This window comes from Vigna unguiculata, chromosome 8 (genome assembly GCF_004118075.2).
Source record: "Vigna unguiculata cultivar IT97K-499-35 chromosome 8, ASM411807v1, whole genome shotgun sequence".
Taxonomy (NCBI): Eukaryota; Viridiplantae; Streptophyta; class Magnoliopsida; order Fabales; family Fabaceae; genus Vigna; species Vigna unguiculata.
The window spans coordinates 17,833,730-17,905,818 of NC_040286.1; the positions used below are offsets into that span (position 1 = coordinate 17,833,730).

General features: G+C 34.3%; 4 protein-coding genes across 6 annotated transcripts; 2 read left to right on the top strand and 2 right to left on the bottom strand.

The window, feature by feature from the left end:
* The first annotated feature begins 8,360 nt into the window (after positions 1-8,360).
* LOC114193895 (26S proteasome non-ATPase regulatory subunit 11 homolog) lies at positions 8,361-15,437 on the top strand. Of its 3 annotated transcripts, XM_028083877.1 has the most exons (3): positions 8,361-8,459; positions 11,733-11,841; positions 13,976-15,437. In XM_028083877.1, exon 3 carries the CDS (start codon positions 13,991-13,993, stop codon positions 15,242-15,244), a length of 1,254 nt encoding a protein of 417 aa, XP_027939678.1. In that variant the 5' UTR covers positions 8,361-8,459; positions 11,733-11,841; positions 13,976-13,990; the 3' UTR covers positions 15,245-15,437. The 3 variants fall into 3 exon arrangements, 2 of the variants coding, with proteins under 2 accessions (XP_027939678.1, XP_027939679.1); XM_028083878.1 differs by lacking the exon at positions 11,733-11,841; XR_003606312.1 differs by lacking the exons at positions 8,361-8,459; positions 13,976-15,437 and adding an exon at positions 12,029-12,381 and having other exon boundaries at positions 11,445-11,841.
* A 12,380-nt stretch (positions 15,438-27,817) lies between these two features.
* Positions 27,818-29,086, top strand: LOC114193124 (26S proteasome non-ATPase regulatory subunit 11 homolog). Its single transcript, XM_028082827.1, has one exon. The coding sequence runs from the start codon at positions 27,818-27,820 to the stop codon at positions 29,084-29,086; it is 1,269 nt and encodes a 422-aa protein (XP_027938628.1).
* Positions 29,087-29,736: 650 nt separating this feature from the next.
* On the bottom strand, positions 29,737-38,367 carry LOC114194953. The gene is made up of 2 exons (XM_028085354.1): positions 37,980-38,367; positions 29,737-29,798 (listed from the first exon to the last, which is right to left on the bottom strand). Exons 1-2 carry the CDS (start codon positions 38,365-38,367, stop codon positions 29,737-29,739), a joined length of 450 nt encoding a protein of 149 aa, XP_027941155.1.
* Positions 38,368-39,797: 1,430 nt separating this feature from the next.
* Positions 39,798-40,739, bottom strand: LOC114194954 (uncharacterized mitochondrial protein AtMg00860-like). The gene is made up of 3 exons (XM_028085355.1): positions 40,620-40,739; positions 40,414-40,508; positions 39,798-40,260 (listed from the first exon to the last, which is right to left on the bottom strand). Exons 1-3 carry the CDS (start codon positions 40,737-40,739, stop codon positions 39,798-39,800), a joined length of 678 nt encoding a protein of 225 aa, XP_027941156.1.
* Positions 40,740-72,089: the final 31,350 nt, after the last annotated feature.

The following is a 72,089-nucleotide window of genomic DNA, read 5'->3' on the forward strand; positions in this document are numbered from 1 at the left end:
CATAAATATGTTTTTCAGTCCTTTTTCTTCATCAATAGGTTGTTCTGGTAGTTGAGAGCTTAGTGGTTAACATTGCACTTACCATTGTTTGGTTATGCAAGATCACTAGCATGTAATCCTTATAAAATGGAGATGTTCAATGGAGTGCTAATAGAGATTGAAGAAAGTCGCCTAATGGTTGTAAGCCTTATTGATTCTTTCTATATATTCATGCTAAGAATTTGATTGATAGTAGGGTTCAAATATCTGCATAATAGTTGTAAGTCACCCACAATCCATAAAGATGTGTGAAGAGTGCATATATTTTATTAAATGAAAATTCCTAGACAAAATTGGTTGATTTTGGCCTATGCAAAATTTTTCCCACATATGGAGGCAAACTCGTGGTTTTTTGGATCCTATGTGCTTAAACTATAATCATGGTAATTTATTATGCTTTTTGCTGGAAAAACATTCCACACAATCTAAGAAACACATCATTCAGTGACAAATTTTAGATTTATTTTCTTAGAATTTATCTACCCTTATAATCCAAACAAGAAAAGTACTAAAATAAACTATATGCCTCAATTACAGCTTATCAAACAAGTTTGGAGTTGTTCTTTTGGAGATAGCAACATATGAGCCAATATATGAAAAATGCTTGAGAAGACTCACAAGTGAGTGTTAGCCGCATGCTTCTAACGGGGATTTAAAAAAAATTGCTAACTCAAGATTAGAGGAAAATTAGTGTGGAGAGTTGTTGAAATAGAATTTCACAACTCAACTTGGTTCCCCAACTTAGTAGAACCTTTCTCATACCAAAAAAATGTTCCTGCAAGTTTGTGGTGTTTCGATTTTTGTTTGGTGTACCTAGATCTTTTATAATTTTTAATGTTATTTTTTTACTCAGTTCATTCTTATGTTTTAATTTAATTTTTTGTAACCAACAACGGACAAGCTATCACGATTTATAAAATATAAATGATAATTAAATTATATAAAAATAAAGTCCAAACTCTGAAAGGAAACGCTACATAACATGCATATGTAACTAGTTTATTATAATTTGGAATGGAGTGGTAACAGAAGTTGAAATAATGTAAAAAGGAGTGACATTGAACCGTCTTATGGTATATCAGTTTGTGTTGGCAGATGCACCTTAATTAATAACAATAGCAGAAAAGAAAAATGAATTATGCATGTCATTTCAGTATTCCATTTATTTTTTTTATTTGTCAAGTAAACTCATTAATCTATATATAAAAATGTTTTTTAGTACATCTTACTATATGATAATTAAATTATTAACTTTTATTACATTATCATTATCATGCTTTTGTTTTCCTTAGTATATCTATATACTATATTATATATAATACAAATCCATAACTTAATAATAAGAATAAAATAAATACATTTATACGATAAAACAATTTAATAATATTATTAATAATAATTAACTATATAAGTATTTTAGTATAATGATATAATTATTTAATTCTTTTATTAAACTTTTCATTTTGATATTCGATCTTTTTATTTATTTTATATATATATATATATATATATATATATATATATATATATATATATACTTCTGTGTGAAATCAAATGTTCTGATAGTATTATTCATTTGTTGTTTATATACTAGATATATTTTTAATTTTAATAAGTATTAAGTTTTATTTAATTTCATTATTTTTATTATAGATATATTTTTACTACAGTTAATATTAAAATATTATTAAATATTTTTATTACAGCTACATATTTAGATATATTTTTAATTTCAGTAATTATTATAATTTTATTTAGTTTTAATATTTTTATTACATATATGTTTTTACTGTAGTTTAAATTTTTAAGAAGAAAGATTCAATTAATTACTTTTATTATATTTGTATATCGTAGATTATTTTAAATTTTAATAACTATTACAATTTTCTTTAAACACGAGACTTTTATTACATATATATTATTAATAAAAAAGTCTAAATTTATTTTATATTATTTTTCTTAAAAAATAAAAAATTTAACAAAAAGAACTCTGGGTATGTATGCACGCAAAATATATATATATATATATATATATATATATATATATATATATATATATTTTGTTGACATAAGAAATCAAGGTGGTTTGCTTCTTGAAGATTTGATGAAGATTTATGAAGCTCTTTTAAACTATCTTGAAGCGATTACCATTGGAATGAAGCCTACATTGATGAAAGAAAGGAGATTTGATGTTAACCATGTTGATCAAGGCTGGAACGTGTGCTCTTCATGTAGTTACATCATTTAGAAAGTGTATTTTAAGTTTGTAATTCATGTTGTAGATCTTATAGCATTAATTAGATGTTTTTGGTCTTAGATGTGTCTTTTAATCTGTTGAATGGTTTTTTAACAAGTTAAAAGGTTGGCTGCAGTAGTCTTAAACTACAACAAATTCAATCAGTTGATTTAGTTTTTAATCGATTGATTTCACTTAAGTGAAGTGAAATCAACCGATTGATTTGAAAATCAACCTGTTGAATTTCGTAACAGTTTGACTATAAAAGTTGTGATTTTTGAAAGAGAGGTCAGTTGATCATTTTAGAGCGCGAATTTGTTCTGGAAACTTATGAAAACTCTCTCCTTCGTGATCATATAATTTGCAGCAGTGGAATATTGATCTTGGATCAATTCTTGGAGCTTTTAGCTTGGTTTGAAGCTTGGAGAAAGTGGTTTGTGGTACGCTGGGTTGTGCTACCACTCAGGTTTGATCTTTCTCAAGATTTGTGTGTGTGCCTGGTGGTTTTCCATGTCTGCAAGAGGGTTCTTGCTGTGCTGGTGTGATTCTTGTGCGATTCAAGAGTCTTTTGTGGTGTTTTTGCATATTTTGGAAGTGCAAGGGTGGATACTCTGTAAATCTTTTGAAATAGTGCAAAGTCAACCTTAGGTTGCCTTGACAAACTGGATGTAGCTCAGGTTTGAGTGAATCAGTATAAAAATCTCATGGTGTCCTCTCTTCTCTAACCTTTCTCTCTTGCATTTTCATTTTAAAGTTTAAAGAACTTGTGCTTTAATAATCTTTTTCATGTTCTGCATGTTTTCATGGCATCTACAGCATTGAGCATGTTTACCTAATCATTTGGAACCTGTCTTGATCATTCTTGTGCATTGTTCCTGGTTTAAAATTCAAATTCGCATTTCTGCATTTTTTCCAGTATTTCAATTGATTGTTTTCCTGTTTCAATCGATTGTTTATACCAGAACAGAATCTGTTTAGTAAAATCAATTTGTTAACTCTATTTTTGATCAACTGAAAGTATAATGTCCAGCACCTTTTGCATCCTAACTTGGTCATCTAATTGATTCAATCAAAGGTGGTTTTTAGCTTGCAAAAATAGCCTAAATTTTTAACTAGCCAATTCAAACCCCCCCCTCTTGGCTTTTCAACAATTTCAAAACTAACATATATATTATATATATATATATATATAATATATATATATATATATATAAAATATAAAAGTTAATCAAGTTAATTAATTAATATTCACAAATCTATTTATAACAATGAAAATGATTAATTTTTTTATATTGTTAAAATCTTGATCTAAATATGATATCTACAATTATACATAATTTCAATATTTTACATAGTTATATAATAAAATTATTTATTTAAATATAATACAAAATATATTAATTTACTTAATAAAAAATTAAAATGTAAAAGAAGAAAAATAATGACCGTGCATAGTTATTTCATTTTAATAAAATATAAATGTTTATCTATTTAAAAGGTTTAACATTAATTTTACGTTATATTTATTTTGTACGAGACCATATTACACAATATGTCTACCCATGTATACACATCTCATTTTAGTATAACATACACCTATTTATATCTACATGTATTTTCATCTATAAGTTTTAACATCAATTTTGTAAGGTCCACTTTATTTCTGCCCTAAATGTTTAAGGGCCTAACCTATTCCATTAGGCCTAAGGCCAGCCCAAAGGGTGCCCAAAACTCTTTTCCAGCCCTAACCCCCTCATTCTGCCTCCATTTCGCAAGACAACTCTCTTTTCTCACTTTCTCTTTTCTCCAACAGAGCTCTGCTAGGGTTTGGTCCCCATTCTTCCTCGAAGCTTGGTGAGCGTTTCCCTCCATTTTCCTGGTGTTCTTGGAGTTGTGGTGCCCTTTCTGCTAGTGTCTAAACCCTCTCATAGTAGCTTTTGTTAAGGTAAGGGAAGTTAGGATTTCACTGTTTTTACGTTAATTTTCCTGTTTGGATTTGTTTACGTTATGGGTGCTTAACATGTACTGTTGAATGTGCGATAATATACTGTTTGTGCTCATGGTGTTGTTTGAATCTGGTTTGGCACGCATGAGAGTAGGTGGGTTCTGTTGAACTCGCCTAAGCGAGCTGGGTGGTCACCCGAAATGAAAGCTCTCGCTTAAGCGAGGAGCTCTCGCCTGAGCGAGAACAGCAGTAGCTCATCCCTCTCTTTGTTTCGAGGGCTTGCCTAAGCGAAGGCCACTCGCTTGAGCGACAGTAGTCTCGCCTAAGCGAGATGGGCTAGCTTGAGCGAGACCTCAACGTGCCCTTTGTTTGCAGTCTCGCCCAGGCGAGAGTTGGTAGCTTAAGCGAGGGTTTCCTTTCGCTTGAGTGAGGGGTTCCTTTCGCCTGAGAGCTCTTTAGCTTGAGCGAGATTGACTAAGTTAATTGTATATGTGTATGTTTCACATGATTGTATGATTTGTGCTTTAAACAGTTCAAGTATGATGCCATGTATGCTTTATATGATATATTGGGATTTGAATTGATGAGATTGGTATGAATGAATTCATGAAACATGATTGGATGGTTGGTTCTATATTGCATGAGATTGTTATGCATGATAAATCTATGGTTGGTTGGTGAGACATGGCTATGGTATGAGATTGACGTAATTCCATGAAACTCTTGGTGGGATTTCATGGTGGTGTTGGATGTGATGGACATAATTCCATGAACCTCTTGGTGAGATCTCATGGTGGTGTTGTATGTGATGGACGTAATTCCATGAACCTCTTGGTAAGGTTTCATGGTGGTGTCGTAGTGTATATAATTAGGTAAGGATTCAAGTAAGGATTGCATCCTGAAACTCTAAAGAGTCAATTAGTCTCACGTAGAGTGGACTGACTCAAGTGGTGAGAGTAGTAGGAGGCCCTAGTCTTTGGCAATATAATGACCTTAGATGTTTGAAGGCTAACCTTGTGCGTGGTAGGGTGAATTCCATTGGCAATGGCTTTGCAGAGCAATAGAGGCCACCACAAGTGCAAGCATCCGTTGAATCCGACCGATTATATGTATCCGGATAAATTGAGTCTTAGAGTCATAATTTTTGCTATCACATGCTTGATTGATTGATGTGTTCTTGACTTTTAAATTGTATGCTTAATTGTATGATAAAACCTTTTTACTCTAGCTTACCCTTCTTGCTTGTGTTTGTCTTCTTGTATGGTTTTTCTTTTTTGTAATGATCATCAATTCTTTGGTGTGAGCAGATATGAAAACCCTTGATGACCGTAGTGACAATGGGGATGTTGCAGCTTAGATGGTCATGGGTTGATATTGGACTCATGTTTTGAAGGACCTTTATTATATTGTAAGCTCTTGCTCTATGAGCAAGCTTTTGGTCATTTGTTGAAACTTTTATATTTTGTTCTGGCATTGTGTGGTGCCTCTATTTGTTTTTTGTTGGTATATTTGGATGATTGTAAAATCCTTATACTTTAAGTTTTATGCCCTTTGGATATTATAATTTATGCGATGTTTTATTTAATTAGATTTATCTATTAATGAGACATTACAAATTTCATGTTGTATTTATTTTGTACGAGACCATCTTACACAATACGCTTACATCTTACTATAACAACGATTTGTGTACACATCTCATTTTAATATAAAATATAACATACATGTGTTTATATTTACATGTGTTTCTATTTACAAATTTTAACATCAATTTCATGTTGTATTTATTTTATACATGACCATTACACAATATGGTTCAAAATACACATTTCATTTTAATATAATGGTATAATTACTGATTGGGTCCTTTATTTTAGTTTTTTAGTTTAATTTGGTTCCCTTATTATTGGTTAGTTCAATTTAGTACCCAAATTATTTATTAAGATTCAATTTGTTCACCTCCGTTAAGTTGGAGTTAACAATGTGTTCGTACAAGACATGTGTCAAGCCGTGAAATTTTTTATTTTTTTAATTTTTTCATTTTTTTTTCTAAAAATTTATAAATTGCCACATGTCAAGTTATTGTCGTGCCATATGACAGTTTACAGTCATAACACATGGTAGTTGTAATAGTTGTTTTCAACATGGTAGTGACTTGACAAGTGTCCTGTACGGACACTGGGTTAATTCTAATTTAACGGAAAGGATCAAGTTGAACTCTTTTAAATAATTGAGATATTAAATTGAATCAACCAATAATAAGGAGACCAAATTAAATTAAACCAAAAAATAATGGGATTAAATCAATAATTATACCTAATATAATATACATATATTTATATTAATTTCATTTAATACTTTTAACATTAATTTAACATTTAATACTTTTAACATTAATTTAACAGTAATTATACCTAATACAATATACATATATACCTATATAGATTTTCATTTAAAACTTTTAACATTAATTTCATGTTTGCATTTACTTACGGATAGGCCATTTTATACATTATGCCTACATTCAACATTTAACATGACCGTACATATACATCTCATCTTAATATAATATTTAACACAAAAATTTAATTATAAATTTTAATCATATAACAATATTATTTTACTACCTATTACAAATTAATTAGTGTCAATTTTTTTATAATTTAAAACAAATAAGTTCATATTTAAATATTATTTTTTAATCTTAATATTTAATTATTATTTTTTAATATTATTATTATTATTAGAATATTTTATTATTATTAATATTACTAGCCGTATTTTCTATAACTTATTACTTTAGCATAAAAAACAATATTAAAATAATACTATTTACTTTTATGTAATTCATTAAAATAATGATAATAATAATAATAATTATTTAATTTTTATTATATTATTTAAATATTATATATATATAATAATAATAATAAAATATGTATATACATGAATAAATAATTTATAAATGTAACAATAATTATATTAATATTTTTACTCTAAATTAGAAAAAAAAATACTTGTACATGTGCAAGGGTCTTAATTTCCACATTTCTTTAAGTTAATTATTTATATGTGGACAATATTTTTGTATGGAACAAAAGTTCACAATATACCTACATTTTATTTTAATAACCATATGTATATATACACGGGACAAAAGTTAACAAGACATCTGATTATTATACATTGTCACCAAAACCACACCTTTCAAATTTATTCTCAAATATAATCATTTGAATATGTCAATATAAATTAAGTATAACTATAAACTATATATTGTGTAAAATATGGATTATATCTATAATCTATAACTATATATAAAGGAGATTCCCTCTTTTGTGTCCACATTTCATAATTTCAACTTTACCCTTTACAACTTAATTATTTATTAAATTTTTAAAAATTAACTGTTATTTTTACAAGTTTCTATAAAACTATTTACTTATCTCTTTCTTATTTTTTCTCCTACTATTTATCAACAATTATTTTTCTCATATTTTCTCCATACATTTTACTTTAATTTTATTTTGTTTATTAACTTAATAACATTACAATATCATCAATTATTAATATAATTCAAAAAAATGTGTACACACAGGCGCGATAGCGCCTGTGTTTACGCTAGTAATATATAAAAGGAATTCTCCTTTTTGTGTCCATTTTTCAAAATACCGATTTTACCCTTTAAATATAATAATTTATTAAATTTTTAAAAATTGACCGTTACTTTTACAAACTTTTTATAAAATCAGATGTTTCTTCTTCTTCTTCTCTTTTTCTTTATTTATCAATGATTATTCTTTTATCTGTTCTGATATACTTCACTTTATTTTTAATAAATATAATTGTAATATATATATATATATATATATATTAATTTAATAACATTATAATATTATCACCTACAAATTATCATAATTAACCAAAATTTAAATAATATATTTACAATCCCACATAAATTATACCAATAATAACAATTCTTTAATTTAACTCTTTTACTAATATAATATATAATACTTGTTTCAATAACAAAAAAGAAAAGAAAAAGAGACTCGTGCACGGATATCGTACAAGTTAAGTTTTTTAAAATTCTAAATGTATACAAAATATATGAAATACCATTGGCACTTTTTCAGAAAGATTGAGTTACAAGAAACCCCAGTATTCTTTTGCCAGCTCTCAGCACCGAACCTTGCGGTTCTGGATTATCGGCAAGGTCTCCTTCTCCTTCAATTCGGAGTATGTTTCTGTCACACCTAATTCATTTGCTCTCTTTGGGTTTCATTTCGTTTTCCTTTTGTTTCCACTCGTAATAATCCAACCAACTTTTGCATCCATCTAACAATCAATGTACCCAAATTTTAGATTCATGATTCAAATGGTTTTAGTTTCCTCTTGAACAAATGTGTGACCGCTACTCAGAAGTGAAAAAAATATCTAGAACTTTAGATTGCTCTAGCAAACCTGAATGCCTTCTGTGCAATTTGTCTTTTCACTTTCTTTTGGGTAACTATGTACTGGCTTTGCTATGATCGATGAAGTCTTTCCGGGTCACTTTAGTGGGATATGTTCTTCTCAGTCTCAATAATTTTTTTTTTCAGCAACGAGTCAATTGAGTTTTAGTTAAGGAATTCGACTTTTCCACTTGGACCAGCGACATTTGGTTTTCATTTCCTTTTTTGAACAGTCAACTAAATATTGACTTAAAGTGTCTAATTTATCAAGTTTAGGCATTTTATCGAGTGATGTATGCGTTTTAGTGTGCGTGGTTATATATATATATATATATATATATATATATATATATATATATATATATATATATATATATATATATACACACACACACACACACTGCAGTAGCTTATCTAAAACACTGATAATTAGCATTGATTGAAAATCCATAAAAGCAGTTGAGGACAATGACTTGATCTATTTATGCATAGTGTTGTTAAATTGCCATTTTCAGTTATTTTGTGTTAATTTCTTCTTTGGTTCTCTATTAATTTTTGGTTCTTTGCTTCTCTATTAAAGTTTCATAGGCCATTTACCATTTTTTTGTTGATTCTTCTTTGGTTCTCTGTTAAAGTTGCATATGCCATTTACTAGTCTTGCCAATTGTTAATTTTCTATAGAATCTAGACTATTTTTAGTTACTCAGCAGTGTGTAAGTTCTACACTTCCTTTCTGAAAGTATCTAAACAACAATCCAATTGCAGGTTTGTAAATCTTCCTTTAATGTTTATGAAAATTCTTGATCTATATGCGCTATATATTTATACATTCTTGGCTCTTACGTTGTCTTTCCTTTCAGTTTCATGTTTCTGCAAAATCATTGTGACTTGGATGCTCGAGACAGTTCATTTTTAGATTCTAGACATATTTAGCAATCAGTTTTGTACTCTGCCCTTTAGGTGAGAACTCCATTGGCAGATGGGTTTCTGTAAACATACCTATAATGATAATTCGAATATTAAATGCATCTGTACTACATATTTATGCATTCAAGATCTTATACATAAAAATTAAGACACTGCAGGTTATAACATTATGGCAGTAGGTTATATACATATATAGATAGACTGCTGTGTGGACTATGTCTGCTGGAATATGTCTGCTGTCTGCTATTTTTGCTGTCTGCTGTTTTTCAGTGGTGATTGTTGGAATAGGTTGTTGGAATATACTGCCCATGCATGCTGCATATGTTCGTGATACACTGTATTTGCTTAATCTTAAATCTGCTACGTAATGTTGAATAAAAGGTGATTTAAATTCTCTTACTCGGGAATTTTGAATCCCTTAAAGACATTACGAGTCTTTCTCATGGCAGGGTCATACTGAGATTGAGAGATAGACATAAAACAAATCCGTTGGGTAAATTTTGCAGGGCTCTGTTCTGGAATGTGGGTCTACCTGTACAGTATCTTGTTTCTGTTTCTCTCGTGACGTGACACACAAATAAATGGAATTGAATCTTAGCAAAACCTAATTGTTTGATTTTAATGATCTGGTTTAACTATTTGAAATGATGTTCTTCTTTCATGCTAGACCTGAAGCTTTTATTTATTTTATTTTTTTGTGTTAATTATTGATGTGTGAAACAATAGCCTAGTCTTCAAACCTTCCTTGGTATAATCCACATTGATAGTGATTGAGAAGGCCCCTTCAAAATTTCAACTTCATATTTATATTAGTGTTCATTTAATACTTTTCTTTATTCTGAGTAAAAACAATAGTAAAAGTGTTAAACGACCTTTCAATTTCTTTTTTCTATCTTAATAATTTTGGTTGCGGACGATTGACCATTGCCCTTTTTTTTGTTATACACATATTTTTTGTTGTGCATAAGCATTGGCAAGAACACATGGTTTATGGGGGGCAGGTGGTTGGGGAATTTAATGGCACTTTTTTAGTTCAAATTTTGAAGTGCGGGGAAGATGACTTTTTGTTACCGTATATATACTCATTCTTTGCGAGGTTGAGGGCTATTTGACATGTTAATTAACATGTTTCTGGTCTGTTGTCAATTAAAGCTATTAACAATTCTTATTCACATTTTATAGGTTAGTTAGTAGTTTTCAATAACCTTTCTCTTGATAGACTCTCCGAATCCCCACATTCTACTCATAGTAAGACCAACATCTTGTATTGGGTTATACTTTTTTCCAAAAGAAAATTGTTTTGTATCCATCTGCCTATTTGCGATGATTGTCTCAAGGATTGCCATCTATGGCTAACTTATGTCATTGATGTTTGAATACAATATCTATTATTCTCACCAATTCTAATCATATCAAGGAGGAACTTTTCACTTGGCAGAATAACTTGATATGTTTTATGCATGACGTTTTTGGTCTGTTGTCAATGAAAGCTATTAATACTTCTTATTCACATTGTATAAGTTGTTAGTAGTTTTCAATAATTTCTTTGTTGATAAACCCTCCCTAGTCCCCACATCCTACTCAGGAAGAGCATCTCGTATTGGGTTATGCTTTTTTCTAAATGAAAGTTGTTTTGTATCTATCTGCGTTTTCTGTGGTAATTCTCTTAGGGCTTGTCATCTATGGTTAACTTATGTCATTGAAATTGGAAACAATATCTATTACTATCAACAATTGCAATTATAATGAGATGGAACTTTTTACTTGAGAGAATAACCTGATAAGTGTTGTGCATGAAAGTTTAAAACACGTAAAATATTATTTTAATCCATTCAGTTGTTTTGGATGTATTTCACTATATGGGCCTAGGCCTGTAATGTACATTCTATATATAATATGTTTCTTTGTTATGCTTTTAACTTAGAACGGTTCCATCATTGGCTATCTATTATTTATTTCTACATGGTATCTAGAGCCTAGTTGAATCCTTATCTACTTGATGAACTTCCTGACCATTAATGTCATTATTTTTTCGAAAGTCATGTTTCTTTTTGGTTGTTTACATCCTCTCATCACCATGCCTCCTTATTCGGTTGTTTTACACCATTTTTGCCACTATTGTTGTTGTCAGCTTTCTCATTGGCAACCCCACCATTAGAGTTGTCTTGCTCATGTGAGCTCTGTGTTGATGGACTCAGCCATCTAAGCAGCCACACACCCTTATCTGTGCCTAGAAGCAGGTATGCTTCCCTCTCTGTCACTGGCAATGGCATGTGGTGACGTGTCCAGCCACTGTTTTGGTCGATCTCCTTTGATCTGATCCCAATTTGTTGTTCGGGCTTGTTTTACGTTCTCCTCTCCTTTGATTGTTACTAACAGAAATATTCATGATTTTGCTGAATTATCTGCCATGGTATCTACCTGCAGAAGAGGAGGCCATGGAAATAGAGGAGGACATAGGTTTCAAATGGCCTTGATACTCTTATTGTAATTGAAATGAGCCATAATCAAGAAAAGTACTTGTCTTTACATGACTCCCCCAACAAGATAGTCAACTTCTCCAAATCTAAGAAAGTAGTGTTGGATAATCTTTAATCTTGTTAGATAATCTTTAATTTTGGAGTCATGTCAATTAGCTAAGTGATACTCTTAGATTATGGAATTGTTATTATTTAGCTAAGTGATAGGTTATTTTATATTTGGTGAATTAGATTTAAGTTAATTGTTATTTTAGTCAGTTGGAGTATCTAAGATTTAGTTTGTTAATATGGCATATTAGATTAGATTAGATTAAGATTTAGTTTGGTTTGTTAATATTTGTTTTGTAAGTGGTTATATAATAGCTTATTCTTCATTAATGAAAAACACCACGATGAGTTAAGTTGTATATTCTTTTAGTGTACTAGTTTTTTCCATCCGGTAGCACCAAAGTTTTTTTGTGAAGAATATTAGGAATATTTGAGGTTTAAATCTAGTAGCCAAGCATTATCTTCCACTCAATCTAGTTTGTCAACAACTTGCTTTTCTCAAACCATGGAAAGTCAAACTCCATGATGCTTGATTCAGATGCTTTTAATCATATATTTGATAATATGAAGCTCGAGGACTGTACTATACCAAATTTTCTATCTCTTGTTTTGCATCCTCATCTTCAAAACTTTTACATGATCTCTCGGGTCATCTATGCTTATCAAAATTGAAGAAAATAGTTCCTCAACTTATAAAACTTCATGTCCTAGAGTTGGAGTCATGTCAATTATGGAAATATGTTATATCTTCCTTTCAAGAAAAACCTGAAACAAGATGTAACTTTTTTTTCGATAATGCATTCTGCATTTGGGGACTAAGCCGAGTCACCACTTTTGGGCTTGAATATTTTGTTTCACATATCGATGAACGCTTTTGGTATATTTGGGTTTATTTAATGAAAGAACAATTTGAGTTATCGTTTAACTTTCTGTCTTTCCTTAATGAAATAAAAAATCAAGTTGGCCAAGCTATAAAAATTATGAGGAGTGATAATGCCAAACAATGTTGCTCAAGCTTTTCTACTCTTGTTCACATGACACTTTAAATCAATCCACCTGTGCTAATGCATCTTTGGTCAATGGTATAACAAAAAGAAAACATAGACACTTAGTTGGGACTTGTGCCTTATTTGCTGGTGCTAATGTGTTCATCACTGGGGAGATGCTTCTTACTGCTTGCTTAATAAATGGAATTGTGTTATTTGTAATAAAAAGGAAACTACAAAAGGAGGAAACCTCCAATTTCCCAAAGCCTAGCTCGCTCCTCTAACAGAAAATTAAATCATCACCCTCTTTCCCCTCTGCCACATGAGATTAAATAATAAGAATATTCTCCCAGGTCTAACCACCTCTCCACTACTTATGCCAGCTCCTTTTTGTAACAATCTCTCCACTTCCTCGTGCCACCTCTACCAGTGTCACTCCCTTCAACAACAGCCTTGTCTTCAAGACTAAAGGTTGGAAATTGACTTCTGGTCACAATTTCATCTTCCCATGTGAAATCTTTTTCAGACTTTCCATCCGAGTGTATTAACCATTTATCGACTCTCCTTTTTTCACGATGCTATTGGAACCTAGAACAGCAAGCTTCTCAATTCTACATCTACTAGCAATTTCTCCTGAGCCTTATAGTCTCCAATAGCCTTCATCGTACCCTACATTACTCCCGTTATTTTTTAAAATTCTGTATAATTTACTTTTAACTTGTAAAGACTTGTAACTTTTGGGGAGCGGTGGAACATTTGAAGTTGTGTCATAATTATTTACTCTCAAGAATCTATACTGGTGCAAAGGTCGTTAGTTGTCAGGTTTTTATCCTTTTTACCAAATGTGTTTTTCTTTGCAGAACTAAGCAGCAACCATGGATTCTTTTTCTCGTATTATTCTGGCACAGCAAACCAAAGACCCATCTGAGAAAATATCCATTCTTTATGAGGTACTTGATGATCCTTCTTCTGGCTGTTGGGCTTTGAGAGCGAAAGAGCAGGCCATCATACACCTCGCCGAGCAGTTCATGGAAGACAACTGGGCAGTGGATCTGTACAGCCTTCTTACTCATTTGAGGTCCTTCTTTTCGTTGATTCCAAAGGCACAAACGGCAAATGTTATGAGGAACATAATTGATTCTGTGGGTGCAATACCAGGGAGTTCTGATCTAGAAATTACTATCTGTAAAGAAATGGTGCAATGGACTCGTGCTGAAAGGCGTACCTTTCTGAGGCAGCGACTTGAGGCAAGACTTGCAGCACTACTCGTGGAATATGAGGAGTATTCGGAAGCTTTGACTCTCCTCAATGGCCTGGTCAAAGAGGTTATAAGACTAGATGACAAGCTTCTACTTATAGACGTACACTTGCTTGAAAGCAAGCTACACTTTTCCTTGAGAAACTTTCAAAAGGCAAAAGCCGCCCTAATAGCTGCAAGAACAGCTGCAAATGCTGTTTATGTTCCTCCAGTTGATCAATTTTCCATAGATTTTCAGGGTGGGATTCTTCATGCCGAGGACAAGGATTACAATACTGCATACAGATATTTCTTTGAAGCTTTTAAGTCTTTCAGCGCTCTTGACAAGAAAGACCCCAATGTGGTACTTAGCCTGAAATACATGCTGTTGTGTAAGATCATGGTCGGTCAAGCTCATCATGTGGCCGGAATTATATCACATGAAGCTGGCCCAAAATACGTTGGACCCGACTTGGCTGTCATGAAAATAGTAGCTGATGCTGTTTGCAGGCGATCTCTGAAATTGTTCAAAATCGTTTTGCGAAATTACAAGCCTCAGTTGGAGGAAGACCCAATTGTCCACAGGCACCTTTCATTCCTGCATGGTGATATCCTGGAACACAACCTATGCAGATTGATTGAACCTTTCTCAAGGGTAGAGATTGTACACGTTTCTGAACTAATTGGGCTTCCTGTTGATGATGTGGAGCGGAAGTTGTCGCAGATGATTTTGGACAAGAAGTTGGGTGGGACATTGGATCAATCTGGATGCCTTGTGATATTTGATGATCCCAAAACGGATGCCTTATACACTTCAACCTTCCAAACCATTTCTAATATTGGGAAAGTCGTGGACAGTCTTTATGCTAGGTCTGCCAAGATAATTGCATGACCTCTTCATCTCTCACTCCAGTTGGAATGCAATGATACTTTCCTTATCTTCTCTTTACAATTAGTACGATATCATTTGTTTTTTTTCCCGAATTTGTTGGAATGGAAACAGTTTTTGGCTGTTGAATCAATTCGTCTCCAAACTACTTGGGGAGCTTTTTACTATTGTAATGTAATAAATGATTTTAGGAACATTTTGAAGGACCAAGCATAGTGTGCATTAATGTTTTAATTATATTAATAGTTAGCTAAATAATGAAGCATAGCTACCATAATTTCATGTCACTTAAAAGTACTATGCACGTCTATAAACTGGCGAGAGGAGAAAGTTGGAAGGTTAGCAAATGAGAGATTACGGATATGATGTTGCCATCATTATTTGTAGCAAGACATGCTAGGAAACAGGAGTGGTCTCTATGTTGAATTTCATTGCACATTGAAGCCATCAAAGGGTCCTTCGTTATTACTTGTAGAATGGCCCTCACTATAACTTTGTAAGCAAAGCAAACAAACTAAGAATGGGAATTTCTCCTTTTGACAACTAAACCCCTAAAGTAAAAATTAAAATATAAGGCAGATATTAGCTCACAACTAAGTACATTACAGTAATATGTGCAATACAATCCTACATATATGAGCGGAAGATGTATTCCAACACAGATCCAAGTAAGCGCATTAAACAAAACACCATTCGCTTCCCCTGTATCATTCACACTTTCTTCCAGCACGTTATCAAATTTCTCCATCACTCCATCATTTCAAATTTTATTTTTCGAAATTTACTAAATCAATTCCGAAAACCTTTTTCCGGAAGACACTCAGCCATACGCTCATCACTTCTATTTCAGAAAAATGTTTTTTGAAATTGATTTAGTGCATTTCGAAAAAAAAAAATCCGCAATGATGTGTCCAGGAGAAATTTGATATGGTACAGGAAGAAACTGCCTAGATCATTTAGCTCCTTCTTCTGTATAATAATAAATTTAGCATCAAAAAGCTAGTCTAATTTGTTTCCTCTTGCCTTCCTTATATACTTCTAAATTAGATGCAAGGATTGTAATGAATGAAGAGTCCTTCTTGCTCCCTATTTTGTTAGGTAAACTTAAATGTGGGTAGTTGGAAGTTGCTGTATTAATTGTCTAGGAGATTGCAAAAGGTTGAGAGTGAGTCTAGCTATGATTAAACATGCAATAGAGTTCATTAATTGTGAGTTAGGTAGTAGTTATAGTTAATGAATGTAGTTGAAGGGTCATGTCCAAAGACCTATAAAAGGACCATGTAGTGCTTCATTTCAATACACAACAAATTTGAATATAAAGAGTGTTTATCCAGAGAGACTTGTTTGTCAACAAATTGGTATCAGAGCTTAAGAGCCTGAGTGTTTGAGTGAGTTAGAGAGTTTGATAGAGATGGCCAGCTTAGCTAATAGCATGCCCCTGCCGAAGTTATCAAAAGGCGTTAGCTATGATAATTGGAGCCTACAGATGAAGGCGCTCCTTGGTTCCCAAGAAGTATGGGAGGTGGTCGAAAATGGGCACCAAGAACCAGAGGATATTGGAGAAATGACGATAGCCCAGATTGCTACGTTAAAAGCAACACGAGCAAAGGACAAAACGACTTTGTACGTGTTATATCGAGATGTTGATGAGTCCGGCTTTGAGAAGATAGCAAATGCTATTTCTTCAAAAGAAGCGTGGGATATTCTGGAGAAGGCATACAAAGGGGATAACCGTGTGAAGCAAGTTCGGCTTCAAACTCTTAGAGGCGAGCTTGAAAGGATGAGGATGAAGGAAGATGAAGGGGTTGCTGAGTATGTCTCCCGAGTTGAGACTGTAGCAAATCAGCTCGGTAGAAATAGAGAGACGTTGCCCGCTTGTCGAGTGGTGGAGAAAATCTTGAAGTCGTTAACCGACGACTTCGAGAATATAGTTTGCGCAATAGAGGAATCAAAGAACTTGACAACGCTCTCGGTGGAAGAGCCTGCTAGGTCGCTTGAAGCGCATGAGCAGCGGAGAAGGAAGAAGAAGGAGGAGTCCCTTGATCAAGCACTCCAAGCAAAGGCAACCATTAGGAAGAAGAAGGTTCCTTATACTCAAAACACTCGAGGCCGAGGTGGTAGAGGCAGAGAAGGATATGAAAGAGGTCAAGAAAAGGTCGGCCAACAAAATTGGCGTGGACGAGGACATGGTGGAGGTCGTGGTGGTAGAGGCCGAGGAGGTCATTCGAACACCTCAGGAGTTGAGTGCTTCAAATGTGGTAAGTACAGTCATTTTGCTAAAGACTGCTACTCAGGAGTCAAATGTTACAATTGTGGGAAGGTTGGACATTTCGCGAAGGACTGCCGATCTGAAAGCAAGAAGGAAACGAACTTCCTTTCTGAGGATGCTGAGGAAGAAGGAATATTGATGATGTCCAGGAGATCAAGTGCCGAGCTAAGTCCGAGCTGTTCTAACAACTCAGTTTGGTACCTTGATACAGGAGCAAGCAACCACATGTGTGGGGACGAGAATCTTTTTAAGGAGCTCACCAAAGTTGACGCTGGACACGTATCATTTAGAGATGCATCAAAGGTGGCAGTAAAAGGCCGGGGTACAATCTGGTACCTACAGAAGAACAACCGAGTTGGAGAAATCAGAGATGTGTACTATGTACCCGATCTGAAGAGCAACATATTGAGCATGGGCCAGCTGATGGAGAAAGGCTACTCGATTTTGAAGAAAGACCGAGTACTATACTTGAAAGACAAGTCAGATCGATTGATTGCCCGAGTAGAGATGAAGAAGAACAGGATGTACAAGCTGGACTTGAAAATAGTCCAAGAGATGTGCTTGAAACTTGATGTGAAGGATGAAGCTATGATGTGGCAATTTCGGTTTGGCCACTTGCATTTTGGTGGACTAGCCGAGTTGGTGAAAAAGGAGATGGTGCGAGGACTCCTGACGGTGGAGTTTGAAAAGAAATTTTGTGAAGAGTGCGTGCTCAGGAAGCATCCAAGGACCTCAATTCCGAGGACTGCCGAGTACCGAGCAAAGGAACAACTCAGATTAATTCACACAGACATTTATGGACCAATTACCCCTGAATCTTTCAGTGGGAAAAGGTATTTCATTTCTTTCATAGATGATTTTTCAAGAAAAACATGGGTGTATTTTTTGAAGGAGAAATCTGAGGTGTTCCAAGTGTTTAAAAGGTTCAAAGCAATGGTTGAAAAGGAGACCGACATGCCTATCAAATCTGCTAGGTCTGACCGAGGAGGCGAGTTCATCTCATCCGAGCTCATGAAGTATTGTGAGGAGCAAGGAATAAGGAGATTTCTGACAGCACCATACTCACCCCAACAGAATGGAGTAGCTGAGAGGAAAAATCGAACCATACTTGACATGGTTTGTACAATGTTGAAAAGCAAGAACGTGCCTAAGGAGTTCTAGGCGGAAGTAGTGCAATGTGTCATCTATGTGCAAAATAGATGTCCACATGCTAAGCTGAACGAGAAAACACCGCAAGAAGTCTGGAGCGGAAGAAAGCCGAGTGTGTCTCACCTCAAAGTGTTTGGTAGCATTGCTTATGGTCATGTTCCTGCTCAACAAAGGACCAAACTTGAAGATCAGAGCAAGAAGTACGTGTTTATTGGGTACGATGAAAAAACCAAGGCGTATAGGTTGTTCAACCCAATAACAAAGAAGGTGATTATGAGCCGAGATGTTCAAGTTGATGAAGAGAGCGAGTGGAAGTGGAACAACTCGAAGAAGGAGTCTAGAAGCTTGGAAGTACATACACCACCAGTTGTGAGAGATCATGAGACTTCTGATGAAGAAGATGAACCTCTACAACCTAGAGCACGAAGCTTGTAAGACATATACAACTCGACTGATGAAGTACATGTTGTATGTTTCTTGGCAGATTCAGAAGACTTGAACTTTGAAGAGGCCGTGCAGAAGGAGAAGTGGCAAATTGCAATGAATGAAGAGATCGGAGCAATCGAACGCAACAACATGTGGGAGCTAACCGATTTGCCCAAAGGAGCTCGACCTATTGGCGTAAAGTGGGTGTACAAGAAGAAAACAAACGCTGAAGGAGAAGTTGAGCGATACAAAGCTCGACTCGTAGTGAAGGGGTACAAACAGAAGGAAGGAATAAACCATGATGAAGTATTCGCTCCAGTGACGAGGATGGAAACAATCAGGTTGCTGATTTCCTTAGCAGCTCAACACAGATGGACAATCTTGCAGATGGATGTGAAGTCAACATTTCTGAATGGAGTCTTGGTGGAGGAAGTATATGTTGCACAACCACTTGGATACATGTGAAGAGGCGAAGAGAAGAAAGTGTTGAGATTGAAGAAGGCACTTTATGGCTTGAAGCAAGCTCCACGAGCATGGAATGAAAGAATCGACACTTACTTCAAGAAGAATGGGTATGAGCAGTGCCCTTATGAACATGCTTTTTACATAAAGAAGAAAGGAGAATATGTGATGTTCATTGCCCTCTATGTCGATGATCTTATCTTCACGGGGAATAATGCTGAGCTAATTGAAGCATTTAAAGAAGTGATGAAGAAGGAGTTTGAGATGACCGACTTAGGTCTTATGAAGTATTTCCTTGGTTTGGAAGTCATTCAAGGGAAGGACGGTATCTTTGTGTCGCAGGAAAGGTATGCTGGGGATGTTTTAAAGAAGTTCAAGATGACGAGTTGCAACCCGGTTTCCACCGCTATGGAATCGGGCACAAAACTTTCTAAGTATGCAAATGGAGACTGAGTTGATGCGAGCAAATACCGAAGTCTGATTGGAAGTCTCAGGTATCTTACAAATACCAGACCAGATTTAATGCTGAGTGTTGGAATAACAAGTCGATATATGGAGGAACCAAGGTATACTCATTGGAAGGCCCTAAAGAGAATTTTAAGGTATGTGAGAGGAACTGTGTCACTTGGTCTGATGTATACTAGGACGGATGATTACCGACTAGTTGGCTACTCAGACAATGATTGGTGTGGAGATGTTGATGACCGGAAAAGCACGTCTGGATATGTATTCTTCATGGGGAGCACGGCGTTCACCTGGCTTTCAAAGAAATAGCCCATTGTAACATTGTCAACATGTGAAGCAGAGTACGTTGCAGCATCCTATAGTGTCTGCCATGCAGTTTGGCTTAGAAACCTTCTAAGCAAACTGGAATTGAAGCAAGAAAAGGGGACTGTGATCCGAGTTGATAACAAGTCGGCCATTGAATTGGCAAAGAACCCGATCAATCATGAGAGAAGCAAGCACATTGATGTTCGATTTCACTTCATCCGAGAACAAGTGAAAGAAGGAAATGTAGAGTTGGAGCATGTTGAAAGTCGAGCACAAGCTGCAGATATGTTTACAAAGCCCCTGCCATCCTCTCTGTTTGAGAACAACAAGATGATACTTGGAATGAAGGATAAGAAGAAAATTTAAGTTTACAGGGGGATTTTGTTAGGTAAACTTAAATGTGGGTAGTTGGAAGTTGTTGTATTAATTGTCTAGGAGATTGCAAAAGGGTGAGAGTGAGTCTAGCTATGATTAAGCATGCAATATAGTTCATTAATTGTGAGTTAGGTAGTAGTTATATTTAATGAATGTAGTTGAAGGGTCATGTCCAAAGTCCTATAAAAGGACCATGTAGTGCTTCATTTCAATACACAACAAATATGAATACAAAGAGTGTTTATTTAGAGAGACTTGTTTGTCAACATATGTTATGTATATGCAAGGATTCCAACATATTCATTGCAACTCCTTCTTCTACTCATCATATTTAACATCCAAAAAGGTTCATAATTATGTAGACTCTGATGATATTTTTAGATTGCAGTAAGTAGGTAGACAAAGATAATATAAAGGAGTGTGAAATTTTGTTTTATGGTATATGCCGTTTTGTGAAAAGAGAGAACTAATACAAAGTTGCAGTAGTGGGTGGGTAATATATGTCTTTATTAATTCATAAAATATATACCGAAAAAACTAATTGACCACCAACAACTTCATTTTTTAAGGAGACCAAGATTAACACATTCAAAGAATAAAACTTGTTCAACTTAAAAAAAATAGGAAACTAACTTGTACTTATTCAAACATAAATAAATAATAATAAAATAAAAACAACTGTCCTAAACAACTAACATACACGTTTTATAGATTGCAAAACACCAAGTTTCATTCTCTAAAGAAAAATAACTTGATATTGAAATGTTTAATTTTCCATAGAATACATAATTATGAAAAATAGCTATTGCAACTTGAGTGTCAACAAAGATCTTAATGCCATCCTTCTGCTTAAGCTTAAAATCACTCAATATATTCCTAAGCCATAAGGCTTGATTGACAACAATAGTTGCAACAATAAACTCTACTTCAGTAGTAGATTAAGTTATTGTTTCTTGTTTCTTTAAACTCCATAAAAAAAACTCCATGTTCAAGACTAAAACAATATCCTGAGGTTCTTTTCATGTCATCATTGTACTTTGCCTATTCATAATTACAGATATTGAAAGCGGCTTGGAAGAGAATGGTATCTCAACAAAGTTAATCATATTGGAAGCGGTCAGGAATAGAATGATATCTCATACGATACTGCATATAGGAAGAAAAGTATATGCATTCTGTTTTGACCCAAGCACCTAGTGACCTAAACTGCATTAACCAGTAAACAACATGAACTAAGGTCCAGCTCTGCACCCTTACTTGTGATTATATTCATTCCAAATTGTGCCATGACCAAGTAGATAAGGAATGTATACCAGAGCATGCTACATAAAACATTGAGGACAAACAATAAGGCAACTATTTACATTACAAACTTGGATAGTCATTGCCAAACTTGTTAGCATTACACTTTTGTTCCATACTAAAAGGGTAAACCTAAAAATTAGTAAGGGTGAAAAAAAAATCAAATTTTGAGATCCAATCTATAATAATTTAAATCTATATTGCTTCCCATCTATTTAAATGTATTTTGTCAAACCCTATTTTTTTTTCTGCCATAATTTTAAAGGGATGCCCCTAATCTAATGGGCCTAAGGGCTGGCTCATAGGGTGGCAAGGCCCCTAAAGCAGCCAAGGCCCCTCATTCTACACTCACTTGCCAAAATCATTGCTATCGCTCTTCCCTTTTCTCTCCATAGAAGCTCTTGTAGGGTTTGGGTCTTACCCTTCTTTGCGTTAACTCAACCCCATTCTTTAATCCATGTAAGTTGATATGAAATACAAATATATATTCACTGTTTGGGAAGGATGAGTTGGTATGGATTCAACATTTGGTTATGAATGAGAATGGGTTGTAAAGGTTGGCATGAGATATTGTGTATGGTAAACATTACTTGATTGATTGAACATGATTAATCCGTCGAAAACTGGTTTCAAAATTCCATACAAACATTACCGATGGATGAATTCGTCGAAAATTGGTTTCAAAATTCCATACAGACATTATCGACGGATAAATCCATCGGTAATGATAATCATGGGTGTCCATCAGTAATTCCGTCGGAAAATGGCAATTATCAATGGATATATATCCGTCGGTATTAATCCGTCGCTAAATATGATATTTCTTGTAGTGATTGGTCTGTGGTCAGTGCGTAACTCCTTGAAATCTCTGGTGGGATTTCAGGGTCATGCTTCAGTGGTCGGGACGTAATTCCATGGCCCCTGTTAGGGGGTGTCCATGGTGGTGCCCCATCTATATAATTTAGTAAGGATTCAAGGTAAGGATTAGGGATGGCAACGGGGCGGGGCGGGCACGGGTTTCGCTATCCCATACCCATCCCCGTAAAAAAAATTCATCCCCATCCCCATACCCAAACCCAACGGGTATTAAACTTTTGACCCATCCCCATCCCCACTGGGTAACGGGTATAATCTCGTACCCGTACCCATACCCATTTTCTTACTACTTCAATATTAATTTTAATTAATTTTTATAAAATAATAAAAATTTTATGATAAAGGAAACATAATATTATCAAATATTCAATATTAGAATGATGATTGTTTCTTCCATATCAAATACTTTAAAATAAATTATAATTGTTTACATTTTATACAATAATACCAAATAAAATTTCATGAGAGTTAAAACAATTATTAAATTTGCAAATATTAATGAAACATAATTGATAAAATTTTAAAATATTTTTTAAAAAATATAAAAGAAAAACAAATATTCAAATTAAAATATATTTTAAATGTTTGTTTACTTCAATCTTTTAAATTCTAATAAATCTTTTTTTATACACTAATAAAAGTTATAATACATCATTTGATCAAAATGATACAAAGAACATAATTGATATTTTAAATGTTTGTTTACTTCAATCTTTTAAATTCTAATAAATATCTTTTTATACACTAATAAAAGTTATAATACATCATTTGATCAAAATGATACAAAGAACAAATAATAATCATAATAAAAGTTTAAAATAAATTATAATTGTTTACATTTTAAATTATAATACCAAATAAAGTTTCATGAGAACCAACACATTTATTAAATTTACAAACATTAATGAAACCTAGTTGATAATATTTAAAAATATTTTTTAAAAAGTATAAGTGAAAAACAAATACTCAAATTAAAATATATTTTAAATGTTTGTTTATTTCAATCTTTTAAATTGTAATGAATATCTTTTTTATATACTAATAAAAGTTATAATACATCATTTGATCAAAATGATACAAAGAACAAATAATAATCATAATAAAAGTTTAAAATAAATTATAATTATTTACATTTTAGATTATAATACCAAATAAAATTTCATGAGAACCAACACATTTATTAAATTTGCAAACATTAATGAAACCTAGTTGATGAAATTTAAAAATACTTTTAAAAAAATATAAAAGGAAACAAATATTCAAATTAAAATATATTTTAAATGTTTGTTTACTTCAATATTTTAAATTCTAATGAATCTCTTTTTTATACACTAATAAAAGTTATAATACATTACTTAATCAAAATGATACAAAGAACAAATAATAATCATAATAATACAATTTTAAAATAGATCTTGTATCTTTTGAACTTCAATTATGTTGGATGGTGATAAAAAAATATTAATGACAATTACATTAAATTTTTATATTGTAGTAAATAAAAGTTATTTATATAATTATAGTGAAAAAATTATAGTATGATTGATAATGAGTTAAAAAATAAAAAATAATTAAATAAAATATATCGAAATAGTATTATACATAATGAAAATAAACAAGAAATAAAAATATTAAAAAATTAACAAATGTTTACAAACAATTTGAGAGACTATTGAAAGAAATCGCACAAAAGAAAACAAATGTACAATTAAGGGTATGATAAGTTGAAAAATATCTTACAGATCTAAGAAAACTTTTCAAATATCAACATATATACTGAGTAGTTGAGAAATAAAAAAAAATGTTTTAGTGAAATAAAAAAGTTATTCAAATGAAACAAAAACTAATAATAAGAATAATAAGTAAATGATTTTTTTTATATTACCTAGTAAACGAAATGTTTGTGCTATTAAATACTTAAATTGAGAGTATTAAACATTTTCATGTGAAAGAAAAATATACATTAAATAAAAATATTAAAAAATAATAGAAATATTCAAATGTGAGACATAAAATTTTTTAATTAACATACATATTTTGAACATAATTACATAAAGATTATGATAAGATGAAAAATATAATTGAAATGTAAATGAGTTTCATGACAACCCAAATAATTAGAATAAATAAAAAATAATATATATATATGTGGTTATTTAATTAAGGGTTAAATATGTTTTTGGTCCCTCAAGTTTCAGCGAAATTTGGAATTAGTCCCTCATCAAAACTTTTGACCAATTTAGTCCTCCATCTTTCAAAATGCATGAATTTAGTCCTTTTAACCAAATTTTGTTAAGTTTATCTGACATTTCAAGCGCATTTCATGATAGTATTTAAGTTAACATTGAAGCAAAAATGTGTCAAACAGTATAAATAATTTAAATACTATCATGAAATGCGCTTGAAATGTCAGATAAACTTAACAAAATTTGGTTAAAAGGACTAAATTCACGCATTTTGGAAGATGAAGGACTAAATTGGTCAAAAGTTTTGATGAGGGACTAAACCCAAATTTCACTCAAACTTGAGGGACCAAAAACATATTTAACCCTTTAATTAATTAGGAATATTTTAATAATTTAAACGGGGACGGGTAATATGGCGGGGATATGTACATCCACATACCCATCCCCATACCCAATTGAACAAATCAGGGATTCCCCATACCCATACCCATATCCAGTCAATGCGGGGGTTCCCCGTCAAAACGGGGACGGGTTCGGGCAATACCTACGGGGACGGGTTTATTTGCCATCTCTAGTAAGGATTGCATCCTGACACTCTAAGGAGTCAGCTAGTCTCACTTAGAGCGGACTGACTCCTGTGGTGAGAGTAGCAGGAGGCCTGAAATTCATTAAGGGTTAACCTTGTGTGTGAGGTAATTGATTCATTGTAACACTTGTAACACTCCAGGACTTTGTTTCTAATACTACTCCGCGTGACATTCCTTTAATTAGCGTTATTAATTAAATGGGGTGTTACATATTTATTCCAAACCCTAATCCATATTTTTTGGGTATTAAATCCAATCCACTTAATTGGATTTAGTTTGGATTTAATTAGATCAAGGTGTGTCCTAGTTGAGCCAAGCTGGGTGAGGTATATTGATGAGTCATTATTTCCCTTATTCTATTGTCTTTTTGTGGTCATCAGGATGGTTGTTTAATGCTTAATTATCTATTGTTAGTGCATTTTCATCAATTGGGCTTCATTGGGCCATTATTACGAATGTCGATTAATTTGACATTAATTGGTCTAATTTTTGTTTTTAATTTTTCTTAGGCATTTTGTGAAGCAGTTTGAGGTGAAGAGAGAGTTGTCACGTCATTCCCGTATAATTGTTATGTCTATGCCATGTCAATTAGCTTTTCCATTTCAAACTATCTTTATTAATAACAATTTTAAAGAAAAATCTTTGATCTATTTCAAAAAGATTAACAAAAAAGTACTAAATTGTATGAATTTTTACAAATTATGACTAAATTGTATCAATTTGAACAAATTGAAACTAAAAAAATTAAAAGACGAACTAAACTTCTTTTTTGACAAAAACAAAGATCAAATAAGTAATTAAATAATTTTTTATTCTTCTACAAGTATGTACAAGTATGTGCAAGAATAAATAATGATACATTATATGTTCGGATTATAAAGTTTGTTAAGTAAAATTATTTATTTTGAAACCACTTTTACCAACATAATTTAACAGGATCTAAAATTCAATTATTTTAATTTATGATTACCTCATCCTTTCGTAAATTATTTTAATTAATAATTCTATTCTTTATTTTATAGTCATATCATCTTCAATTACTTATAAAGATTAAAAGACCCTAAAATCGGAGAGAATGATACCTATAACATATGTTCACCAAGTTAGTGTCTATTTTTAAGAATTTTATTTATAATAAATGTTATAAAGATAATTTATTTTTATAGCAATTTATAATAACTATTTTGATGTACATCAATTCTTCCAAAGTTAATTTTTATTAATATATTTTATTTTATTTTTTCTCTTAAGTTCTATAAATATTTTAAAGTTCAATTACTTCAATTTTTATTATTTTATTCTTTTATAAATATTTTTTTATAAATTTAATTAACTATTTTCAATAAAAAATTATGTGATAAAATTATATATTTTATAGATATTTTTCATTAATATATATATATATATATATATATATATATATATATATTTATGAATTATAATAAAATTCTATTAATTTTTACCACGAGAAAAAAAAAACGATCATGATTAGTTTAAATGTTTTTTTTAAGTAACCTTTGATGAAGAGGTCTTTCTCCAAGTATCATCTTTTATGCGTTCAAACAAGAGAAATTGCTCACCTTTAAGCTTTTTAAATTTCTAAATATGTGAAAGTATATGACATATCATTGGCAGTTCTTTAGAAAGATTGAGTAACAAGTAACCGCAATATTTCTTTTCTCCGTCTCCGCGTCTCAGCACCGAACCTTGCGGTTGCGGTTGCGGGTCATCGGTAAGGACTCGTTCTCTTTCAATTCGGAGTATGTTTCTGACATACTTAATTCTCTTGTTTGGGTTCATTTCGTTTCTTTTTGTTTCCACTCGTAATAATCCAACCAACTTTTGCATCACATGCTATCCATATCACTGTACCCAAATCATAATTCAAATGGTTTTAGTTTCCTCTCAAACAAATGTGTGATCGCCACTCAGAAATGTGAAAAGTCTTTAGAACTTTAGATTGCACTAGCAAACCTTAATGTCTTCTTTGCAATCTGTCTTTTTATTTTCTTGAGGGTAACTATGTACTGGCTTTGCTATGGTTGATTTTGTGGTGGGAAGTCTTTTTCGGTCATAATAATTTTCACTCAAGAATGTATACTGGTGCAAAGGTCGTTAACTTTCAGGTTTTGATCGTTTTTACCAAATATGTTTCTCTTTGCAAGCAGCAACCATGGATTCTTATTTTCCAGCCACAGTGGAGTCAATTATTCTGGCAGAGGAAACCCAAGACCCATATGAGAAAATATCCATTCTTTGTCGGGTACTTCGTGATCCTTCTTCTACCTCGTTTACTTTGAGCATCAAAGAGGTAGCCATCGTACACCTCATTGAGCAGTTCACGGAAGAGAATAGGGCAGTGGATCTGCGCAGCCTTCTTACTCATTTGAGGTTCTTCTTTTCCTTGATTCCAACGGAACAAACGGCAAAAGTTATGAGGAGAGTAATTGATTCTGTTGGTGAAATACCAGGGAGTTCTGATCTACAAATTACAATCTGTAAAGATATGGTGCAATGGGCTCGTGCTGAAAGGCGTAGATTTCTGAGGCTGCGACTTGAGAGAAGACTCGCAGCACTACTTGAGGAAAATAAGGAATATTCCGAAGCTTTGGCTCTCCTCAATAGTGGCCTGATCAAAGAGCTTACAAGAATAGATGACAAGAATCTACTTGTGGAAATACACTTGCTTGAAAGCAAGCTACACTTTTCCTTGAGAAGCCTTCCAAAGGGAAAAGCCGCCATAAAAGCTGCAAGAACAGCTGCAGATGCTATTAATGTTCCTCTAGCTCAACAAGGTGCCATAGATTTACAGAGTGGGATTCTTTATGCGGAGGAGAAGGATTACAATACTGCATACAGTTATTTCCGTGAAGCTTTTGGGCATTTCTGTTCTATTGCCGAGAAAGAAGACCCCAGGGTGGTACTTAGCCTGAAATACATGATGTTGTGTAAGATCATGGTGGATCAAGCTCAACTTGTGCCCAAACTTATATCATTTGGAGCTACTTGTGTTACAACCGACTTGGCTGCCATGAGAATCGTAGCTGACGCTGTTTGCAGGCGATCTCTGCAATTATTCCAAATCGTTTTGCGAAATTACAAGCCTAAGTTTGAGGGAGACGCAAATATCTTCAGACACCTTTCATCCCTGGATGGTGTTATTCTGGAATACAAGCTTCGCAGATTGGTTGAACCTTTCTCAAGGGTAGAGATTGTACACGTTTCTGAACTAATTGGGCTTCCTGTTGATGATGTGGAGCGAAAGTTGTATCAGATGATTTTGGACAAGAAGTTGGGCGGGAAATTGGATCAATCTGGATGCCTTGTGATATTTGATGATCCCGAAACAGATGCCTTATACACTTCAACCTTCCAAACCATTTCTAATATTGAGAAGGTCGTGGACAGTCTTTATGCCAGGTCTGCCAAGATAATTGCATAAGCTCTTTATCCCTCACTTTATTTGGACTGCAGTGATACTTACTTTCCTTACCTTCACTTTACAATTAGTACGATATCATTTTTTTTCTCGAATTTGTTGGACTCAAAACAGTTTGTGGCTGTTGAGTCCATTCATCTCCAAACTACTTGGGGAGCTGTACTATTGTAATGTAATAAATGTTTTTAAGAACATTTTGAAGGGCCAGCCATAGTATTCAATAATGTTATAATTATATTAATAGTTACACTACAAGAATGTAGGCTTTTTTCGTGAGCCAAAAACGGACAACACTAGTACAAAACCGACGAAAAAAGGATGATCGCGTCAGTCAAGCGATGACAACATGGACCATGCCTATTTCTGGATGCAAAGCTCATTTGCGTTGACTAAATGGGAACAAACATTTGATGCTTGTTTATCGTCGGTTCAACCGACGAAAACACATAAAAAATATAATAATAAATTTGTATGCGTGGGTAAACCCCACGAACACCTGAAAATTTTTCAAAATTTTGTGTGGGCTAAGCCCACGAATGATTCTCTGTGCATAGGCCAAGCTCACGAATGATTGAAATAAAATATCTAAAACAAAGGGATTTGCGTGAGTTTAGCCGACACAAACAAGTTTTTCTATAATTGTTGGCGTGAGCTTAGCCCACACAAATCTTTGTTTCCAGGCACATCGCAAAATCTGCATCAATAATACCAAAACCTGCATCCAGACACATTTCAAGCAATCCACAAATTCAGGATATCATTTGATTCATTTAGAAGCAAAATTTGAAACACAAAATTAAGTAAATTGTGACTTTAATTATATCAAATTACAGTCGCACAAAAATCTACAAGTCTAAAATTCAAAGAAGACAAATCCACTTAAAAAGCTTATTCTAAAAACCTAATTTGTATCTTAACCAAAATATTACTCAATCAATAGGCATTCAATCAACAATGTAGTAATGTTCAATCAATAGGAGTACAATCACTAACTTGGATGCTTCAAAAATCTGCTACGTTCGAACGAAAATCCCTAAATCGCGTTTATGAAAATACCCTTCGTGGCAAAGAAGAGAGTTGTTGGTTGTGTTGCTAAAGAGAAGTTGCAAGGTGAAGGAAGCTCATCGGCGCACCCTCTCTCGCCCAAGCCTCCATGCTCGTCATGACATTCGCCTTGCGAGAGCAACTCGCGTCGTCACAGAACCTCGCCTCCTCGCAGCACGTGGAGTCTTCGAAGAACTAGCCTCATTGAAGTATTGTTCTTGTCGCCCACTTGCCTCGATGAAGTTTCGCCACTCATGAAAGAAAACGCATGCCACATAGAATGAGGGAAACATCGAGGCGGACTCGAGGGAAGGGGAAAGCTAAAGGGGGAAAAGTGAGATCTAATGTTTTCCCCCTATAATTTAACCTAAAGTTTAATTTTTTTTATCTCAGTAGTGTGTGTGTGGGCCAGCCGACGCAAACAATTGAATTTGTTATGCGTGGGCCATCTGACGCAATTGATTGGTTGATTTGTGCCGACCAAACCGACGAGAATCTAAAATTAATTATTTTTTCATTTTTACGAATAGATAATTTTTGTTTCTAAATAACTTTTTGGTTATCGTCGGTTTTGCATGGATCTGGCCGACGTATTTTGAGTCCTACACTAATCTGACGCCATAATTTTGACGCTAAAATCGTGCATTCTTGTAGTGTTAGATAAATAATCAAGGACATTAAAATCTTATATAGAAATATAACACATTAATAATATAAACTTTCTCGTATCCATTGTGGTATCTCCAAAGATCCTTAATTCATATAGCACTTTAGTAAATGTTTTCAATAATTTCACGTCATATCATTCAATACACGATCATAGTTACCATCATTTCATGCCATTACAAGAAAATCGTAAATTACCGAAAGATATATACCGACGGATGTTATTCCATCGGTTTTTTAGATTTATCAACGGATTCACGGACAAATTTATCGACGGATATAGTTAAATAATTTACAGACGAACACATTTATTGATATTTCAAATTTTCAGACGGATATAGTTGAATAATTTATCGATGGATTATATCCGTCGGTAAAGTCCTCAATGAAATTAGAATTGAATTTCACTTTCCCCTACCCCCAATTTCAATATTGTCCCACATTTCATTTTGCCTGTCGTCGTCCTCCCTCGATCTCACTGTCTTTGGCCGCTAATGGTAAGTCGTTGTCTCACCGGTCATTTTTGTTCTGTAGTTTATTTCTCCATTTGTTGTCACTCTGGTTGGATTATGTTTTCCATGCCAGTAGTCGCGTGTATTGAAGCAACGTTAATGGGAGGTGTCTACGAGAGAGCTTAGTCATTGCTAGGTGTGTCCATTTTCCCCTTTCTCTCGCCAGCCCTAATTAAGTCCTAATTAACTATTTTTGGTTGGATGATGTTGTTTGATTAGGAATTTCGTGTAGTTTTGGACTAAATGTGTTATTCTTGATTTCGTGTAGTTTTGTTTTTGATTATTCACAACACTTTATACCTGTTGTTGTTTTGTATGAAGTGGTTGCGTGAATATAATATGCACGACATATTTGGATTCCTAAAACAGATTTATGCATCCGTTTGGAAACTACCATCCCATTCCTACCATTCCTGCTTCATTTTGTCCTCCTAACCTAGAACCTTCGTTGCTATGCACAATAGAAATAAACAAGTACTAAAAAAGGCAGCAGTTACATGTTTCCTTTAATCTTGAATCATATGAATTTTATATCAATCACACATGAATTTTTATTGATGTCAAACACTCCTTTTGTCACTCTCTTAGATACCTTGCTCAGACTTGAATCATTAGGTTTTGCTTCCAATTTCGTATTTTCTCCACTTTCACAATCAATCTAAGAGGAAGGATCTATTACAACACAAGCCTCAGCTACTTTCCCACTAATCAAATTTCTTGAACTATATAACTTGTTCTTTTATCAACCCCATGTAATGTATCATTAATTTCTTGAGTGCCACCCAGGTTCTGATCATTATTTTCTTGAAGCCCCTATTTTAGTTCTACATTCAAACCAAGACCATTACACATCTCTTCTATAGTCCTATCTTCCCCACTTACGCTAACTCTTTCACCCAAGTTATGCCCACCTCCTACATCAATTGCATTTTCTTCAACTGATAATAATAAATATAATATTTAGTCACTTTATATTACATCTTATAGATACATATTATAATGATGATGTAAAATTACAAAAATAGCACTATTACTTTAAGAAACATGCAAAACCTAGTTCTTAAAAATATGGATTTAGACTCAATTTAGTCCAACCTCCATATTCTTCCCTTCATTTTGATCATATTACTAGTTAATCTAATATGACAGAACAAGTTGATGCACATAACTTATGCATCATGTTTAATCAATCAATGCTATCATTCTCATTGCTTGTTTCATGTGTTGCCCATGTAAATCAATAGTTATCACGTTTTGTATAACCTTGTTTCTGCATATATCACTAACAACAACTTAATACATCACTAATAGTAGCTTATACAACTATCTATAAAACCCTACCAATATTAAGTTAGGCATAGGAATCAAAATGGGCATTGATGGAATTAAATAGAACCTAACCAATGCTTGCTTTATTTTGAGCTGGCGAAAAAAAAATAATCTAACTAAATTAGGTTACTGCAACAAACAAATGAAAGAAAATAAGTAGTGCTTTGGAGGATTCCATAGAAGCATTGGCTTAATCTAAATTGTAGAATAAAAGGGGTGTGTAGGTTATACATCATCTTAGCAATTGCAAAAAATACATATGCTTCTCAATCATTTCTCTTACAACAAATAAAAAAGTATTTTCATACATCATCTTAACACTTGCCCCAGTCCAAATCCTATGAGAACTAAAGTTTGGATTTAATTCTAAAACCTAGACTAAAATTCCAATAAAATAGCATAATTAAGCTAAATTGATGAAACTAACCTAAATTGATTCTTAAACTAAATCTAGGCTGAGAACTCACAATTAACAACTTAAAATCACTTTATTTCTAGTGTTTTTGCTGCATAAGATTGGTTAACATATTGAATTCGTGATTTCATTACATTTGATCAGTTCTGCATTTGCATTTAAGTAAGTTTTATGATTTTAAATGTGATCCAATCATTGATACTGCACAATCTTCATCTTCAGTTCTCATATGACTTTTGTCAAACACTTAGTATACATTATGTTTTCACCATGGCATTTTATCAAAGAAATTTCATTTTCACATTTATACACACTATTTTAGGTAACTCTAGGGATTCGAACTTGTCTTATTCATATTTCCTTAATGTTTTACATAATCATTGATCATTCTAAATCCTTCTAACTTCATTATCACATTAATTTGACCATTTCATTCACATTTTATACTATAACATGTTGTTGCAGTTTTGAACATTCCCTTTTATCATTTTTTTTATCACTTTGCATGAGTTTTTTTACATCCTTTTATCCTATTTAACATTTTCCCCCATAGTCTTCTTAGTTTTTGTGGTAAATTAAGCAACAAAATAGCTACTAATAACTTAAGTTTCCTAGGATTGACACTTCAGTTGTCCCTATGCTACATTTTAGGAGCAACTTATATTGACTAGAGCCTTATGCTACACTTAAGATATCTTACTTAATAAGTGAGATATATCCCCACAATGACATGATTTTAACAAATACAGGAGGGACATGTGTCTCACCAAATTTCAATTCTCCCTTTTACATTCTAATTTGAGGCGTTTATTGTTTTATAGAACATGCGCAAAGCTCCTTTGAATTGTGCTTGGATGTATGATCATTGTTATAGTGGAAAAAGAGGATTGAAGGAGTCTTTTGTGATAGGCGCTAAAGAGTTTGTCTGAACAATAAGACAGTCTAAATATTTTGAACTTGAAGGTGAGATTTGATGCCCTTGCATTAAGTGTGACTATACAAGGATTTTGACAAATTAGATTGTCAAAGTTCACCTTTATAAAAAAGGGTTCATACAAAATTACTGGATTTGAACATTACAAGATGAAGATATGCCACATGTTGATTTACATGAAGGTGATAATTCTATACTTAGAGATGATGTACGTACTGTTGAAATGGAGCAATTGTGTGCCATGGAAGAGATGGTGAATAATGCTTTGTGTCAATTTGAATTAGCCCAACAACCCAACGACACTAACTTAGAAGAGTGTCCTAATGAATCCACCTAAAGGTTTTATAATTTGATGGTGGAGGCAAATCAACCTTTATTTGAAGGGGCAACAGACTCTAAATGCTCAGTATGTGTTAGACTTCTGTCTTATAAGTCTAATTGGAATATTCCCAACTAATGCTTAGATGCTTTCACGAAACTTTTGTTAGATCTTACAACATAAAATATGAGTTTGCCAAAAAGTTATTATGACGCTAAGCAGTTAGTATCAAAGATGGGATTGAAGGCTAAGAAGATTGATTGTTGTGTGTGAGGTTGTATGCACTTTTATGACAATGATAGTGGAAAAAAAGATGCAACATTGCTTGAATGTAAATTTGGTCACAAACCAAGATATTGCCCTATTCATCAAGGATCAAGGCGCAAACTCCGCCACATATGACTTGGCATCATGAAAACCAAAGCCAAGGAATGTTACGTCACCCATTTGATGGTGAAGCCTGGAAACACTTTGATCGTAAATCCAACCTTTACGTCTGATCCACGCAATGTGCGACTTGGTCTATGTTCAAATGGATTTAACCCATACATTCAGGCTTCATCTACACCATATTCTTATTGGCCCATGATTTTTACTCCAATACAATCTTCCTCTTGAAAAGTCCATGTCAAAACGTTATATGTTTTTGAGTTGTCTTCTACTAGGGCCATCCACTCCAAAAGCCTCTATTGATGTTTAATTAGTGTAACATCCCGATCGGATATTACTAATTTAAATAATTAAAATAGGGATATAAGTATAAAATCGCATTTATGATAATTCCTTTTCCGAAAACGCGGGAAAATTTAAAACTTTTATTTCAACGTGCCAAACTAAAATAAACTCACGGCGTTCAAGGATTACAACTACAAAATGTTTATAAAACTAATACAAATAATTCAAAATCTGCCCATAGAAAACCAATGAAAATCCCCAAGTGTTTCCCACTCTGTCTCTACGCATCCACCTGCTCACCTGCATCAATCCCTGCTCCCATGTAATAAGTTACACGATCATCGCCAAATACACACAAATAGGTGAGCTCATATAAATAAACAAATAAAACGTTACATTAAGTAAAGCATCTCAAAACTATAAAACGTGTTAGCGAATTTCCCTTTTTCTCAGTTCCTCGGCTTTCAACTCTTTCGTTAGACGTCTATTGATTCTACACCCTTTGGTGAGTTTATTGATCGATCTTTACTGCACGAGTGTGTACTCGCCCCTCCGACTACAGGCCACCACTTGATAGTCCACACGCGGGAATAAATTTGCCACGGCCTCGCACCATGACACCAAGTGGAGTTTCCTAAAACGAACAAGAGTCTATAGTTGTTCCTAGACTACCAAACTCAATTAGATGCACTGAATAGGGCAATCATCTGAAACCTCGCCGTACGAGCCACAATCTCGCACACTCCACTGGACTTCCTAAACCACCAGGCTACAACCTAGAGTGGTCACGTGTTACCCCAATACAAGATACGCTCGTAACTGGGCTCCCAACCAAAGCATCGCATCATGAACATCACCTAAAGTTGTGTAGATATCCTCCTCACGAACTAACTTTGCACCAAAACCGCCTGGCGCGCCTCTCGCGTCGCTAGGCGGAACCTGGTTCCAGATCGTATGGCGGACATCTCACACCACCAAGCGCAACGCATGTAACATCCCGTCAGTATATTACGGATTTTAATAATAAATAAAGATTTAATAAACATTTTCATTTAATAAAACCTCATTTCCCAAAACGCGGGAAATTTAAAACTTTTATTAAATCTATGACAAGTCCAAAATTCCATAATGTATAAAACTAAAAAATAATATAAAACAACCATAGTGTTTTAAACTGGGATAATAACCAAAATGTCTCATGAGAGTTTACAATTTATTTCCAAATATAATAAATAAAAAGACTCCCATGCTATCCCCGCTCCGTGGCTAAGTCTCACCAGCACCACCTACATCAACATCATCTGCTCACGTGTACCGCACATGATCATCGCCAAACACAAGCAGATAGGGTGAGCTTAACAGAATAAGCATACAAAACACATTCATGTACATATATATGAGTGACTTATATATTCCATGCAACATGCCAAACAAAATCCCTCTATCGATTTCATCTTCCTTGGCCACAATCAGGTCATTTGTGTTCTACCTCTTTTAGTGATTACCTCAAGGTAACTTGTTGCCATACCTATTGGCCACAATCGATAAAACACGTGCGGGAAACCATTGCCACAGATCAAACACCGCACTACCAAGTGGAGTTCCCAAATACGAACATAGTTCGCAACGTCCTAAGACTACCAAACTCGTCAGTTAACTACTAAGGAGGGCAATCTCTCTAGACCCATCCGTACTAGCCACAACCAGCACACTCACACCGACAACATTTGCCAACTCGAGCTCAACTCAAGGGTTCCTCGTGTTCATCTACCATCTCGAGATCAACTCGAGGGATGCCATTCCAAGCTCAACTCGAGGAATGCTACGTGGTTAACCCCTATCCCGAGCTCAACTCAAGGGATACGTTCCGAGCTCAACTCAAGGAACCCAACAATCCCACCTTTGAAGCATCACCAAAAGCCTTGTAGACGACGGCTGCAGAATCCAACATTTAAGACTACAACATCCAAAACGCCTAGCGAGGGACACGTACCGCTAAGCGCTACTAGCTTCCAGACCGCCTAGCGAGGGACACGTACCGCCAGGCATCAAGCACCTCAGAAATCTCGAATGCTGCAGATACCGCCTGGCGGAACCACCCTTATCGCCAAGTGCATAAGATCCAGGTGCCCACTGATATTGCAGTTATCGCCTGGCGAGAAGCTCTTTATCGCCAGGCGCCATGTGTGAACGTTGCTCTCTAGACCATCGATACTGCCTGGCGGCTGAACCCAGCCGCCAGGCACCATACCAGTACAACGTGTTGTACTAATTTTTCTACACTCCAACTATTTTGTAAACCTTTATTATACCGTCGCATACCTCCAAAATATAATTTCTCCTATCAGTCATCGCTTCACCCCCTAATCTTACTCTTAAGTGGTGCTTCTATACTATTATACCCATGTTTGTTTAACTTAATATCAGTCCCCCTCAATAATCTCACAACTCCTGCATCTCATACTAGCCTATGACTAGTGTCACTATTACCTATTAGTATCATACTTAATCCAATCATAACCACACAACCGTCAGAAATGATGCCTTGTAATATACTACGTGATCCTTATGTACATGATATCAGTTCCTCCAAGTCAACCATTCTAGCCTCTAGCTAGGTTTATGAACAATAGCTAACTAACGTCTGTCATACCCCAATGTCAAGTCAATACTAAACCATCAGGCCAATTCATATTTCTTGCTAACTAATATAATTCAAGTATTATATCATTTCAACATGCTCGAACATATTATTAAAACAATAATAATTACATAACACATAAATGGCATACATAGGACTTGAACCCAAGTCCTCTCACACAATGAAAGTACTCTCAACCACTTGAGCTAGCACTTTTCCACGTCATACCAATCAGAATTTAATGTTATAAATGTTCTTCCTACCCGCATTTATTAATTATTTATTTATTTAATTAATTAAGTTCTATGGGTCTTACATTCCCCCACCTTGAAAGTTTTCATCCACGAAAAAGAGAACTTACCAGGGAAAAGGTGAGGATAAGATTTCCTCATGAGATCCTCCATCTCCCACGTCATCTCCTGGGTTGTTTCATCCCAGAGAACTTTCATCGTTCTAATCTCCTTCCCTCTTAGCTGTTTGACTTGAGAATCCAAGATTCTCACTGGTCCAACTCCAATCGTCATGTCTTCCCGCACCTGCACATCATCCTCCTCTAGCACATGAGTAGGATCCACTATGTACTTCCTCAACTGCGACACGTGGAAGACATTATGTAGGTTTGCCAATTGTGGTGGCAAGGGAATTTCGTACGCTGCAGGTCCAATCCTCCTCGTGATCTGGTATGGGTCGATGAATCGAGGAGTCAACTTCCTCGACTTGAGTGCTCTCCCAATACCTGTTGTAGGCATCACTTTGAGAAATATGTGATCACCTACCTCAAACTCAAGCGACCTCCTCCTCTTATCTGCATAGGATTTCTGCCTGCTCTAAGTTGCATGCATCCGATCCTATATCACTCTCACCTTCCCAGTAGTCTGCTGTAAGAACTTTGGCCCAAGGACCATTGACTCTCCATCTTGCTGCCAACACAAAGGTGTCCTGCATCTCCTACCATACAAATCCTCGTATGGCACCATTCTAATACTGGAATGATAGCTATTATTATAAGTAAATTCCACCAATGGCAGCATATCACTCCGAGTACCCAAGTAATCTAAAATACAAGTCCTCAACAGATCCTCCAACGACTGTATAGTTCTCTCAAACTGCCCATCGGTCTGAGGGTGATACATTGAGCTCATTCTCAGTTGAGTGCTTAAAGCCTTTTGGAATGACTGTCAGAATCTCGACGTGAACCTCGGATCTCTATCTGACACAATACTCGCTGGCACACCATGAAGTCTGACGATCTCTCTGACATATAACTCTGCCAGCTTGTCCAGAGACATCTTCTGATTTTTGGGTAAGAAGTGTGCACACTTCCTCAGCCTGTCTACAATCACCAAGATCGAGTCATGTCCTCTCACTGACCTCGGTAGATGTGTAACAAAGTCCTTGGGAATATTGTCCCATTTCCACTGAGGAATGTCCAGAGGCTCTAATGTGCCACCCGACCTCTTTTCTTACATACCATGCATGAAGCTACATAATCTGCCACATCTGTCTTCATACCTGTCCACCAAAAGGTCGCTTTCAAGTCCTTATACATCTTAGTCATACTTGGATGTATGCTAAGACGACTCTTATGCCCTTCCTCTAAGAGCATCTTCCTCAACACAAGGCTCCCAGGTATGCAAACCCTCTCTCTGAATCGTAGGATTCCATCCTTACCCATCCTATAGTCTTTTCTCTTATTAGTGCCCAACTCATGAATAATCAGTTGTAACTCCTGATCCTTACCATGTTCTGCCCTCACCTCGTCTAGGAACTCGTTGGTGATTCTCAACATGCTACACCGCATGTGATCTGCCCCCACATCTAACCCTAGATTCATGTCTCGCAGCTTCTCTATCAGCTCCAACTCCTTAATCATCATGGCCGCCACATGGGCTCTCTTCCTGCTCAGGGCGTCTGCTACAACATTAGCTTTACCAGGATGGTATAACAGCTCAAAGTCGTAATCCTTCAGGTATTCCATCCAGCGCCTCTGCCTCATATTTAGCTCCTTCTGAATAATTAAGTATTTTAAACTTTTGTGGTCGCTTAATACCCGGAACTGTGCTCTATACAAATAATGCCTCCAGGTTTTGAGGGCAAATACTACGGTCGCCAATTCCAAATCATGCGTCGGGTAATTTTTCTCATGCACCTTCAACTGTCTCGATGCATATACCACAGGTCATTTATCTTGCATCAGCACACAACCAAGTCCCTGATATGGGGCATCACAGTACACCTCAAACATTTTCACGATATTAGGAATAGCCAACACTGGTGCGGTAGTCAATCTCCTTTTCATATCCTCAAAGCAGGCCTCACACTCATCTGTCCACGAGAAAGGCTGGTCCTTTTTGGTGAGCTGTGTCAGTGGACTCACCATCTTGGAGAAACCCTCCACGAATCCCCTGTAGTATCCTGCTAAACCTAGAAAGCTCCACACTTCAGTAATTTTTTGTGGCCTCTCCCACTTCACCACTATCTCAATCTTACCCAGATCTACAACTATCCCTTGGGCCGATATCACATGCCCCAAGAATTGCACGTTCTTCAGCCAGAACTCGCATTTTGATAACTTCTCATCTAGTTGATGCTCTTTGAGAATTCCCAACACCACTCTTAGATGCTTTGCATGCTCCTCCTGACTATCAGAATATATCAGTATGTCATCAATAAATACGACAACAAAATGATCCAAGTACGGTCAAAATATCCTGTTCATGTAATCCATGAATATAGAAGGAGCATTCGTCACCCCGAACGACATCACCACATACTAATAATGGTCGTAGCACGACCTGAAAGCCATCTTCTGCACATCCTCCAGCTTGACCAAAATCTGATGATATCCAGACTTCAAGTCAATCTTAGAGAACACTACGGCTCCCCTCAGCTGATCCAACATATCATCAATCCTCGGTAGTGGATACTTATTCTTTATGGTCAGCTTATTCAACTAACGGTAATCGACACACAACCTCGAACTATCATCCTTTTTCTTTACCAAGAGTACAGGTGCTCCCCAAGGTGATGCACATGGTCGGATGAACTTCTTCTCAAGCAAGTCTTCTATTTGCTTTTTCAACTCAGCCAACTCTGCTGGTGCCATCCGATATGGTGCCATGGATACTGGGCCGGCTCCAGGGATTAGATTAATGGTGAAATCCACATCCCTACTCGGAGGCAACTCTGGTATCTCGTCTGGAAACACATCTGCATACTCCTTAACTACTAGAATCAGACTAATGTGCTTTATAGTGCTCTTCTTTTCTATCTAAGCCACTACCATAAAATAAGTGGCCCTAGCTTCCACTTCATTTATCGCCCTCAAAGCTGAGATCAACTCTAAACCAACTGTCTTGGGGAATACCATGCTACGTCGTCCGCAACCAATGACAATATGATTGACCAACAACTAGTCCATCCCCAGAATTATGTCAAGACCTTCCATCGGCGAGCAGATGAGATTCATCGTGAACTTGCATCCTGCCACCTTCATAGGGCACCCCACACACAGAAGTGGTGGATACCTCGCCAGATGTTGGTGTAGCAACTATCAGCTCACACCCCAACTCTCGTATCATAAGCCCGAGCCTCCTCACACATTCATTAGACACGAATGAATGGGTGGCTCCTGAGTCAAACAACACCAAAACATCGTGACCAAATAACACATAAGAAAGCTACACCAAGTTACCTGACTGAGTAGCCTCGGTGGTCGTTAGGGCAAACAAACCCCCAGTGCTTTGGGTCTATCGCTAATTGGTTTCATGGCTGGCGCACATCCAGCGGGTTTCTTGTTGGGGCAATGGTGGGCATAATGCCCAGTCTGGTCACAAATGTAGCACTTGCCAGTGCTAGAGCCTCTTCCCGAGCTACCAGAGAATTTTGGGCAATCCCTCCTTAGATGTTCTCCACCATAGTTGAAGCATTGTAGTTTTCTGGACGGTGCTTGTGGTCTGCTGTATGATTTCTTCTGTGATCTAGCATCAGAAACAACTTTCTACTGTCTAGCCACCCAGGTAGGTCCCGTCTCGAGTTGCTCAACTGTTTTGGCCTGCTCGACCAAAAGTGGAAACTCTCTGATCCTGAGGGGTACTAAGAATCTGCGTAGCTCGTATTTCAGCCCCCCCTCAAACTTTCTGCACCTCCACTCCTTTATGACCTCTAGCGAGTAGAATCGTGCCAGGTACTCGAATATTTCGATGTAAGCCTACTCGGTCATGGTTCCTTGCTGAAGTGTCAGGAACTCGGCCTCCCGTTCGTGCCTCGCACTATCTGGGAAATATTTCTCCAGGAACCACGTCCTGAAGGCAACCCAAGTCACCTCCTCATCACGGGTTTGCATCAATCGCTACATCCCCTGCCACCAGTACTCTGCGTCTGCCACCAGAAGAAAGGTGACAAACGACAATCTTTGGGCATCTGTGCACTCCAACACTCTACAAATATTCTCGCACTCTCGCAGCCAAGCATCGGCCTCATCTGGAGTGGCCTTGCTAGAGAATTTGGCTGGCCTATGCTTCATAAGGTCCTCCATAGAGATTGGGTGGCGTTGGGTGCAACTATGGCCCTGGGTGGCGCTACTATAGGTTGCATCGCGTCCACCATGCGATGAATCGCCTGAGCTATGTCGTCAGCTCCAGCAGTGTTCCTTTTCCTCCTATTAGCCATAGCTTGTGCACGCCACATATTTCAGTTGTACATCACACACAACTCAAATTACGATTTCACATTCGAAACTATTAAAATAATACAAGCAATTAGTCACGCTAGCGTAACACGATGAGCTCACTCCCCTTAGACCCCAAAAATCATTTTGAAAACAAAGCTCTGATACCCAATGTAACATCCCGTCAGGATATTATGGATTTTAATAATAAATAAAGAATTAATAAACATTTTCATTTAAAAAAACCTCATTTCCCAAAACGTGAAAAATTTAAAACTTATATTAAATCTATGACAAGTCCAAAATTCCATAATGTATAAAACTCAAAAATAATATAAAACAGCCATAGTGTTTTAAACTAGGTTAATAGCCAAAATGTCTCATGAGAGTTTACAATTTATTTCCAAATATAATAAATAAAAAGACTCTCATGTTATCTCCGCTCCGTGGCTAAGTCTCACCAACACCACCTGCATCAACATCATTTGCTCACGTGTATCGCGCACACGATCATCGCCAAACACAAGTAGATAGGGTGAGCTTAACAGAATAAGCATACAAAACACATTCATATACATATATATGAGTCACTTATATATTTCATGCAACATGCCAAACAAAATCCCTCTATTGATTTCATCTTCCCTGGCCATAACCAGGTCATTTGTGTTCTACCTCTTTTAGTGATTACCTCAAGGTGACTTGCTGCCATACCTATCGGCCACAACCGATAGAGCACGTCCGGGAAACCATTGCCACGGATCAAACAGTGCAACGCCATATGGAGTTCCCAAATACAAACATAGTTCACAACGTAGTAAGACTACCAAACTCGTCAGTTAACTACCTTTACCGCCAGACACACAAGTTCTAGGTGCCTACTGATATTGCGGCTATCGCCTGGTGAGAAGCTCTCTGCCGCTAGGAGCCATGTGTGAACGCTGCTCTCTGGACCATCGATACTGCCTGGTGGCTGAACCCCACTGCTAGGCGCCATACTAGTACAACGTGTTGTACTAATTTTTCTACACTCCAACTATTTTGTAAACCTCTATTATATCGTCGCATACCTCCAAAATATAATTTCTCCTATCAGTCATTGCTTCACCCCCTAATCTTACTCTTAAGCGGTGCTTCTATCCCACTATACCAATGTTTTTTTACTTAATATCAGTCCCCCTCAATAATCTCACAACTCCTGCATCTCATACTAGCTTGTGACTAGTGTCACTATTAACTGTTAGTATCATACTTAATCCAATCATACCCACACAATAGTCAGAAATGATGCCTTGTAATATACTATGTGATCCTTATGCACATGTTATCAGTTCCTCCAAGTCAACCATTCTAGCCTCTAGCTAGGTTAATGAACAATACCTAACTAACCTTTGTCATACCTTATATTCAGTCCCAACATAACCTATTCACAAATTCTCACCCCACTCATTAATTTCCATCCCTTATCCTTCACAATCTACTAACCAACTCCAAAGAGGTCCAGGAGAAGCATTTTCACATAATTATCCAATATCATTTTATATCCAGGTCATCACAACTTCCAATCCGAACCCAGCGCACTCCAAACTTCCCAAAATGCTTCTGGTTGGCGGTGCATCAGTCTTGGAAAATTCTAGGTTGCGTCACACCATCTAACATCTTCCCTCATTCCCTTTCTACATTTCCTACCCAATTTCCCCTTAGTTCACACTCCAACTCACTCGTATACAACGCAATGTGCGATCCCACACTCAACCCTTACCATTCCCCTTTAAAATTTCAGCACCAATTGGTTTAATAGCAAAGGTCCCCATTCTTTCCAACCCTAACACTGTTCCATCAATTTTAACCGTCATTTATACTGGAATTCAATAAATACAACATCAATCATCTCGTAACCACTAACCCTTGATTTTTCCCCGATTAGAATCGTTCCACAATGCGTATAATCACAAAATCAAGCTAAACAAACTCCCGTCGCCTGGCAGAAATTCATCACCGCCAAGCAGTTCATCAGAGAAACCAAAAAATGGGTACAGGCTTGCGTCGTCTGGCGGTACAGGGATTCACCGCTAGGCAGTGCCTCCAGGAACCCAAAAAGCACATAAAAATGGTATGAGTGGCGCGACTATGTATAGCCCGCCAGGCGGTTTCTTGGAAAATCTCCAGAAATCAGAAATTTACAATTAAACAGGGATCATGCAATCATATTATCATATTATTCATGTAATCATTAAGACGAACAAGTAAATCGGAGTCCAACTCCCCTAACCTGGTCTCCTTTGCTTAGAACTTTGAAAATTCTCCCTTGATCACCAATGGCCTTCCTTGGTTCTTCTCAATTTAGCCCCAAAACTCCCCTCAACACTCTCAATCCTCACAAACACTCAATTTTCGTTCTCTCTTCTGCAACCACAATAGTAGCCCACCCACCAAAACCCTGTTATTAGGGTTTTCCTTTACCCTTTCATATTCAAGCCAAAACTAGAAATAGCCAAAAACAAAGTTTCATTTGGGTTCTCCTAGGCTTGAACCCATAACCACCCCAATGTAAAGTCAATGTTAAACCATCAGGCCAATTCAAATTTCTTGCTAACTAATATAATTCAAGTATTATATCATTTCAACATGCTCGAACATATTATTAAAACAATAATAATTAAATAACACATAAATGTCATACATAGGACTTAAACCCAAGTCCTTTCACACAATAAAAGTACTCTCAACCACTTTAGCTAGCACTTTTCCACGTCATACCAATCAGAATTTAATGTTATAAATGTTCTTCCTACCCGTATTTATTAATTAATTAATTATTTAATTAATTAAATTGTACGGGTCTTACAACGCGCCATACCAAAGCCTTGTCGCACCGTCACCACCTAGCAGTCACCTCACGTTGCTAGGCGCCATACCCTCTCTAGAGCCTCTACCAGATCTTTTCCGCTTGGCGGGATCACATTTTCCACCAAGTGCGATGCGTTCCAAGCTTCTCTGGTTTTCCCTTATCACTTGGCAGCACACCCCAAGCCACCAGGCAGTACACTCCAAGCCGCTAGGCGCCACACTAGTAGCGTCACTACTACTGGTTTTTGGCACTTTGAAGCAAGTTCCAAAGAACCCCAAGCACTATACATACAATCCATAACATGAGATATGCTTATCCAGTCATAATCACATGACTGGATCATAGTCCAACACAATCCTAAACAACCAAACAATATACAAAAGCAGGAAGAATACATAACCATTGCCCCAAAATATCGCACAGACAATAAAACAATAATAATGATAGTAATAAAAAAAAACAACAATAACAACAACAACAACAATAATAATAAAAAAAAACGAAATAATACAAATAGAAAAAAATAAAAAAATAAAATGAAACAATAATAGTAAAACAATAATACTAATAAGATAAATTAATAATAATAAAATAATAAAATAAGAAAAATAAAAAATAAAGCAATAATAATAAATAATAATGATAATAAAATCAGAAATAAAATAAAACATTGATAATAAGAAAAATAATAATAAAATAATAGTAAATAAAATAAATAAAATAATAATAATAATAATAATAATAAAGATAAAGATAATTATAAAATAAAATAAAATAAAATGAAAATAATAATAATAAAAATAATAGTAGTAAAACTAATAATAAAATAATAACAAAATAATAATAATTATTATTATTATAATACTAATAATAGTAATAAAACAAAATTTTAAAAATGAAAATAATAATAAAATAAAATGAAACAACAATAATAAAACATTGATGTTAATAAAACAAAATAATAATAATCAAATAATAATAATGATAACTTAAAAAAATAATAATAAAACACTAATAATGATAATAAAAACATCAATAAAATAAAATAATGATAATAATAATAATAAAATAATAGTAAAATAAAATGAATAAAATAATAATAATAATAAAGATAATTATAAAATAAAATGAAAATAATAGTAATAATAATAATAAATAATAATAATAATAATATAAATAAAAATAGTAATAAAAATAAAAATAATAATAATACTAATATAAATAATAATAATAATAATAATAATAATAAAAGGAAATTGTAAAATTAAAAATAATAATGAAAATGAAGACAATCATAAAATAAAATGAAGCAATAATAATAAAACAGTAATACTAATAAAATAAAATAATAATGATAAAATAAAGCAATAATAATAAAACAATGATAATGTTAATAAAAACATTTATAAAAAAAATGATAATAAAAATAATATAATAAAATAATAGTAAAATAAAATAAATAATAATACTAATAAATATAATTATAAAATAAAATGAAATGAAATTAATAATAATAATCAAAATAATAATAATAATAATAATATTAATAATGATAAAAATAATAATAATAATAATAATAATAAAAATAAAAAAAAAGAAAAATGATAGTAATTGTAATAATAATAGTAAAATAAAATAATAATAATAAGAATACTAATAATAATAAAAATAACAGTAATAATAATAGAAATAATAATAATTATTATTATTATAATTATAATTACAATTATAATAAAATAATAATAATAATAGTAGAATACAATAATAAGAATAATAATAATAATAAAAAAAAAATAAATAATAGTAAAAATAAAATAAAATAAATAATAAGAATAATATTAGTGTGTTGTATTTAGAAGAAAAATTTTAAACATCTCGTCAAGCCAAAAAGAAGAATCATGGTAATCATAGCAATGATTGGGTCACAAAATCCAAAAGAAGAATCATGATAATCATAACAATGATTGAGTCACAAAGAAAACTCAATACAATGAAAACCACAAACACACACATACTCTCTAAAATCGCCTACTACAAATATCAAGAATTAAACGATACAAGAATTTGATTCAGGAGAAAGCTTTCATGCATCAATATATAACACAATTGCATATAATATCATTAAAACAAGAAATTGCAGCTCCCCTAACTTGGAATTTTGGCTCCAAAAGTACTATTAGAATCCTTCCTTAAACCATAATTGATCTCCCATTTGATCTCCACCCTTGGGCACTCCTTCCAGCCTTCTAACACTCTCCTACGAAAATAGCAATTAACCCATTAACATGTTAGTTTATTACAGTGTAATAGATTATTTCATGTCTCTTTGGTTTCTCTGACGACGGCTACTAGGGTTTATAGGTTTTCCATAACATTGCAGAATAAAAAAAATGCAAATAAGTCAAGGCTAAATTGTGCTAGCCAAGGTTTGAACCTAGATCTTATCCCCACACAAAACAAATGAAATAATTTATTAACACCATAATATCATATACAAGACTTGAACCCAAGTCCTTTCATATAATCAAGTACCCTCAACCACTTAAGCTAGTACTATTCCTTATCTTCTCTCTCCACATTATTTAACTTAGATATTCCCAATCTCACATTTATTAAATAAATATTTACTTATTTATTTATTTTTCCCGGGTCTTACAATTAGAGCCCTTAATTGATGATTTGAAGAAGTTGTGGGTATCTTAACATATGATGTTTCAAGAAAACAAAATTTTATGATGAGGGCATGTTTGATGTGGACTATTAATGACTTTCCTGCTTATAGGATGTTATCTGGTTGAGGGCACACATGGTAGATTAGCTTGTCTGCATTGCATAGAGCACAATAAGTCATTCACGTTAAATTATGGATGCAAAAGTTGTTGGTTTGACTCACATTGTAGGTTCTTACCTAATTACCATCACTTCAGGAGAAATGTTAAATACTTTTGAAAAGGCCAACCTGAAACAGATGGGCCACCTCCTAGGTTGACACCATTACAAGTTTGGAGAAGACTGAATCATTTTCCAAAAGTCATGGAAAGTTGTGTTCAAGGATAGATGGATATGGAGAGTGACATAATTGGACAAAAAGAAGAATTTTTTAGGATCTTCCATATTGGAAAGATAACTTGTTAAGGCATAATCTTGATGTAATGCACATAGAGAAAAATTTCTTTGAGAACATATTTAATACTGTTGTGAATGTGATAGGGAAGACAAAAGACAACGAGAAGGCAAGAAGGGATTTAGGATTGTATTGCAAGTGAAAAGACTTGGAGTTGAAGGCTCAAGAGAATGGAAAAATATTAAAGCCTAAAGTGAATTACACTTTAACCACAAAAGAAGCTAAGTCAGTGCGGCTCACGTCTGATTAGCTAGTTGGTGAGGCAATAGCTTACCAAGGCGATGATCAGTAGCTGGTTCGAGAGGATGATCAACCACACTGGGACTGAGACACGGCACAGACTCCTACGGGAGGCAGCAGTGGGGAATTTTCTGCAATGGGCGAAAGCCTGACGGAGCATCTACTATACCAGGAATATCAATGAACCCTATTATTGAAATTGCTCAGGATACCCTTTTTTAGCTTCTAGAATCTATTTCTTAGTTCAACTCTTACCTTACTAACTGGAATCAAAGAATTAGTAGATATGCTCCGCCCAAAATGGGAATGGGCTAGGGTTATGAACTTAGAATCGAAAATCTGATGATCGAGTCGATTCCATGATTCTAAGTTCATTCTATACCGGACCCAACCGAAATGGGGTTATATACATTCTCATTATGAGAAGGGTTTATTCGAGCGTATCTAAATAGATACTATGTTTACATATAGATCTTTGCGTCCATTCTATTTAGGATTAGGAATAGGCGTAATCGGACCTGTTTTTCACATATCTCTCATTATTTAGGACCCTATTCAATTAATCTCTTTGGGCTTCTATTGAATCGATAAATAGATTTAATTTAGTCCATTTTTTTGATAGAATATCTATATCTATCTATATCTATCTATATAGATAGATAAGATATCCTCTGGATAATTCAAATCGAACCAATTGGATGTCCGACTCGGGCCTATATGACATGACCAATCAATAAAAAGACTCTAACACTCTACCTTTCTCATATATTCCATACATCACACTAAATAGATATCATATTCATGGAATACGATTCACTTTCAAGATGCCTTGGTGGTGAAATGGTAGACACGCGAGACTCAAAATCTTGTGCTAAAGAGCGTGGAGGTTCGAGTCCTCTTCAAGGCATAATATTGAGATCTCTTATTGAATTGGAATAAGTTCGACAGCGAATCACGAAATCTTGGTGATCTTCTCTATCTAATGAATGGGTAATCGATTTTGAAATCGTCCGCCCTACACCCTATTCTCCTCGAGGAGTATATGCTTCAACAAGAATCACACAAGGGTAGATTGATACAATAAAAACCTCTGGTAAAATACCCACTCGTAGCCCAGCGGGCGGATAAAGTACATTAAATAGTTCGTTTTAGGAATTGGCGACTTACCCATTCAATGACTTTGGCACCGGACGTTCCCAAAATGGATAGTGTACTTTCGGGTCGGGTGAATTCAAAATATAGACGCCTATTGGCATTCCAACCTTTCTTCTCCTTTCAGGGCCTATCCAAAAACAAAAATAAAATTCAATACTTCTTGGTTGTGAATATCTGAATAGGACAAACCGCCCCGTGGATCTCTTTGCTTCGGAATAAAACAATTTGAATTAGGCTCGGTCAACTAGAATGTGTATTATCGATATAGGGGATCTTTCAAGTGAGAAGATCCATCGACCTGAGACGAAGAGAAAGAAAGGTCTATCTATTTTTTTTTAGTTATTCAGTTAAACCAATGATTCGTTATTGGAGCAGCTAGCAACAACTATCTCATCTGGGAAAAGCCATCTTTTTCTTAACAATGTCTTTGTCATTTGATCCAATAGCGCTTCGTTAGATAAGAACAAATTTGATAAATATTGATAACTCTCAGATAGAGTATTAGAAGGGAAAAATCTTTTAGATGATGAACTATTGATTTTAAGCCATCTCTGGCAATGAATCAACAATTCAAAATGCTTTTCTTGCGTATTCTTGATAAACCAGTGTTTATATATAGATGTAGGAAGATTTGTTTGGGAAGTAAGAAGTTCCCTTGACATCTCTTCATTTGTAAAGAATTGTCGATGTGAAAACACAGAGACAAAAGGCTGATCTTTGAATAGGAAAAAGAGTGGATCCACGGGGTCCCAAATGAATTGGCTTATTCGAAAAAAGCCCTGTTCTTTGGAAGATCTATCTCGTGTTTGGTACTGCATGGTTCCACCCTGCAAGAACTCTGAATCATTCTCTTGAAGCTCATCCTCTTCATCATAAATGATCCGCTTGTCCCGAAATGACCTGGCCCAATAGGGAAATTCCAAATTATTGGGCCTTTCAATACAATCAAATAGAAAGCCCCAAGGGCACCATATTCTAGGAGCCCAAACGATGTGATTGAAAAAATCCTCCTCTATCTGTTGCGGGTCGAGGACTCCTCCCCTTTCTTCAAACTCCGATTCATATTTTTCATAGAGAAATCTCTGATCAACAATAGAATAAGATCCATTTTGAATCCTATTTAAGGGATTCCTTGGTTCGGATCGAAGAAGCAATGTCACTCGATCCTTATCTAATTGACTACAATCTTTTTCTGTACGTGAGGATCCCACCAGAGCGCCTTCTACTTCTAATAGGCCATGAACTAGATCATAATTCTTCTCAACGAGTCCATAAGATGTGATCCCATTTTTTTCATCAGGTCCGGGTAGAGACCAAAGGTCTTGAGCGACTGATCCGGCAGAACAACTCAAAAGGTAAAGAAGTATCGTTAATTTCTTCATACTCGTTCCAAGTTCGAAGTACCATTTGTACAAATAAGAATCCCCCCCATCACATGATTTCTTCTTCATATAGATAGATATAGGATCTATGGAGCAATTACTTAGAAGTACATTTTGTGAAACAACCATTCCTATCTGATAGAAAAGGATCCCATGATCCTGAACCGATCTTACCTGAGATCGGAAATCCTAAGTTTGTCTATGAAGAACAGAACTAATTATATTAGTGTCTATGATGTATTTTTTTTTGTATAATACTAATGGATAGGGCCTCATTGTTAAGTGCTACAAGATCTCGTACATTTGAACCCATCGTCGTGGACCCGAATCCATTAGTATGGGACTTTTTCTTTTCCAAGTGAAATCCCCTAGTATATGAAAGAGTGAAAAAGTGTTTTCGTTGTTGTGGAATAAGAAGCCTTTGTATCTTAATGCATGTATTGAATTTATTCGGAGCTATTAGAGCTGGATCTACTTTTTGGGGAATATAAGTCGAAGCAATACCAAGAATATTTCTAATGGAACATCTTTCACAATCCCTGGAGAGATAGTTCACTAAAAGACCGAGGGATAAGTAATTCGACTCAGTCACATCCAGATCATGAATGTTAGGAATCCATATTATGCAAGGAGACATTGCTTTTGCTAATTTGAAGTGAAAGGTGATATAAAATCGGTCTATTTCTGGTATCATATCCATAGTTAGCGTATTCATCATAGTTAGAAGCTCCAGCTCCATATCAAGGTCATGGTCGATATCGTCACTATCGTCACTATCATCAATATCGTCACTATCATCAATAAGAAAACCCTTAGGCTTGTTATCCAAGAACTTGTTCAGAAATACTGTAATGAAAGGAACATAGGAGTTTGTCGCTAGGTATTTGACCAAATAGGATCGTCCAGTTCCTATAGAACCTATCACTAAAATACCCCTACTAGGGGGAGGTAGGGCTAAGCGGAGCGAAAAGGGTTTTCCATGAGATGGGAAATGCAAACTATTAGCCCCCCACAAGGTGTGTGAATAAGTAATTATCTGATAATTAGCAAGGAATATACGTCTTTCTACTAAACAGGATGTATTGAATTCATAAATCATTAGATACTTTTTTTTGAATGTCAACTAAGTATCGTAAGTAAATTGCTCCCGGTTGTTCACTTATTTGATAACCAGAGTTATTCGGTGGATAAAGGAACTTAAGATGCCGAATGGTTATAGTTCCAACTTGGCTAGATGTGCTGATGTTGAAAAGGGGAGAATTCATGGGATGAAAAGGCATGATTGCCATGTATTCATGGAGACATTACTTCCTATTGCATTTAGTGCTTTGCCCATTCATGTTTTATCAAAGATTTGTGCTCTACAACATTAAAAGAGGAATAACTAAGAAGAATGAAGGAGAATATTCCAATTATTCTTTGCAAATTAGAGAGAATATTGCCTCTAGGATTCTTTGATTCCATGGAACATCTTCCTATTCATCTCCCCCATGAAGCATTGTTGAGTGGACTAGTGCAATATAGATGGATGTATCCATTTGAAAGGTACTAGATGACCTCCCTATTAATTTTTATAATTAATTATCTCACCAATCTTTTTCATAATAATGTACTTATTTATGTGTGATTCTAAATCATCAATAAAAAATAAGGCCAAAGTTGAAGGTTCTATTTTTGCAGCTTATTAACACTATGAGACAACATACTTTTGTTCTCATTACTTCAATAACTTCATGTTGTCACCACACAATTGGAGGAATGAAGTAGAATGTCAAAGTGATGTGTCAATGTTGTCTGTTTTTCAACAACAGGGCATCACGCAAGGAGAGAATCAATTCATTGGTTAATTGATGCCAAGTTTAAATCTACTCATGTTCATATGTTAAACAATTGCACTAAAATCAAATTGTATCTTGAGTATGTTGTTATCTCATTTGTGAACAACTTTGTAGTCAATTATATATAAGCCTATTTATATTGACCATTGTAGTAATTATTTTGGCCATCTCATTCCTTATGTCTGAGCAAATACTTGAGATGAGTGTTTCTGCTCGTATTCATTTTGAGTTTCCTCAATGGTTTAAATATCAAGTATGTATCGTACCATTAATAATACAAATATGTTTTCATGAAACATAATTCTTCATGCATGTTGTATTTGAAGGTTTATAATGAGCCATTCAGTATGAGGAATCAATAACTAAGGGATTTGTCAAATTGGCCCATGAAATGTGTCAAAGAATGGCACACAAACTTCGTGAATGGGTACAAGTTTCATACTAACTCATTAAGCAAAGGGAAAAAGACTATAAATAGTGGTCTTCAAGTCAAGGGCCTTACCAAAGGAGGTGAAGATGATTTTTATGGCGTTATTCATAGAATATATGAACTAAAGTACAATAATCTAATAAACCGAAGAAAGTTGTACTTTTGTTTTGTGAATGGTTTGATCCCTTTACAAAAGGTACAAGAATGGATCCTAAATATAACATTGTGGACATTCACATGAGTTCAAGGTACCAACCATTTGATCCATTTATTTTGGCAAACAATGTTAGAAGAGTAAATTATTTAAAATATCCAACATCTCAAATAAACAAATGTGGTTGGTGTGTTGCAATTAAAACAAAGCCTAGAGGTCGCATTGAATCAAATGAGGTGGAAGAGGATGTCCCTCACCAAGTTTATGAAATGTCACACATTAATGAAGATTAAAGTAGAATGTGTATCTGAATTTCATGACATACAAGGTCATGATGAAGAGTTAGAACAACAAGAGGAGGACAAAAGAAGAAGAAGTAGAAGATGATGAAGAAGAAAGTGAAGAAGAAGAACTAGTGGAAGAAGAGGAGGAGAACGATGACGATGACAATGATGCTAATAACTAATTTTGTCTTTGTTGTTATTATACTTCAAGTTTTTAATATGTTTTTGTTTTTTTGATATGCATGCTATAAATTGCAAACTATAATGTTTGATTATTAATTTGTTATAAATTGGCAACTGTTTATTTTGTTTATTGTCATTCACCATGTTAATTTATTTACAACTTAAATCATAAACTCACTACACCATGTCATCGGGAAGTCCACCTCGACACCCACCAATTGATAAGGGGAAAGGTATAGCAAAACCAAGAAAGAGACGTAATAATTTTGTGCTTAGGGTTCCGCCCAAGCATTCCCATATATCTCGGCCTTACATACGCCATCCTCATCTTCTCCAACTCCACCCACAAGGTTTCTTACCCCCACTTCTATCCCGACCTTACATATGCCATCATCATCTTTTCTAGCTCCACCCACAAGGTTAATTATCCCTAATTCTATCCCGACCTTACATATACCATTTTCATCTTCCTTAGCTCCACACATAGGAGTGCATACCCCTTCTACACACATTGCACCATCCCCTTCACCTCATGTTGTACCATTTGTAGCTTGGATTGGTGCACCATCTTCTACTGCTAATGACAACTCTACACCATCCTCTGTTCCACAGGATATAGTTGCACCATGAAATACCGTTGATTCTAATTCAAATGCAGAACATAACCTTCCTCTACATGACCGCCCGTTGATAGGACTTATTGGTCGAGGGTAATATTTCCAATTCAATATAAATGATTGTTTATATTATATACATATATCTTCCTCATCTTTCATTTTATGACAATTTTTGACGACTTTTAGGTTTGTTCCATCTAGTGTTGCTTCACAGGCTATCACAAAGACAATTAAGCAATTTCTTCAACATTCGCCATCATGGGGAGCATTACTTGAGGTAGACAAGGATTATTTTTGGCAACGTTTCAAGGTAACATGTTTTAATTTAGGGTTAAATATGTTTTTGGTCCCTCAAGTTTCAGTGAATTTTGGAATTAGTGCCTCTTCGAAACTTTATACCAATTTAGTCCTTCATCTTTATAAATGCATGGATTTAGTCCTTCTTACCAATTTTTGTTAAGTTTATTTGACATTTTAAACGCATTTTATGATAATATTTGAGTTAACATTGAAGCAAAAATGTGTCAAATGGTATAAACAATTCAAATATTATCATGAAATACGCTTGAAACGTCAGATAAACTTAATAAAATTTGGTTAAAAAGACTAAATTCACACAATTTTAAAGATGAAGAACTAAATTGGTATAAAGTTTCGAAGAAGGACTAATTCCAAATTTCACTAAAACTTGAGGGACCAAAAACATATTTAACCCTTTAATTTATTACAGGCTTAAATAGTCATTTGGTACTAGTTTTGGTTAACTATTTTTAATTTGGTCCTAGTTGAGGATTTCTTTTCAATTTGGTCCTAAATTTTGTAAATTTCGTTTAATTAAGTCCTTTTCCTTAACTTTGTCAAAATAGTTAATAGAACAGTGTCCAACATGGACGGTTACTGTGACGTGGTGCGTTGTTGAATGACGTGGTCGTTATTTTACTTAGTACCTTTGCTGAAAAGTACAATGTATTTAGATCTTCAATTGAACGGAATCCTCAATTCCTAATGAAACCCTAATCCCAATTTCGACTAATTTCTAACCCTAAACCGCTTTGATTAAAATTGAAAAGGGCACTATAGTAAAATAATAGCCACGTCATTCAACAGTGCATCACGTCACAGTACCAATCCATGTTCGACACTACTCTGTTAACTATTTTAATGGAGTTAAGGAAAAAGACCTAATTGAACAAAATTTATGAAATTTAGGACCAAATTGAAAAGAAATCCTAAACTAGGACCAAATTGAAAAATGTTAACCAAAACTATGACCAAATGACTATTTAAGCCTTTATTATATTAAGATGTTAACTACTTTTCCCTGCTTAATATTGTTATAATGTTTTAATTGTCTTGTTATAAATGCGAGTTTAGTGGGTACCAGAGCATGAAAATGAAATTAAGAGTAATTTCAACAATAGAGTTTCTCATCGTCTATCTGAGCTTTTTAGAGAAGCTGGAATGGCTGGAGAAAGACCAGAATGGATTCCAAATGATGTGTGGACTCCGCTGCTAAAACATTGGAATTCTCCAAGCTATCGTAACAAATGTGAAACAGAAAAAAAAATAGGGCTTCTAAAACAGGTGGGGCCTTACATATATGTGGCTCCATTACCACTCACGAGCATGCCCTTCGGATGGCATACACATTTCTATTATTCACATTTCACCTACATTTTTAAAGTTTAACATCAAATGAAATTTATAACATATTTTCTGCAAGCATGTGAGTTTGGACAAAACGTGTTTCTTGATGAAGTCTTTCAGTAGACTAATATCTGGAATGATATTGACCAATATGTGGATGAGAGATCTAGGAAGACACATGTAAGCCTCTTTTAGTGTTTAACATTATTTACTCTTAAACAATTATATATATATATATATATATATGTATACCATCAGATAATAATTGGTTATTTTTTACTTACAAGAAGGATTTCAGAGTAAGCTTTCCCAAGTTAGATCTGAGGCTTCCTCATGTGGTGTTGATGGAACATAAAAGCATTCCTCTACTAATTCTATAGAGGACAAGAATATTAGGACTAGGTGTTGGATTGAAACAATTGGAGGAAAAAAAAGAAAGGAAGGCTATGTGGGGCTGGCCAACTTGTTGCAAAATATACAGGTTCAAATCAAAGCCTATCAGTTTCCTCCTCTTCTAATACTGAGGACCTTACTAATATTAGGCAACAACTTTCATGAAGCCTGGAGGAAAATGAGCAATTGAGGTCCGAGATTCGATACTTTCAATCACTAGTTCTACAATATCTCCCTCCCAATGGTCAAGGTCGTCTTCAGCAGCTACAACCAGAGCCACAACCACAACAACAAAACTCTGAAATCACTTAACCGTAGTCACACGCTTCTCGACAACAAAATAATCTGGAGGACGATAATTTGAATGAAGAATCTTTTCCTAACTATGAAAATTATTAATTTACGGAATATTTAACAAACTTCTGATTTAATTATGTAGTTACTTGGTATCATGATGTATTATATGATAAATATTTTAGATTATTTGGTATCCTTATATATGTCTTTGGTACAAGACATAAACAATAGGATGTTTGGTATAATGGCATATGCAAGATACTTGGAACTGTTGTATGTTTGTATGTTTTGGTGTTTTCTATATGGATGTATAGTAGGCATATGAAAGAAACAAACTAAAACCAAAATAAAAAAAGTCCAGTTACCGACGGATTAACTGTCAGAAAAGACCCTTCTTCAATTGTTGGATTTACTGACATATTGATCTATCGGTAATTAATGAAGGATAATTTCACCGATAATTACCGACGAATCCATCTATCGGTAAATCCTAGTCTTTTTCGATGGATTGCCGATAGAGCAGTCCATCAATAATTATTGACGATTCTTTTCGACGGATTATTTAGTCGATAATTACAGACGGATCCACAACATCCGTCGGTAAAATTTTCCAATGAAGGTTTTACTGAGGGATATTTAGCCGTCGATAATGCGTTGGTAAATACAAAATATCGACAGATTTTTGTCTTTACCGACGAATTACTATTGTCGGTAATTAACGTTTTTCTTGTAGTGTGTCTATAAATTGACAAGAGGAGAAAGTTGGAAAGTTAACAAATAAGAGATCACAGGATACAATGTTTACACAGTTTGACATGTTTTTGCTTCAATATTTGCTGTAAAATGCCTTTGACACGTCAAAAAAATTTAATGTAATTAGGCTAAAAGCATTATATCCATTCATTTTTAAAGTTTTGGAACAAAAATGTATTTAAATTTTGAACAAAAATAAATTTCAATTTTACATTAAAATTCAAGGACTAAAAACTTAATTAACCCTAAATATTATTATTTGATATAACTTTGAACACATTCTAAACTTTGGTTTTTCTTAAGTAGTTTCTTCTCAACTTCCTTGTTGAGAGGTGGAACTCTGATTTCATGATAACTAGGAGCAGGTAAATTAGGTCCATAAGCATATCAATCACATCTTGAAAACTTTTCAAACTCACAAGGTTGAATGACAAGCCTGCTTGGTACCAAAATTAAGCAATATATACTGGTGAAAAAATGGCTTATAATGTCACCCACTCCACATCTGTCCAAGAAAACCCAACGTTAAAAATCATGGGTGACATTTACGTAAATAAAACGTCAAAATTGACGTCGAATCCTGACCCACCGAAGTTAATTTAAAAATTAACATTGGTCGGTCCACGTCGGACGTCTAATAACGTCGGCCTCTCCACCTCTGACGTCGAGTAACGTCGGTGCGCCCAATTACAGATGTCAAATAACGTCGATGCACATAGGGTCTAACGTCAAATTCATTTTGTAGTATAAAAAAATACGAAACCCTTTTTTGGTTCCTTATTCCTTCGCGGTCTCCTTCTTCCATAGTGACCCAACGGCTGCGACAAGTTTTCCACCACCGCGAAAGTTGATTTTTAGTTCTTTTAACTATAATGAAATTTGATTGGCACCTTTGGTTTATAGTTTTTAACGATTTCATTGATCGTTTTGGCCAGGATTCGCGTGGTAGTAGCGACACAGTTGTGCAGCTCCTCATGCGACATCCAACCGCGACAACAACGTCGACGCAGTCTCCCCTTTCAATTATTGCCAACGACTCCCCTCCACGCCTCATCGACATTTTGGGACCCTCTAAGGTTAGTTTGTTGGTTTTGGTATACACTACAATGTCTTGATTGGTGAGGATGTCATTTTGATTATGTTTCCTTATTATTTGGTAAATGTTTTTACAAATTTGAGCAACTTTTTTTGGAGATGGTTATTTTAATAAATTTTTTAAATTGTATTTTTAGTTTCTATTAGATATTTGATTAATTTTAATTTTTTAGATATTTGATTGATTTACTAGTTATATTTTAACTTTGTTTAATTTAATTTTAATTTTATTGAGATTTGTTGTAATTTTAGTTCAAAACTAAGTGAACCTTATTAGTTTCCATTTGAGATTTCATACAAATGATTATTAAATTTTTAATCATTTGTATTAATTCTTGAATTGTCCGATCGGACAATTTGAAAAGATTATTTTTCATAATCAGCTATAACGTATACATTGAGGTTTTTGCATAAATTTGATAAAATTTTGATTGAGCCATTGTATTTAAGAGACCAATGCAAAATGTTGTCAAAAGTTTGTCAAATTTATGATGTTTTGCTTCTTCGTATAAGTGTTAGCAAATTATGAATAATAATTTTTTCGAATAAGTAGGGCCTCACCTTGTGAGTTAAAAGTTTGAGATTGATGACGTTTTTTACGAACATAGTATGGATCGAATCTAGATGAATGAGCATCACATCAGTCAAGAGTATGAAAAATGGGTTTCTGAATTTTTGAAATATGCTCAAGAACACGCAATCTCTATTAACAGGACATATTTTTGTCCCTGTGTCCATTGTATTAATCAAATATGTCAAGACTTGGGCATAATGCATGATCATCTATTCATCTTCGGAATAGTTAGGAGTTATACACTTTGGACTTGGCATGGAGAAGTATTAGACAAACCTATGACGTCACAAGGAATAAATTATGTAAATGAATGGATGAGTGATCACTTAGAAGACATGGTACGTGATGTTAGGTAGGAGAATTTTGGGAAAGCTCATTTATATGTTTCTTTTAAGTTCGATTTAGAGGAAGAGTTGTACCCAAGATTCACTAACTTTATGCAACTGTCAACAACTTTGAAATTGTTCAGTTTAAAAGCAAGGAATGGATGGACCGATACAAGTTTCATAGAATTGTTTGAGTTGTTGACGGAGATGCTTCCAAAAAATAACACGTTACCTATTTGTAATTATGAAGCGAAGAAAATTTATGTCCAATGGGTTTGGAATATCAAAAGATACATGTATGCCTCAATAATGTTTTATACAAAGACGAGTTTGCTTCACTTAAGGTATGTCCAACATGTGGTTTATCACAGTTTAAAAAGAAAATTGATGGAAATTGTGGTGATGAAGACAAAGATGTCCCACCTGCTAAGGTGATGTGGTACCTTCCTATAATACCTAGATTCAAATGGGTATTTTCCATTAAAGAAGATGCAAATAACTTAAAATGGCATGTTGATGGAAGAAAATGTGATAATCTTCTTCGACAACCAGCTAATTCTCCATAACGGAAGAAGATTGATGAAACATTTCTATAATTTGGTGTAGAGCCAAGAAACTTAAGACTTGGACTTGCTACAAATGGTATGATTTCTTATAGGAACTTAGGTAGTAAACATAGTTCATGGCCAGTTTTGCTGATGGTTTACAATCTATCTCCTTTGTTGTGCATGAAGAGAAAATATATGATGTTGTCTATGATGATATCGAATCCTAGACAACCCGGAAATGACATTGATGTGTACCTAAAATCGTTGATTGATTATTTGAAACTGTTATGGAAAAAAGGCATTGATGTGTACGATTCATATTGTCAAGAAACACGAGTGTAAAATAGGTTTTTTATACCGGTTAAAAGAGACTTTTTATACCTGTTCCAGCATCGGTATAAATATAGGCGGTATAGAAGGTTTGATCTTTCTATATCGGTTCCATAACAGGTATAAAAAATTATTTTTTATACCATTTCTAAAATTGGTATAAAAAGTCCTCTTCAAAAGGGAAAGTTATGTAAAAAAAGTGACTTACTATACAGATTATAGTTCCAACCGGTATAAAAAATTACACATTGTACACCAAATATGACCTCAACCGGTATAAAAAGTGATATTTTAGTTTTTATGAAAAATTCGTTTATGCTTCCTACCACATACCAAACCTGTATATAATTACCCAAAACATCTAAAAAAACAAATCTCATTCAATCTAATAATTACATGAAATAGAATTTAGTGTTTATATGAAATATAATACTATTCCAAACCGAATTACTATATAAGTCATAAAATACCTAACATCATCTTATATAAAAGCAGCACAGACTTTCTTTGCATTTTCTTCTCTAGCATCGTTGTGACCTGATTGTAAACTCAATAACTGAAGTCACACTTCTAATAGACATATCACACACAGAGTATATGGCAACCATACCTCAAAAATATAAATATCATGAAAGAAATGTGAAAAATAGTTAATATTATTACATAAAAGTAACATGCCTTATGTGCTTGCTCTTCCTTTACCTTTGCCACACTAATTTTCTCTGTTGATGCCTCAATCTTTGTTCTCATATGTACTAATGCTTAAAGTAAACATGGCATGCAAAAATGAAGCAACATTATTTCATATTTCATTAATTAAAACTATGAGGAACAGAATAACTATTATTTATGCAAAAGGAAACAATGACACTTTTCATTTCTGCAAAGGAAAACAACTGATACATAGAAACCTGCTTTCTTTGGTCCAGATGTAAGTTTCATCTCCAATCCCAGATTTGCAAGCTCACGCTCCACGTCACGAATTTTAGAATAGTTTTCCTCAATGTACCTGAAAACATGTTTAAAAATAAGAAAGAGAGATTTTTAAGTATAATTCAACACACTCAAGTCTAAAATTCAAAAATTCAAAATGTTGTACGAGAAAACGGATCATATTGATATATATTATAGGATTAAAGTGACAATAAATAGTTAAGATTGAGGACCAAAATAACAACAACAAATGACTCATTTTAAATTTCTTGTTCCAAAAATTAATGTGAATGCATAGGACTAAAATGTTGTTTACCCATTACTATTATGTTTGATTTAAACACAAACTACATACATGTCTTGTTTCCCTTTTATACATATTAATTTGCTTTAACTGTATACACTATTTGCTTTAAGAAAAAAAAATAATTTGGTTCAATTTCTTATGAGTAACTTGTAGAAACCCAGGGAAATATTAATTATTTCCTCCATTTTTATTTGTCCTTGGACATCTCCATTAAACAGAAAGGGAAACCTTGCAAATGGTTCAGCACCACCAATGTTGAATTGATTGAACAATAAGACTCAATCGTCAAAATGTAAATTAAAAATTAAATAAATAACCAAAAGTTAAACAACGAATTAAGATGTGCTTAGAGAGAGAGAAAAGGGTTACTTCTTCAAAGCAACAAGAGTGTGAGATTGAAGAGAAAAAAGGAGGAATATATAGAGTTTCATCAGGATTTATTCAAATTAATCTATTCTAAAACTAATTATTCTCAATTAACCTTGGAACAAGTTTTCCATAGCAGAAAGAAACCAAATTATTTGATGTTTAAAGAATAATTCAGATTATGCTTAAAGAATATAAATTATTCGAATCATATGAATATTTGATGTTTAAAGAACAATTCATGGATTTAGCATATGAAGAAGAATATTTGAAGAATCATGTAGGAAAAGTAGAATATAAAAGTTACCTGAAAGCAATGGATATTAGGTTATGGCTTCAAATCAAAACTTCTCCAATATAGAAAAAGTAGAATATAAAAGTTACTTGAAAGCAGAAAAATGCTTAAAACCCAGTATTTCAACTAATCCAAAATATAAATTAATTACTTACTAACCAACTTTTAATTAAAATTAGTTTTGGGTTTTAATTACCTTAGTTACACGCAATATAGTTCTTTATATATTGTGTCCTTTAAATAAATAATAAAAAAAATAGAGTATACATAATATGTTTTAGCTTATACATGATAATTATTATTACAACTATCACACTTTATAATATTTTGTGTTAATTTCTACTTAGATAGCTTACTATTAAAAATACTTTCACAAAATAGAAAACAACTATATTTTCAACCTGGAAGTACAACTTATCTGAAATAATACCTTGGTTCCATCTAATGTACATAGTCATTTTCAATTTCATAAATTCGAAAAGATTAATCAATTTTAATCTTGCAAAACATTTAGTAGAATGAAGATTAGAAAGAAGACACAGTGTTAGTAAGTGTTAGTAAGGAAAATTAAATGCACAACCTCACTCTCACTCTCCCTTTCAACTTTATCACTAAGTTATCTCATAACTCAGCTCAATCTATCATGATGAATCCATTCACATGTTCAACATGAAAGTAAAAAATGTAAGCATAAGCAATATAAACCTAAAGAAAATGTGTAAGACAGATTAAAATTTTGACCATATTTCCATGTTTCTTTGCCCTTTGAGATCTTTAGCAGTTTGCATCACTCCATCCTGAGACAAGAACACATTTTCAATAACCAAAACTATTGAACAGAGGAGTCAACATTTGATCAAATAAGACAACAATATCAAGTGACTTGCAAAAATAAATATTTTACCCAAAGGAACTGGTTATGGTTATATTTGATTATAAAAACAATCAATTATACACATGATCAATTGTTGAAGAAATAATATCACTTTTACAACATTCACAAACTAGACAAAGTAACTCTAATTGTTTCCTGAATGCTTTTTAACAACTTTAATACACAGCTCCTCTACAAGTCATAAGATTGAGAGAAAAAAAGGGAAATAAAAGCTCCAAGTACATCACGTACTTCCTTGCCAGTTGAAATGCATCTATTGATAACATTAAAGACACCTTTGTTCAACATCTTGTATAAAATTTTGCACGTGTTTTTATCAATTGCTTGGAGGAAACTTTAAAGTTACTTGCATAATAATTGTAAGAAAGGAATCAACAAAAGAACAAAGCTCAATTTAGGTGATGAAAACCCCTTTCAAAAGATATAATAGTTACAAAATATATAGCATGCACAAGCCTTGCATTGTTGATGAAAATCATAGATACAAAGGAATGAAAACAATTCATTCATGTAAGATTATTCTCCTAATTAGTAGAAATATGAAAGCAAGTAACATTTGTCTCACCACTCAGAAGTACTTTTTTCAAGAAGCAACATGTTTTTTCCAACTCAAATCATACATTGGAAGGCACTGATTTGTAAATCTCTGCCACAAGGTCACTAAGTGTTAGTTTAAAATCTTTAGTGATAGAAATTAGAATGTAAGGGCTAGCACAAAATATTCATTCCAATACAAAAAATAATATAACAAACTGCCACACATTAATAACATCTCAATATTTATTTCATGGTTAAGCTCCTACAATGCAATAAACAGTAGATGAGAAAAAAGGGACATAAGTATTTGAAAATGCCATCAACCTTCAACTTCTAAAACAACACAAGAATTAGTGAAGCACAACCTATGAATGCAGAATTTGTTTGCCAAATTTTAATTGAAGCACTCTTAGTGGCTTCGGTAGCATTATTGAATAAAAAAATTAACACAGCTCAATAGATTGCCTTCGTTGGATAAACTTGAGATGTCATGGACAACCATTCAGCCACGATTTCAACACCAACTTGTTCCCAACCACCACTACGTCCTTCACCTTCGGAATGGATGTCGATTGCAACTGGTTGAACCTTCATCGAAGCCATGCCTTTCTTCTACTACTCTTTTTTTAAGAGCTTCTAATTTTTTTGTCCATAAAAATCCCCAACCCTATTCAACACACATTCACCCTTCTAACTTCTAATATTAGTCAATAATAAGTCACAGACTGGCCGTATTCTTCTAGGCTAAGAGATTTAACATTTCAAGGAGAGGGTTTTCATGGAACACGTGGCGACAGTAGTCGGAGAGACGAGTATTGGTAATCGAAGGGGAGTTTTGCATCGCCAAAATCCTAAACAAGGATAAACTTTTACCAGCAATCAAAGACCACCACCATAGCAGAATGCGATAGCATGAGAGGAAGAAGGGAATGCGTCACGAGCACCACCAACGACGATGGGAACAGTCAGCGACAATTCACGAGAGGAAGAAGGGAATGCATCACGAGCACCACCAATGGCGACTGCAACGTTAGCGAGAGCGCGCAAGAGGAAGAAGGAAAAGCGCAAGAGTATGAAAAGACCTGACTTTGTCAAGAATAATGGCTCTGAAGCAGGGAATGCGAGAAGCGGTAAAGACTGAAGAATAACACTTCACTTCTATACCGTTACGAGGACTAAACGGTGTGGAATAACTCTTTTATTATTACAAAATTGTGATCACATTTTATTTCTATAACGGTTTAAAGTATAATAGTTATTAAATGTTTCTTTTTAAGAGTTTTAAACTGGTTGGAGTTAAAACCAGTTTAAAAGTTATCAACATTGTTTATTACCACCTCTTTTTTATACCTAATGAATTAGAACAGGTATAAAATTTAAGCTCGAAAATGTGTTTCTTGCACTAGTGAAACTTTCTGTTTGCGTACATTGTTGTTTTGCACTATAAATTATTTCCCAACATATGGAAACTTTAGCGGTTACAGTGTTAAAGGTTATTTTTTATGTCTCATTTGTGAAGAAAACATGAGTTATATTCAATTGAAGCATGTTTAAAAAACTATGTATAAAAGACATCAAAATTTTCTTCTTCGAAATCATCCTTATCGTAGAATGAAAAAAACATTTAATGGAAGTCTTGAGGATGGAATTGTGACAAGACCCCACAATGGTGAAGAAATATACAACCAGGTGAAAAATATTGACATTGTGTTTCGAAAGCTTCAAAAGAAAAAGACCACAGAGAAAAATATTTGGACGAAATGATCAGTCCTCTTTAATCTTCCATATTGGTGTAAATGTGAGGTATTACATTGTATAGACGTAATGCACGTTGAAAAAAATGTATGTGATAGCGTCATTGGGACTTTACTAAACGTAAAAGGAAAGACAAAAGATGAAGTAAAAGCACGACAAGATATTGGAAGACACACCTACCTGCCGCCAACTTGTCACACTCTTTCTAGAAAAGAAAAGCAAACCCTTTGTCATTGTTTAAGAAGTGTGAAGCTTCCCCAAGGTTACTCTTCAAATATTAATAACATTGTTTCTATGCAAGATTTAAAGTTAGTTGGTTTAAAGTCCCATGATTATCATATGCTAATGTAACAACTTTTATAGTAGCTTTTCGAGGCATCTTACTTGTTTTTGTTAGAGGTATTCTAACACGTTTGTGTATGTTCTTTAATGTCATATGCAAGAAAGTTATTGACCCTCGAGTGTTAGATGATTTGGAAAATGAGACCATTAGACTATTGTGTCAATTAGAAATGTTTCCACCCTTATTTTTTGATATCATGGTTCATTTGATAGCTCATCTAGTAAGGGAAACTTGATTATGTGGGCCGATTTTCTCGAGATGGATGTACCCAGTGGAGATATACATGAAGATCTTAAAAGGATATGTCAATAATCAATATCAAGCAGAAGCTTCAATCATAGAGCAGTACATTGCAAAAGAATCTAATGAATTCTGCTTAAGTTATATGTCAAGTTGTGAACCAATTGGACTTTCGAAGAATAGCCATGTAGGTAAATATGTAGGTAAGGGTGTGCGTGGAGTGAACAATCATGGGAATGTGACTATTATGTCATGTCTTGGATAAGAACAATCATTCGAGCTGCAATTAAAGATGATTGGATAGAGATAATAAAATATATACCTTTCGCACATTATAAATCATATATTAGTTTAAAGATGATTGTATTATTTTTTTCAGTGGTTCAAGAATTCATTACCTTTGTCGGATGACATTATCCAAACAATAAGACAAGAGTGGGCATCATATCTTTTGAAAAGATGGAGTTAAAAGCACCAACATTAGAATTTTTTCAAAAACTTTGTTGGGCAAAAATTTCATGATGAAACTTGTAGTTTGGTGTTAATTGTATTAGTTTAAAATATTTTAGTGTTATTAGATATAATTGTAAGTCCAGAAATGTATGAGAAATATTTAGAAATTGCTACGTTTGACGTCTAGTGGTACCTTGCCATACGTGAAAGGATGTCGACTAGTACACAGCTCGACGTCAAAGGACATCTGGCAAGGCACCACCAAAGGTCAAACAGAGCATATTTTTGCCTCCTTTTAGCATGACAATGGACGTCAGATCTTGCTAGCCCCAACATCAAATGATGTCTATTGTCCAATCCCCCAACATTAACGAACGTGAGTGTATGGTTCTGACGTTAATTTTGACATCACCCAATACGATGTCAAAGTTTGGGCTAGCGTAAGTCTGAAAATATCTAACGTTAAAAGTCTTTTTTGGTTAGATATTGCCATTATTATGTGCAGCAAGACATGCAAGGAAATAATAGTTGTCTCTATCTTGAATTTCATTGCACATTGAAGCAGTTAAAGAGTCCTTCTAAATGTTATTACTTGTAGAATGGCCCCTACTATAACTTTGTAAATTGAAGTTGGTACTTGAACAGTGGATGCAATAATCAAATGGCCAAAGATCAAAGCATCTTCAAAGACATTGATAAATCGATCATTGTCAAAGTTTGACTAGGAAACAACACTAAAGTGGAGTCTCAAGGTAAAGGAACTGTCATGATGGAGACGTTTTACTAGCTTAAAGAAAATCTTTTAAGTATTGGCCAAATGATGGAGAATGGGTATTCTGTTCACTTTGAGAAAAACAGTAACAGTGGTATCACAATCCTTAGATTCATATTTTCTATCGATATGTAAATTAGTTGGTCTCCTCGGAGCACACAAAGCAAGATTAAATAATCATGCTGATACAAATTCAGTCAAGGATGTCTTCCAATCAAAGCTCAAATTACAACCCAAAAGGAAAGAAGGAGAAAAGAAAAATGTTGAAGAATATTATAGAAGTAGAGATTCTAGAAATTTCTCTAGAGGAAAGAAAGATAAATATCCTCTATGTGGCATTTGCAATAAGTCAAGTCATGCAGAAAAAGACAGTTAGCATCGTGGGAAGCCAATATGTCAATAATGCAAGAAATTTGGTCACATGGAGAAGTATTGTCGTAATACAAATAAACATCAGATAAAATTTGCTAAAGAACATAATCAGGAGCAACGTTTATTTTATGCTAATGAAGAATCTCCTAGAGGAGGAGGCAATTGGTACTTAGATAGCGAATGTAGCAATCACATGGCCAAAGATCAAAGCATCTTCAAAGAAATTGATAAATCTGTCATTGTCAAAGTTTGACTAGGAAACGACACTATAGTGGAGTCTCAAGGCAAAGGAACTATCATGGTGGAGACAAAGAAATATATGAAATTCAATAAGCACGTTTTACTAGTACCCAATCTTAAAGAAAATATTTTAAGTAATGTCCAAATGATGGAGAATGAGTATTTTGTTCACTTTGAGAAAAATACTAACGTAAACAAAGCAAACAAACTAAGAATAAGAATTTCATTGATTCAAAACTAAACCTGTAAAGTAAAAAAAAAGGTAATATAAGGCATATATTAGCTCACAATTAAATATATTATAGTAGTATGTTCAATACGGTCTTACATAAAGATGTATTTCAACATAGATCCAAGAGCACTAAAGAAAAAAAAGGATTCGCTTCCCTAGATCAATAATTTAGCTCCTTCTTTTGTATAATAATAAATTTAACATGAAAAAGCTAGTCCTATTTGTTTTCTTTTACCTTCCTTATGTACTTCTAAATTAGATGAAAGGATTGTAATGAATGAAGTGCCCTTCTTACCCGTCGTGCTATGTAAGTGCGCTAGAGATGTATTCCAACATAATCATGTAGCTCCTTCTTCTGCCCATCAGATTTAACATCCAAAAAGTTCATAATCGTGTAGTCTCTGATGATATTATGAGATTTCCATAGACAAAGATAACATAAAGGAGAGTAAATTTTTTTTATGTATATATGCAGTTTTATGCAAAGAGAGAACCAATAGAAAGTTGCAAAAATTGACTTTTACTTATTCAAAACATAAATAAATAATAATAAAATAAAAGCAGCAATTATAAACAACTAACACACTTGCTTTAAGAATTGCAAACACCAATTCTTAGGATCTTGAACTTCTTTGTTGGTGGAGACTTAGTAAATATATCAACCATCTACTCTTTGGTTGTGACATCCCTATTGGAAATTACTTAATTAAAATAAATAAATAAGAAATGAAGATCAAATGAAAAATTTTATTATTCCCAAATGCGGGAAAATTTAAAACATTATTCAATGCGCCAAAATTCAATTAAAGCTAAAGTAATAATCTTATTACAATTTCCAAAATCTGACAAAATAGAAGAAAACATAATTTATTTCCTAGCTCAAGTCCCCAAGCTAGCCCTCTCTCCGTTTCTATGCAGTCCCTACTGCAGTATATATATATATATATATATATATATATATATATATATATATATATATATATATATATATATATATATATATATATATATATATATATATATATATATATATATATATATATATATATATATATGCTGAAATACGAAATTGAAGATTAATTCAGACACAATTTATGAACCTTATCAAGATTGATTCCAATAAGCACCACAAATAGAAACAAAGTCTCAGGTTGTGTCAAAACAATCAATAATTGTTAAAAGATTATAGAAATCAAATTTCTTGAAGCTTTATATCACAAACCAAGAGAGAAAAGAGAGAATCAAACACATGGACACAAATTTTATATTGGTTTACTCAAATATGAGCTACATCTAGTTTGTCAAGGCAACCCGAGCCTGACTTGCACTATATTAAAAGTTTTACATAATCCACAAAATTATACTTTCAAAATATGCAAAAATACAAACCAAAACTCTTGAATCCTATAAGAGTTTCAACACAGCACAACAAGATTACACTTGTAGTCCTAGAAAACCATCAGGCAACACCCAAAAACTTGAGAAAGATAAAACCTGAATGAAGGCTCTCCTTAGCCAACCAACCCTCTTTCTCTAAGTTGCTAAACCAGGCAAAAATGCTCCAATCAAAGATACTTCACGAACAACTGCACTTTTGTATGATTCAGAGACATAGAGTTTTACCCAAAATTTAGAATGATTTCGTGCTCAAAATAACAAGTGTTACCACTTTGTCTAAAAAATCTGAACTTATTGCCAATTTGTTAACATATTCAACAAGTTAACTTTTTCACTCAATGTGTTGATTTACTTAACTTAGGTGAAATCATCATATTAAAAGTTAATTTAGCTAATTGAATATATAACTTATAGAACTATAGTAGCAAACCATTTAACATGTTAAAAAGCCATTAAACAGGTTAAAAACACCAACAATACCCTAGAAATATATGTAGTGCTAAATTATCTACAAAAGAGCATCAATCTTCAAGTTTTTTGATCTTCATATGAAACTCAGGTTCAACACACACTCCAAGCTTGATTAACACATGAATCTCCAAGTCTTCACATCTTCACCAATTTACCAAAGTTTCATCATATTCCAATACAATGTCTTCATATATCTTCAAGTCTTCAAGCATTAAATCATTTGTGCTAACAAAGTCAGGTCAGATTACTCAATTACAAAGAATCTCATAGAGGCATAGACAAATAATAAAACTTATGCTTTTCAACATATCAAAATGCATACAATCAACACACATCTAAAACATATTAAATCAAAGTTCATATCACATTTCAACACAATACAATTAACCAAGCGGTTTAACTTAAAACAAGTATAATTAGCTTCCCTCACCTATGAAAAGAACCCTTAACAACTCTAATCGTCTAAAACATTGTCCAACTCTATCTATACCCAGGAACAAAACAAACACGATCAAGGCAGATTATTAAAACCACTAATCAATAGAGAATCGTATTAATGACTTAAACGACATATGCAACCAAATTCAAGAGTTCGTTGCAAGGAACACTCTTACGGTCTCAAAGCTTTAATTAGATGAATATGAGAACTCTTAGAGAGAAGTTAGAAAACTCTATTAAAGTGGTTTATAGAAAAATAATATTTTTTAAATTAATAAAACCCATTTATGTAAGGCCCAATTATTTTTGCTCCAATGTTTTAGGGTTGTCTTAAACCAGTTGGGCCTAGAGGCTGGCCCACGAAGTGCCAAGGCCCCTAAAGTAGCCAAGATCTCCCATTCAGCTCTCACTTTTGCAAACAACCCCTCTTATACGCTCTCCTTCCTTTTCAGAAGCTTTGCCAGGGTTTTGAGACCCATTTGTCTTCAAGCAAGTTCAACTCATCTTCCACCCACATAAGTTGGTTCTTCTTCGTATCTTCCTTGCTTTCATCTCTATAGTCATATTTCTAGCTAGGGTTCACGTTGGTAACCCATCTTGAACCTGCTCCACTGTTTTCCAGCTCTTAAGTTTGTTCCTAGACTTGCAGAAACAAGTCCAAGCTCGCGCTCGAGCTCTCGCTCAGGCAGAGAGCTCTCGTTTTAAGCGAGGTATCATCTTGCTTAGGCGAGAAAGGCTCGCCTAAGCGAGGACGCGTGGGAGCTTGAGGCCCGTTGCTGCAGTTGTAGCCCAAGCGAGGAACCTCACCTTTAGGAGAGGGGTGGCTTCCCTCAGGCGAGGAGTAGCTTGCCTAAGCGAGAACTTGTGAGTCTCGCAGAGTTCTCTATTGGCAGTCTCGCCTAAGCGAGAACCTATAGCTTGAGCGAAAGATCCCTTTCGCTTGAGCGAGGGTCCTCAACTTAAGCGAGACTGGTACATGATTTTACTCCATGACTTTTCTTTCCATGCTTTTGGGTTGTTAATTGTATGTTTGGCTTGGAATACCCAATTTTAAGTATAAAATATATGAATATGCATATGAGATCTGATTGTATGGGCTGAAATGTTGAGTTAACATGAGTTTGGCATGAATTGAGTATGGAGTGGTTGGTGATAAAAGTGATATGGGATTGGTATGAGAATGAAATGTTATTGTGGATAAATGGACTATGATGTTGATATGGTTAGGGCGTAATCCCATGATACTTTCGTAGTGGTGACTCATTTTGGTTAGGACGTAATTCCATGAGCCTCTAGGTGAGACTTCATGGTGGTGCCTCAATTGGTTGGGACGTAATTCCGTGACCCCTGTTAGTGGGAGTTCATGGTGGTGCCCCATCTATATAATTTAGTAAGAATTCAAGGTAAGGTTACATCCTGACACTCTAAAGAGTCAGTTATTTTAACATAGAGCGTACTAACGCTAGTGGTGAGAGTAGCAGGAGGCTTGAAACTCATTAAGGGCTAAACTTGTGTGTAAGGGATGAAACATTGT

What these genes read in the sequence shown, in the direction of transcription:
- LOC114193895 (XM_028083877.1), top strand. Translation starts at nt 13,991, where the DNA reads ATGGATTCTTTTTCTCGTATTATTCTGGCACAGCAAACCAAAGACCCA.
- LOC114193124 (XM_028082827.1), top strand. Translation starts at nt 27,818, where the DNA reads ATGGATTCTTATTTTCCAGCCACAGTGGAGTCAATTATTCTGGCAGAG.
- LOC114194953 (XM_028085354.1), bottom strand. Translation starts at nt 38,367, where the DNA reads ATGCCTACAACAGGTATTGGGAGAGCACTCAAGTCGAGGAAGTTGACT. An exon ending in TTATCCTCACCTTTTCCCTG is followed by an intron (nt 29,799 to 37,979) that starts GTAAGTTCTCTT and finishes GTCTGGATGCAG; the next exon opens with GTTTTGGTATTATTGATGCA.
- LOC114194954 (XM_028085355.1), bottom strand. Translation starts at nt 40,739, where the DNA reads ATGGCACCATATCGGATGGCACCAGCAGAGTTGGCTGAGTTGAAAAAG. An exon ending in GGGGAGCACCTGTACTCTTG is followed by an intron (nt 40,509 to 40,619) that starts GTAAAGAAAAAG and finishes ATGTTGGATCAG; the next exon opens with CTGAGGGGAGCCGTAGTGTT. An exon ending in GTGCAGAAGATGGCTTTCAG is followed by an intron (nt 40,261 to 40,413) that starts GTCGTGCTACGA and finishes ATATTCTGATAG; the next exon opens with TCAGGAGGAGCATGCAAAGC.